Source organism: Anarhichas minor, unplaced genomic scaffold (assembly GCF_050575085.1).
Source record: "Anarhichas minor isolate MPS153535 unplaced genomic scaffold, ASM5057508v1 ptg000051l, whole genome shotgun sequence".
Classification (NCBI taxonomy): Eukaryota; Metazoa; Chordata; class Actinopteri; order Perciformes; family Anarhichadidae; genus Anarhichas; species Anarhichas minor.
In genome coordinates, this window is record NW_027466497.1 from 6,470,445 (window position 1) to 6,542,034 (window position 71,590).

General features: G+C 40.0%; 4 protein-coding genes, 1 pseudogene and 3 gene segments (V, D, J or C); 2 read left to right on the plus strand and 6 right to left on the minus strand.

The window, feature by feature from the left end:
* Positions 1–1,026: 1,026 nt before the first annotated feature.
* Positions 1,027–3,914, minus strand: LOC142971986 (major histocompatibility complex class I-related protein 1-like). The gene is made up of 4 exons (XM_076112738.1): positions 3,590–3,914; positions 2,628–2,894; positions 2,106–2,384; positions 1,027–1,388 (listed from the first exon to the last, which is right to left on the minus strand). Exons 1-4 carry the CDS (start codon positions 3,657–3,659, stop codon positions 1,027–1,029), a joined length of 978 nt encoding a protein of 325 aa, XP_075968853.1. The 5' UTR covers positions 3,660–3,914.
* A 5,759-nt stretch (positions 3,915–9,673) lies between these two features.
* Positions 9,674–11,991, minus strand: LOC142931394 (major histocompatibility complex class I-related protein 1-like; annotated as a pseudogene).
* A 3,506-nt stretch (positions 11,992–15,497) lies between these two features.
* Positions 15,498–20,296, minus strand: LOC142971988 (major histocompatibility complex class I-related gene protein-like). The gene is made up of 4 exons (XM_076112739.1): positions 20,128–20,296; positions 19,156–19,422; positions 18,634–18,912; positions 15,498–15,859 (listed from the first exon to the last, which is right to left on the minus strand). Exons 1-4 carry the CDS (start codon positions 20,174–20,176, stop codon positions 15,498–15,500), a joined length of 957 nt encoding a protein of 318 aa, XP_075968854.1. The 5' UTR covers positions 20,177–20,296.
* Positions 20,297–20,347: 51 nt separating this feature from the next.
* slc39a7 (solute carrier family 39 member 7) lies at positions 20,348–29,386 on the plus strand. 3 transcript variants are annotated; one of them, XM_076112691.1, is made up of 9 exons: positions 23,518–23,676; positions 25,015–25,292; positions 25,323–25,505; positions 26,010–26,178; positions 26,595–26,669; positions 26,825–26,953; positions 27,192–27,308; positions 28,173–28,369; positions 28,496–29,386. In XM_076112691.1, the coding sequence occupies exons 2-9, from the start codon at positions 25,023–25,025 to the stop codon at positions 28,748–28,750; spliced, it is 1,395 nt and encodes a 464-aa protein (XP_075968806.1). In that variant the 5' UTR covers positions 23,518–23,676; positions 25,015–25,022; the 3' UTR covers positions 28,751–29,386. The 3 variants fall into 3 exon arrangements, with proteins under 3 accessions (XP_075968805.1, XP_075968806.1, XP_075968804.1); XM_076112690.1 differs by lacking the exon at positions 23,518–23,676 and adding an exon at positions 20,348–20,484 and having other exon boundaries at positions 25,015–25,505; XM_076112689.1 differs by having other exon boundaries at positions 25,015–25,505.
* A 7,617-nt stretch (positions 29,387–37,003) lies between these two features.
* On the plus strand, positions 37,004–48,260 carry LOC142971989 (chitin synthase chs-2-like). Its single transcript, XM_076112740.1, has 22 exons — positions 37,004–37,029; positions 37,627–37,762; positions 38,122–38,232; positions 38,289–39,165; positions 39,418–39,601; positions 39,800–39,895; positions 40,261–40,422; positions 40,534–40,708; positions 40,825–40,926; positions 41,048–41,183; positions 41,358–41,558; positions 41,651–41,766; positions 41,927–42,095; positions 42,222–42,401; positions 42,520–42,798; positions 44,047–44,224; positions 44,312–44,346; positions 44,467–44,531; positions 44,706–44,816; positions 44,916–45,130; positions 45,258–45,345; positions 48,135–48,260. The coding sequence occupies exons 1-22, from the start codon at positions 37,004–37,006 to the stop codon at positions 48,258–48,260; spliced, it is 3,768 nt and encodes a 1,255-aa protein (XP_075968855.1).
* Positions 48,261–56,599: 8,339 nt separating this feature from the next.
* LOC142972054 (Ig kappa-b4 chain C region-like) lies at positions 56,600–57,370 on the minus strand. The segment is given in 1 exon segment: positions 56,600–57,370. A coding segment is annotated over 1 exon segment (264 nt).
* A 5,413-nt stretch (positions 57,371–62,783) lies between these two features.
* Positions 62,784–64,540, minus strand: LOC142931461 (Ig kappa-b4 chain C region-like). The segment is given in 2 exon segments: positions 62,784–63,297; positions 64,489–64,540. A coding segment is annotated over 1 exon segment (264 nt).
* Positions 64,541–69,895: 5,355 nt separating this feature from the next.
* Positions 69,896–70,562, minus strand: LOC142971990 (Ig kappa-b4 chain C region-like). The segment is given in 2 exon segments: positions 69,896–70,425; positions 70,559–70,562. Coding segments are annotated over 2 exon segments (357 nt in total).
* Between the last annotated feature and the right edge of the window lie 1,028 nt (positions 70,563–71,590).

Below are 71,590 nucleotides of genomic sequence, written 5' to 3' on the forward strand. Positions count from 1 at the left end.
ACCCAGTTGTCCCCATTAAATTAGGAAAAGTCATTAAATATGAAGCAAACAAAATTATGTAAATCATTTATTTGGAGACGTTAAACATTGAACGGGGTCAAATTGACCCCAAAAGTAACAGGATGGCTTTTATTAATTTGTATTAATTTGTATTAATAGATGCTGGACCATCAGGGGTAACAGGATTGAGAGAAAATCAGAAAATACTTAATAAATGCTTTGTAAGGCATAAATAGTGTGTAAAGTATGCCTTGCGAAAGTAAGGGTGGTCTTCAAATATCCCCAAACCCTCCAAAATACTGTCTGCGTGTCGACCTCAAGGACCATGGACAGAAGAGGACCCATCCATCATCCGGTCTGTCACAGGTCAGAACAGATAAAAGGTGAGCCAACCATTGGTTCATCAGTGTGACTGAAGACCTGTTTGATGCTGCAGACTTTGCCACGACAACTCTGGACATTTCACTCTGTGTTTGCAGGAATGAATCCTGAAATAAAGAGACGTTACAATATTAAATATTAAAGAAAATACAGAGTTTATGAAAAGAAACCAACAAAACACTTTTGCATGTTTAGCATGAATTTCACTGATTTCTGCTTTGACTGTAAATGTGGGAGAGCTCATACAGTATACGCAGTACGTCTTCTACTGTGTTGAATCCAACAGTGGAGTAAAAATGGCTTCACTCACCATTATTGTTCCTCCTCCAGATGAAGAGTCCAGCGATGCAGAGTGCCAGAAGCAGCAGCAGTCCTACAACAACTCCAGTAACACCAGCAGCAGGAAACTCTGTCGGAGAAACTGGAACACAAAACATTCACACGTTGTCTCTACCACAGATGATGAGAACAATGTTATCATAGAAATAATTGCCAAAACTATGAAAATAAGAGTCAGAAGAAGAGGATAAGAGGTCGCAAACCTGATTCTTCTATCAGGATTAAGAGGAGGGTTAAAGATTTAAAAGTCACAACAACTCGTCTGTTGAATTGACAACAAAATGCTTTTGGGCATAACCTCTGAAGTTATGATCCAGGTCTAGCGTTAGTTTTTAAACTTCCATCACATCTGATCTCAGTCTTACCCCAGTTGGTCCTGATCTGTGCTTTGTCCAGTTTGGTGACGATGACGTCCTCCACACCAGAGAGATGAAACACACAGTCGTACCTCCTCCAGTCTTCAGGTGCGACTGATGAAAGGATCAGGTCCACACTGATCTGGAAGGATCCATCGTGGTTGGGGAGGATCTCTCCGTGGTCCACGTCCTCGTGATGCTCCTCTCCATCTTTCCTCCAGTACATCATGGCTCTGTCAGGGTAGAAACCTGTAGCGTGGCAGCTGACTGGGGAGGAGGGAGTCTTCTGGAGGAGAGACACTGAGGGAAGGTCTAGGGATTTAAAAACAAACAAGAAAACTGTGTATAGAACTTAGGCTGGCATGTTATGCATCAATAAAAATAAATCAGTTTAAAAGCATCAGTAAATATTGATGCACGTTACTTTCTTACCCTGGACAGTACACATGTCATGTGATTTAATTCAGATGCACATCATGCAGTCTACTTACACCACCAGGGGGAGCCTTATTCATGATAATACTACACTTACCGAATTACTACAAGTGAGGCACTGCAATAAATAGTATATTTAATATTAAAAATTGACAACATCTGGGGGTTGTGGAGGTTTAGACAGGAAGTGTCTCTTTGTGTTTGTCTCTCTCACCTAGACACAACTGTTTGTAATGAATCTTAACCAAAGCCTTTAATCCTTACAATGCATTGTATTTTATAAGCTTAACATGTTTTTTATTAAATGTAAACATATCTAAATCAGTGAAAATAATACTGTTTTTCATGTACTGAATTTTAATTTAAGGACCATTCATCATTAAATCAATAATCTATTCATTGATATTCCTGAGTATCAGTAATCATCAATAAATTATTATTTATCTTAATATTAACATCCCAACATGAAGTACTAGAATAAAAGAGATGAAGTGAGGTGAGAGAAACTATGTCCATATTTACTGTACATTAAAACAGAAGAGGCGTGTGAACACTTTAGTGTCCTTTAAAGAGCATCAGGTCACTTGAATCTACCTGTTCTCTGCAGAGAGCTCCTCCCATAGTGCAGATACTTCTTCAGCCAGTGAGGACATGTGTGGATGTAGAAATATTTATTGAATTCTGATGTGGCTTCGTCAGCATCCCATCTAAGTTTGGTGATGAACGCCTGCTGTCTTGGTGCAGTCCACGTCAGCGTCTGCAGGTCCAACACAAGGAAGTCTTCTCCATCATAACCATACTGATTAAAACCAGTAACCTCTCCAGTCTCATCATCCCACTCACAGCCATTCATCCTCTGTAAAATGTGGGCACCTGAGAGAGGTAGAGAGGGAGAAAGTGACATCGCAGCACAGACGATTATTAAGACATAACATCACATCTTCACCACAGAGACACGCTGATCCACCAATTACTGGCTCTGTGGAAGCCACTCAACATCTGCTGGAAAACAGAGTGAAAGTCCATATTCTCTTCATCAAAAAGCACTGGCATGTGTTCATACAGGAAGCTACATCTCACCAGCTAAACGTTAAACATGAACATAAACAGACCTACCTCCAGTTTGGTTTAAGCGCTGCTTGAAGTCGTAAATGTTGAATCTGAAGACGTGCTGCTCGCTAGAACACTTCTGAACATACCACTCCATGTGTTTTGGGTCATCGTTTAGCAAATCTCTCATCCAGTCCTGTTTGGGATCCACAGTCTTGCTGTTGCTGTCACAGTAACCCACCTGGACTTCATTGACCATCAGAAAAGCCACAAACTCTGGAAGATTTGTGACTCCAGAAGTTGCAGTCAGGACATATTTCATGGAGTATTTCACTGCAGAACAAAGAAGGTTTATTGGAACTGAATTTGTATACAAATTATGGATATTAATGGTTGTCAATTTTTAAATATGTTAAATCACAATGACATACCTAAAGAATATGTTATAGACCCACTAACGCTACTAATTTTATGTTGTGACTTTGTGCATTGAGCAACGAGTCATGTAGATGGCCCGTGTACAATAATAATATATGTTTTATTGTAGCCTTATTTTAAATCATGTAACTTTGGCCTTCTTACAGCAGATATTTGTTCATTTGTGATTGTGTACTTTAGGGAATTATTATTATTAGCTAGTCAACGTCTTGTAATAGTTGTCGTATATAATTTGATTTACAAACAATAATATATGGGGATAGCCTCTATCCTCCCTAAAGATACGGACATTACTTCACACAGAGGTTATGAACAACTTTTACTTTCCTCCACTAAAGCATGAATGCAGCATATGTGTCGTTCTGTAACGCACTGACGAGTAACCTACATGAGAACAATACATAGGCTGATCATGTGAAGTCAGTGTCAGATGGACACGTTTGAATAACGGAATTATTATAAACACGTGTGACGGAGTGAAAGTGAAACTGACTCCTGATGTCGCTCTTTATAAAGTGACTGCAACGAGTTTTACAGCGACAATAATAACAGGAAACAGCGTAACGGTGAGAGTCACAGTGTGATCTTACCTGTAGATGCAACATGACAGAAGAGGAGCAACATAAATAACGTTTTCATGTTGATATGATAAGTAAACATCAAGCTGAAGACTGCGGTCAACTCAGCAGACACTTAAATTGTAGTGCACCTATACGCTGAAACTTACGGTAAACGCAACCAAACGGCACAGGACGGGAGCGAGCGAAAGATTTTGCAAAGTTAGCGGAAAGATTAACGTGAAAACTTCCGGTTTTCTACAGACGAACATCCGGTTTTCAAAATAAGATGCCAACAAAGTATACATATTGCATAATGAAATTAGATTAAATGAATTATATTCACATTAAGTATAAAACATGCTACCTGCATCTCCTGAGTTAAAGGGAAAATACACCTAAATTGTGCGTAAAATGTCTATTCTTTGATTTGAGGGTTGCTGGAAGTTACTAATCCCTGACTGACGGTCAATTAAGACATTTTACGAAGCAAAAACTCTGAACTGAATTTGTATCTTCAAATGGCACATTTTTTAAATGTTTAAGGTGCTATAAAAATGTTTTTCTCAATAATTCCACACAACGACTAATGCATATATGTTCAGGACAAAAATGGGTAATATCACAATATTTAAGGTGCTACAAAACTATTTTCTCAATAAGTCCAGACAATGACTGACATGTATGTCTTGAGGACATCGTTGTCTCCACCCATACTGAATATTAGACATTTTTAGTGTCCCAATTAAGAGATATTTCAAATTAAAACTCATACATTTGTACCAAGAAACGGGTACATTTCTGAATATTTGAGGTGCTATAAAAACTATTTTCTCAATAATTCCACACAATGACTAATGCATATAAGTTGAGGAAATCTCTGACCACACATATACAGAAAATGAAAAATCTTTACTGTGGTAATGAAGAGATTTTTTTTAAGTTAATTAATTAATTTGTTTATTACACTTCAAATATCCATTTATTATACTTTTTCTCGATTCAAATGTATGAGTTTTAATTTGAAATATTTCCTAATTGGGACAGTAAAAATGTCTAATATTCAGTTTGGGTGTAGTCAACGACGTCCTCAACACATGTATATCAGTCATTGTCTGGACTTATTGAGAAAAAACTTTTTATTACACTTCAAATATCCATTTATTAGATATTTTCTCGATTCAAATGTATGAGTTTTAATTTGAAATATCTCTTAATTGGGACAGTAAAAATGTCTAATTTTCAGTATGGGTGGAGTCAACGATGTCCTCAACACATACATGTCAGTCATTGTCTGGACTTATTGAGAAAATAGTTTTTATAGCACCTCAAATATTCAGTTATTATACGTTTTCTCGGTTCAAATGTATGAGTTTTAATTTGAAATATCTCTTAATTGGGACAGTAAAAATATCTAATATGCAGTTTGGGTGGAGTCAACGATGTCCTCAACACATACATGTCAGTCATTGTCTGGACTTATTGAGAAAAATATTTTTGTAGCACCTTAAATATTGTGATATTACCCATTTTTGTCCTTAACATATATGCATTAGTCGTTGTGTGGAATTATTGAGAAAAACATTTTTATAGCACCTTAAACATTTAAAAAATGTGCCATTTGAAGATACAAATTCAATTCAGTTTTTGCTTCGTAAAATATCTTAATTGACCGTCAGTCAGGTATTATTAACTTCCAGCAACCCTCAAATCAAAGAATAAAGACACTTTATGCACAATTTAGGTGTATTTTCCCTTTAACTCAGGAGATGCAGGTAGCATGTTTTATACTGTGAATATAATTCATTTAATCTCATTTCATTATGCAATATGTATACTTTGTTGCCATCTTATTCTGAAAACCGGATGTTCGTCTGTAGAAAACCGGAAGTTGTCTCACGTTAATCTTTCCGCTAACTTTGCAAAGTTCTTCGCTCGCTCCCGAGCTGTGCCGTTTACCGTAAGTTTCAGCGTATATGTGCACTACAATTTAAGTGTCTGCTGAGTTGACCACGGAGATCTGAGTGTCTGCTGACTTGACCGCAGTAGCTGAAGAGCGAGTCAGGTGAATGAACGCGTTCACCTGTGATACCGGGCATGCGCAGTGTAGGTGCGGCGTGACCTTTGAGTCATAACGAAAAAAATAGTCGAAATCAAAACCAGCACATTTGGACATACAGCACAGGTAAGGAAAACGCCAGACGTTTCCAATCCCCACAGCAAAGCCAATACATGTCAGCAGGTACTGAACCTTGTTGTCCCATTTGGGTCTCTCCTCCACCCCAGAGTCTTCTGCTTTGCCCATCCTCAGCCGGCAAAAAGCACAATCCCAGCTCGTCTCTGTCTTCCTCCCTTTAGTGGGCTGTCTTTAATGTTCAATTCAATTTATTTTGTATCGCCCAAAATCACAAATTGACCTCAGAGGGCTTTACAATCTGTACACACACGACATCCTCTGTCCCAGGACCCTCACACCGGTACAGGAAGAACTCCAAACAAAACCTTTAACGGTGAGAAAAAAGTAAGAAACCTCAGGGAGAGCAACAGAGGAGGGAAGTGTACAGAATGAACAACATAATAGAGTTACAACACATTCAATGCATATGACATGAATGATTCATGGACTGTTGGTTAATCAGTAGCAGCTTTGAGTCACGGTTACAGAATTTATTGTTTTTTCAGAGGAAATCAGGCCACCGGGATTTCCTGTCAATACACCGGGCATGATGATTTAATGGTTAAACTTGCCAAGTCTGTTGAAAATGTTAGCGTGCAAAGACTCAGATTAATGGATAACCTGGTGATGCTGTTTTAAATGTAGCACTGATCTAAAGCGCACCTTTTGGATGCAGTCAATAGAAAAGACACCAACACAACAGTTGTACTGTAACAGAGATGTCTTTATTATTGTTAATACAACTAGAAAGGTTCACTCAGTGATTGAATTAATATAACCCATCATTTGCAAATCCCTCTTGAACATGCAGCGATAACTGGCCACCCAAAATATAATGCAGTTTGCATTACACATCCATCAAACATGTAGAACAAGTTCTGAAAACAGCACCAAATGTAAACTGTGATATTGCAAAACTGTTAAAGATATCAAAAATACTAAATTATCTTATTAATCATCCACAACTCCTTAATAATTGGTTTGTAAAATATATAATACTTCATTTACAAATGGGGAATCCATTATTTATAAAATATGAAAACACAATAATCAGCGGTGTATAAAGTACCCAAAAGCCATACTTGAGTAAAAGTAAAGATACCTTACTGGAAAATGACTCCAGTAAAAGTAAAAGTCACCTGTTAGAATACTACTTGAGTAAAAGTCTTAAAGTATCTGATATTTATTGTACTTAAGTATCAAAAGTAATTTTCTGATATTAAATGTACTTAAGTATCGAAAGTAAAAGTACAAGTAAATGCTGTTAATAACAAAGCAAAGGGTCAGAATTATGAAGTTTATTCTTTTAAGTGCTGTGGCACCATGACCAAGGACATGGAGCTGTGTTGACAATGATTGTGTTGGCTGTGATCCATCCAGGAGCAACAATGTTCAACATAATATATTGTACATAAGTATACTTTTGCATCTACTATGAACTTATCATCATAAATCTCCGAAAAGCAATATGACGCTATGAAGGAGTTGTAACAGTGCGTTTATGATTATGCTCATTCCGACTAGAGGATGTAGAGGGCAAATGCATCATATTGTGTTCAGCAGAAAATATCCACTTGATGCATCAGGTCAGTGTTGTGAGAAAGGACACCTGCCTTGTGAACTCCTATGGGCCTGATTTGAACACAATAGGCAAAGGTTTGTCTCAAGCTGAATCTGCAATTGGGCGACTGCTACCATCATAACTCCATCTGATCATCCACAAAATGACTCGAATATCAAAACATGATCGATACTAAAGTAACAACCCAGTCATTACTTGAAACTGAACAATGTCCTGTTCATCTTCAAAAGAAGTTGGTTTTCAAAAATTGCGAGAATTCCGTCTCGCTCTTCTTGGGCTGAAGACGAGTCCTGCGATGCTAACTAGCCTTTCACAGGCCGCTGAGGCAGGTAGAGGTGTGTTCAGCTGCACAGACAGCTTGCGCACAGCTGGGAAGGATTCCCCTAATGCTAACACTAATGCTAACACTAATGCTAACACTAATGCTAACCCTAATGCTAATCCTAATGCTAACACTAATGCTGCGCTCTCGCGGCTCCTGTCGATCCTATGGTGTGGTGGCTAGCTAACGTTAAGTTAGCTAACGTTAGCCAACTAGTGCTGCAATGATTATAACTAAGATGACTCAAATCAACACAATCTCACAACTGTCAACACTTCCTCAGCTCACTAACTCGCCAGCGATCTGTCTACTACACTAATTGTCTCATTTGATTTACGATAGCTAGCGAACGTTAGCCTAACATACACCATGTATAGCTAAATCAGAAGATCAGACACCTGTCTCCCCCCCTCCCCCGCCAAAGATATACTCCAATCCTGTGGGGATTCATCTTAATTTACCTCAATGTGTTTCCTGAGGTTGGATGGGGAGTTTTTGAATGCCAATATTTCAGTAGATTTGGGTAATAAGAGGCACTTCATCCGGTATGAAGAATCTTTCACTCCAACATAAGAAAACATTTCTTGCAAATATGGCCACGGGTGTTGGTCTTCGTCACCACCGTAGTTTGTTGCGGGAGTAGCAGGTGCTTCCATTTCTGCTTCCGTCATGAAATCAGTCATCGCAGAGTGGAATTCTGCTCATGTAGTCTCGCTAGCTATAGCATATAGCATCCTGGGCATCACTGGGAACCTAAACACCGCGGCTTTGAGAGCACTTGTTTGCAATTGCGCATTAACGTGATCAACCAATGATTTAACCTGCAAGCTAGGACCACTGATTCACCAAACCTGCTTGTTACAGTCTGTGTTCCACCACAGTCCCCGACGCTGGTCTCATGATTCATTTTGTTTCTAAAGATAGATTTGATTTTGTAGCGAGTAACGAAGGTTTCAGGGGAAATGTATCGGAGTAAAAGTATCAGTTTTCTTTGCAAAATGTAGTGAAGTAAAAGTAAAAGTCAACAGAAATATAAATAGTAAAGTAAAGTACAGATATCCAAAAAAAACGACTTAAGTACAGTAATGAAGTATTTCTACTTCGTTACTATACACCACTAACAATAATGAAACACATAATAGACGAGCTTATTAATCAAGAATAAAACATTTGTTACTGTTGTTATGAACTGCATACTAATGAATTATTAATGTAGGAACAATGCTTTATAAATGATGAATTAAGTGTTTACTCATACTTAACTAATGCTTCATAGTGTGTTACCAATAAATGCTTTGTACGGCATAAATAGTCCTCACTTTAGATGAGGTCTATTTAAAATACTTAATAAATGCTTTGTAAGGCATAGATAGTCGGTAAAGTATGCCTTGCGAAAGTAAGGGTGGTCTTCAAATATCCCCAAACCCTCCAAAATACTGTCTGCGTGTCGACCTCAAGGACCATGGACAGAAGAGGACCCATCCATCATCCGGTCTGTCACAGGTCAGAACAGATAAAAGGTGAGCCAACCATTGGTTCATCAGTGTGACTGAAGACCTGTTTGATGCTGCAGACTTTGCCACGACAACTCTGGACATTTCACTCTGTGTTTGCAGGAATGAATCCTGAAATAAAGAGACGTTACAATATTAAATGTTAAAGAAAATACAGAGTTTATGAAAAGAAACCAACAAAACACTTTTGCATGTTTTGTATTTATTTCACTGATCTCAGCTTTGACTGTAAATGTGGGAGAGCTCATACAGTATACGCAGTACGTCTTCTACTGTGTTGAATCCAACAGTGGAGTAAAAATGGCTTCACTCACCATTATTGTTCCTCCTCCAGATGAAGAGTCCAGCGATGCAGAGTGCCAGAAGCAGCAGCAGTCCTACAACAAGTCCAGTAACACCAGCAGGAAACTCTGACGGAGAAACTGGAACACAAAACATTCACACGTTGTCTCTACCACAGATGATGAGAACAATGTTATCATAGAAATAATTGCCAAAACTATGAAAATAAGAGTCAGAAGAAGAGGATAAGAGGTCGCAAACCTGATTCTTCTATCAGGATTAAGAGGAGGGTTAAAGATTTAAAAGTCACAACAACTCGTCTGTTGAATTGACAACAAAATGCTTTTGGGCATAACCTCTGAAGTTATGATCCTGGTCTAGCGTTAGTTTTTAAACTTCCATCACATCTGATCTCAGTCTTACCCCAGTTGGTCCTGATCTGTGCTTTGTCCAGTTTGGTGACGATGTCGTCCTCCACACCAGAGAGATGAAACACACAGTCGTACCTCCTCCAGTCTTCAGGTGCGACTGATGAAAGGATCAGGTCCACACTGATCTGGAAGGATCCATCGTGGTTGGGGAGGATCTCTCCGTGGTCCACGTCCTCGTGATGCTCCTCTCCATCTTTCCTCCAGTACATCATGGCTCTGTCAGGGTAGAAACCTGTAGCGTGGCAGCTGACTGGGGAGGAGGGAGTCTTCTGGAGGAGAGACACTGAGGGAAGGTCTAGGGATTTAAAAACAAACAAGAAAACTGTGTATAGGACTTAGGCTGGCATGTTATGCATCAATAAAAATAAATCAGTTTAAAAGCATCAGTAAATATTGATGCACGTTACTTTCTTACCCTGGACAGTACACATGTCATGTGATTTAATTCAAATGCACATCATGCAGTCTACTTACACCACCAGGGGGAGCCTTATTCATGATAATACTACACTTACCGAATTACTACTAGTGATGCACTGCAATAAATAGTGTATTTAATATTAAACAATGACAACATCTGGGGGTTGTGAGATGTAAATAGAGAGTAAAAATAAAGTCCTGCTACACAAATCTCTATTAATCATTGAGAATGTTTTTGTAATCTGTGTTTATTTGTGAAATAATGAATAATAGTTTGAACTCAAAAAGCCTTGAACATTTCATTTAAATTTGTTTCATTTTGAGGGTTTAAATTTAAATTATGTTATTTGAGAGGTTTAGACAGGAAGTGTCTCTTTGTGTTTGTCTCTCTCACCTAGACACAACTGTTTGTAATGAATCTAAACCAAAGCCTTTAATCCTTACAATGCATTGTATTTTATAAGCTTAACATGTGTTTTTTATTAAATGTAAAGATATGTAAATCAGTGAAAATAATACTGTTTAATAACCATGTTTTTCATGTACTGAATTTTAATTTAAGGACCATTCATCATTAAATCAATAATCTATTCATTGATATTCCTGAGTATCAGTAATCATCAATAAATATTGCTCCCAGCTCTAATTATTATTTATCTTAATATTAACATCCCAACATGAAGTACTGGGAGTTAAATGTGTTCATGTAGCAGATGTGAATGATCTCACTTAGTGTCACCGTGAGGAACTTTAATGAGCTTTAAGTGAATAAAGTTATGAAATAAAAGTGGAGAGGACGCCAAGAATAAAAGAGATGAAGTGAGGTGAGAGAAACTATGTCCATATTTACTGTACATTAAAACAGAAGAGGCGTGTGAACACTTTAGTGTCCTTTAAAGAGCATCAGGTCACATGAATCTACCTGTTCTCTGCAGAGAGCTGCTCCCATAGTGCACATATTTCTTCAGCCAGTCAGGACATTCGTGGATGTAGTAATATTTATTGTATTCTAATCTGGCTTTGTCAGCATCCCATCTAAGTTTGGTGCTGAACGCCTGCTGTCTTGGTGCAGTCCACGTCATCGTCTGCAGGTCCAACACAAGGAAGTCTTCTCCATCATAACCATACTGATTAAAACCAATCACCTCTCCAGTCTCATCATCCCACTCACAGCCGTTCATCCTCTATAAAATGTGGGCACCTGAGAGAGGTAGAGAGGGAGAAAGTGACATCGCAGCACAGACGATTATTAACACATAACATCACATCTTCACCACAGAGACACGCTGATCCACCAATTACTGGCTCTGTGGAAGCCACTCAACATCTGCTGGAAAACAGAGTGAAAGTCCATATTCTCTTCATCAAAAAGCACTGGCATGTGTTCATACAGGAAGCTACATCTCACCAGCTAAACGTTAAACATGAACATAAACACACCTACCTCCAGTTTGGTTTAAGCGCTGCTTCAAGCCGTCAAGGTTGGCTCTGAAGAACTGCTGATTGCTAGAACACTTCTGAGTGTTCCACTCAATGTGTTGTGGGTCATCCTTTGCTAAATCTCTCATCCAGTCCTGTTTAGGCTCCGCGGTCTTGATGTTGCTGTCACAGTAACCCATCTCGACTTCATCGACCATCGCAAGACCCACAAACTCTGGAATGTTTGTGACTCCAGAAGTTGCAGTCAGGACATATTTCAGGGAATGTTTCACTGCAAAACAAAGAAGGTTTATTGGAACTTCATTTTTATACAGATTCTGGATATTAATGGTCGTCAATTACAAAAAAAAGGGAGAATTTAAAAATATGTTAAATCACAATGAGCTACCTAAAGAATATGTTATAGACCCACTAACGTTACTAATTCTATGTTGTGACTTTGTGCATTGAGCAACGAGTCATGTAGATGGCCCGTGTACAATAATAATATATGTTTTATTGTAGCCTTATTTTAAATCATGTAACTTTGGCCTTCTTACAGCAGATATTTGTTCATTTGTGATTGTGTACTTTAGGGAATTATTATTATTAGCTAGTCAACGTCTTGTAATAGTTGTCGTATATAATTTGATTTACAAACAATAATATATGGGGATAGCCTCTGTCCTCCCTAAAGATACGGACATTACTTCACACAGAGGTTATGAACAACTTTTACTTTCCTCCACTAAAGCATGAATGCAGCATATGTGTCGTTCTGTAACGCACTGACGAGTAACCTACATGAGAACAATACATAGGCTGATCATGTGAAGTCAGTGTCAGATGGACACGTTTGAATAACGGAATTATTATAAACACAGTGTGACGGAGTGAAAGTGAAACTATGACTCCTGATGTCGCTCTTTACAAAGTGACTGCAACGAGTTTTACAGCGACAATAATAACAGGAAACAGCGTAACGGTGAGAGTCACAGTGTGATCTTACCTGTAGATGCAACATGACAGAAGAGCAGCAACATAAATAACGTTTTCATGTTGATATGATAAGTAAACATCAAGCTGAAGAGCGAGTCAGGTGAATGAAAGTTCGCTTTTGATACCGGGCATGCGCAGTGTAGGGTGTAGCGTGACCATTAGTCATAACATAAAAAACAGTCAAAATCACCACATTTGGATAAACAATGAACAGGAAGTATGAACAATTGTAATCTGAAAAGTAACTATAGCTCTCAGACAAATAAGAAGTATGATAATTCCCTCTTAAATTTAGTGAAGTAGAAGTTTATGCAACTTTATACTTCTAAATGGTAATACTACAAGTAGTACAAGTACCTCAACTTTGCATGTAACTATGTGTTTGAATAATATTGCTTAGTTAGCGTACAGTCCTCCACTGTATAGACAGGTACAAAGGTACAAGTAAAATAACTTTACATTCATGATGCAGCTATTGACTAAAACATATTTTTTACAATACTTTTATTTTGATGTTTCTACATATTTCTACAAATATACAGAGATGGAAGAAGTACATATATTGTACTTAAATCAATGTAGTGATACCACAGTGTGTAAATACTGTTACAAGTAAAAAGTCCTGCATTCAATTTGTTTCTTTAGTAAAAGTGCAAAAGTATTAGCATCACAATCTGTAGTATGAAGTACCAAAAGTAAAGGTACTCTATGCAGAATGGTCCATTTTAGAATCATATATTATATTACTGTATTATAATTATTGATGCATTGATTTATCTCTTTAATGTTGCAGCTGGTAAAGATGGAGTCAAACTACTTTATACTGCTGGGAAGCTTAATAGATAACACATCATTATAAGTTGATTTATACTTTGTAATCACCTGAATCTGCAAAGTATCTACAACCGTCAAACACATAGTGAAGTAAACAGTAGTTCAGTATTTCCCTCTGAAATCTAGTGGAGTAGAAGAGTAAAGTAGCATAACATGGAAATACTCAAGTAGGCAACTTCAAATACTACTTAAGTAGGACCTACAGTTAAGCAAATGTAGCTACTACAACTACTGAGTTACATTCCAGCACTGCAAACATATTTATACAAAATATAATGTATTGTAATGCTGTTGTTAAAGTCGCAGACAAACGGACCTACATCCTGTTCTCCTGCAGGATGCCGCTGCTGCTGCCTCCAGCAGCCTGAGGTGAGTGTGTTGAGTCAAATCTCGCGATATTTCCAGTGAGACCTCTTTTGTCATCACAAAGCCGTTTTGCACCCAGGCAAGAAGAGTATTGTAGAAAATGCACCCCAGTAATGACACCAACATGGAGGCAATTCCTACACATAGGAAGTATATGATAAACAACATTTCCAATACCACAAAGACGTTTTCAGCTCGTTAAATAATGAAGAAAATGCACCGGGCATGATGATTTAATGGTTAAACTTGCCAAGTCTGTTGAAAATGTTAGCGTGCAAAGACTCAGATTAATGGATAACCTGGTGATGCTGTTTTAAATGTAGCACTGATCTAAAGCGCACCTTTTGGATGCAGTCAATAGAAAAGACACCAACACAACAGTTGTACCGTAACAGAGATGTCTTTATTGAATTAATCAAACTTAATTCATACAGCAAAGTTTACACATTGAAATTAAACAGGGAGTGTTTAACAAGAGTGAAAGCATGCGGGTGACAAACTAAAGAAAAAATGTACATTTATTGCACAAACAGAGAGAAAAAAAGGGGAAGAAGGTATTTACAATTTAACCAAATAGTATTTGTTAAAAATATTGTGACTAAAGTGAACATTGTTTTGTTAATACAACTAGAAAGGTGCACTCGGTGATTGAATAAATATAACCCACAATTTGCAAATCCCACTTGAACATGCAGCCATATCTTAATTTGCATTAATTTGTATTAATAGATGCTGGACCATCAGGGGTAATTGGATTGAGAGAAAATCAGAAAATACTTAATAAATGCTTTGTAAGGCATAAATAGTCGGTAAAGTATGCCTTGCGAAAGTAAGGGTGGTCTTCAAATATCCCCAAACCCTCCAAAATACTGTCTGCGTGTCGACCTCAAGGACCATGGACAGAAGAGGACCCATCCATCATCCGGTCTGTCACAGGTCAGAACAGATAAAAGGTGAGCCAACCATTGGTTCATCAGTGTGACTGAAGACCTGTTTGATGCTGCAGACTTTGCCACGACAACTCTGGACATTTCACTCTGTGTTTGCAGGAATGAATCCTGAAATAAAGAGACGTTACAATATTAAATGTTGAAGAAAATACAGAGTTTATGAAAAGAAACCAAAAGAACACTTTTGCATGTTTTGTATTAATTTCACTGATTTGTGCTTTGACTGTAAATGTGGGAGAGCTCATACAGTATACGCAGTACGTCTTCTACTGTGTTGAATCCAACAGTGGAGTAAAAATGGCTTCACTCACCATTATTGTTCCTCCTCCAGATGAAGAGTCCAGCGATGCAGAGTGCCAGAAGCAGCAGCAGTCCTACAACAACTGCAGTAACACCAGCAGCAGGAAACTCTGACGGAGAAACTGGAACACAAAACATTCACACGTTGTCTCTACCACAGATGATGAGAACAATGTTATCATAGAAATAATTGCCCAAACTATGACAATAAGAGTCAGAAGAAGAGGATAAGAGGTTGCAAACCTGATTCTTCTATCAAGATTAAGAGGAGGGTTAAAGATTTAAAAGTCACAACAACTCGTCTGTTGAATTGACAACAAAATGCTTTTGGGCATAACCTCTGAAGTTATGATCCAGGTCTAGCGTTAGTTTTTAAACTTCCATCACATCTGATCTCAGTCTTACCCCAGTTGGTCCTGATCTGTGCTTTGTCCAGTTTGGTGACGATGTCGTCCTCCACACCAGAGAGATGAAACACACAGTCGTACCTCCTCCAGTCTTCAGGTGCGACTGATGAAAGGATCAGGTCCACACTGATCTGGAAGGATCCATCGTGGTTGGGGAGGATCTCTCCGTGGTCCACGTCCTCGTGATGCTCCTCTCCATCTTTCCTCCAGTACATCATGGCTCTGTCAGGGTAGAAACCTGTAGCGTGGCAGCTGACTGGGGAGGAGGGAGTCTTCTGGAGGAGAGACACTGAGGGAAGGTCTAGGGATTTAAAAACAAACAAGAAAACTGTGTATAGGACTTAGGCTGGCATGTTATGCATCAATAAAAATAAATCAGTTTGTCGAACCTCAGATTCAAGAGGAGCAATGCGGATTCCGTCCCGGCCGTGGAACAGTGGACCAGCTCTTTACCCTCGCAAGACTACTGGAGAGGTTCTGGGAGCTTGCCCAACCAGTCTACATGTGCTTTGTGGACTTGGAGAAGGCTTTCGACCGGGTCCCTCGGGGGTTCTTGTGGGGGGTGCTGCGGGAGTATGGGGTGCCGGACCCATTACAACGGGCGATCTGTTCTCTGTACGACTGCAGTAGGAGCTGTGTCCGCATTCTCGGCAAAAAGTCAGACACGTTCCCGGTGGGTGTTGGCCTACGCCAGGGCTGCCCTTTGTCACCGGTCCTGTTCGTGACTTTCATGGACAGGATATCTAGGCGCAGTCGGGGGGCGGAGAACGTCAGGTTCGCGGGTCTCGGGATCGCCTCTCTGCTGTTTGCAGATGATGTGGTCCTGTTGGCCTCCTCGGATCGTGACCTCCAGCATTCACTGGGGCGGTTTGCAGCCAAGTGTGAAGCGGCGGGGATGAGAGTTAGCACCTCCAAATCTGAGGCCATGGTGCTCTGCCGGAAACCGGTGGATTGCTCCCTCCAGGTGGGGACGGAGTGCCTACCTCAAGCGAAGGAGTTCAAGTATCTCGGGGTCTTGTTCACGAGTGAGGGTAAGATGGAGCGGGAGATCGACAGGCGGATCGGTGCGGCTGCAGCAGTAAAGCAGGCGCTGCACCGGACCGTCTTGGTGAAGAGGGAGCTGAGCCGGAAGGCAAAGCTCTCAATTTACCAGGCGGTCTACGTTCCTACCCTCACCTATGGTCACGAACTCTGGGTCGTGACCGAAAGGACAAGGTCGCGGCTACAAGCGGCCGAAATGAGCTTCCTCCGTAGGGTGGCTGGGCTCAGCCTAAGAGATAGGGTAAGGAGCTCGGTCATCAGGAGGGATCTTGGAGTCGAGCCGCTACTCCTTCGTGTCGAAAGGAGTCAGCTGAGGTGGTTCGGGCATCTAATTAGGACGCCTCCTGGACGCCTCCCACTGGAGGTTTCCAGGCACGTCCAACTGGGAAGAGACCCCGTGGAAGACCCAGAACACGCTGGAGAGATTTGTTGTGGAATATTTCTTATGACTAGTCGGGAGAAGAAAGTTGAGGTTTTCTATCAATATAAAGTAAACAGAGTTTTGATGAACGATCAAGGTTGGTAAAGTCAATTTATTTGCTTGCAAGCAAAGAGAACAGTCTCACAGACACATCGCAGTCATCTGGAAGAGTGCTCTCCCTAACACTCAGAATGCATGGACATTTATACTCAGACAGCTTCCTGTTATCTGCTTAGCTAACAAGAATACACAAAGAACACAACAAAAGGCAGGTCATCCTTCGAGCCCTAGTATATCATTTAAGACAGTCAGGAAGATGCTTTTATCTCCTGTTTACAAATCCCTTTTGTTCACAGTTTGCCTTACACTAATCAGTTTAAACTCACAACAGATGCTTCCTTTGAAGTCACTGTGACATCGTAAAAATGACCATTTGCAGAGACAGAACAGACATTCTTTACCCTCACACATCCCATCTGCATGCAAAGGTTTACGCCTTTATAACTTCAGATAACGCGTCACAAAGGAAGTCAAAAGTATGTCAAACAGAGGATCTCTGTTAATCAAAGCCTCTCTGTGTCTCTGTCTTACGAAGAGTAAACAAAAACAGTGCACAATGATAACAGATAACAAGACACCTGGATACTAAACTAATTAAAGTCATCTACTGAAACTACAGTTTGGTGTCTGCTCTTTTAGGACTTACATTCCTTAAACCTTCACATTAGACTATGACATATTTTCCCATTACAGATTACATCTCCCAGCTGGCCTGGGAACGCCTCGGGATCCCCCAGAATGAGCTGGAACATGTTGCCGGTGAGAGGGAAGTCGAGGTCAGCCTGCTTGGCCTGCTGCCACCGCGACCCGACCCCGGATAAGCGGAGGAAAATGGATGGATGGACTTACCGAATTAGTAATAGTGAGGCACTGCAATAAATAGTATATTTAATATTAAACATTGACAACATCTGGGGGTTGTGAGATGTAAATAGAGAGTAAAAATAAAGTCCTGCTACACAAATCTCTATTAATCATTGAGAATGTTTTTGTAATCTGTGCTTATTTGTGAAATAATGAATAATAGTTTGAACTCCAAAAGCCTTGAACAGTTCATTTGTTTTATTTTGAGGGTTTATATTTAAATTAAATTATTTGAGAGGTTTAGACAGGAAGTGTCTCTTTGTGTTTGTCTCTCTCACCTAGACACAACTGGTTGTAATGAATCTAAACCAAAGCCTTTAATCCTTACAATGCATTGTATTTTATAAGCTTAACATGTTATTTATTTAATGTAAAGATATGTAAATCAGTGAAAATAATACTGTTTAATAACCATGTTTTTCATGTACTGAATTTTGATTTAAGGACCATTCATCATTAAATCAATAATCTATTCATTGATATTCCTGAGTATCAGCAATCATCAATAAATATTGGTCCAAGTCCCAATTATTATTTATCTTAATATTAACATCCCAACATGAAGTACTAGAATAAAAGAGATGAAGTGAGGTGAGAGAAACTATGTCCATATTTACTGTACATTAAAACAGAAGAGGCGTATGAACACTTTAGTGTCCTTTAAAGAGCACCAGGTCACGTGACTCTACCTGTTCTCTGCAGATAGCTCCTCCCATAGTGCACATACTTCTTCAGCCAGACAGGACATTCGTGGATGTAGTGATATTTATTGTATTCTAATCTGGCTTTGTCAGCATCCCATCTAAGTTTGGTGCTGAACGCCTGCTGTCTTGGTGCAGTCCACGTCATCGTCTGCAGGTCCAACGCAATGAAGTCTTCTCCATCATAACCATACTGATTAAAACCAATCACCTCTCCAGTCTCATCATCCCACTCACAGCCGTTCATCCTCTGTAAAATGTGGGCACCTGAGAGAGGTAGAGAGGGAGAAAGTGACATCGCAGCACAGACGATTATTAACACATAACATCACATCTTCACCACAGAGACACGCTGATCCACCAATTACTGGCTCTGTGGAAGCCACTCAACATCTGCTGGAAAACAGAGTGAAAGTCCATATTCTCTTCATCAAAAAGCACTGGCATGTGTTCATACAGGAAGCTACATCTCACCAGCTAAACGTTAAACATGAACATAAACAGACCTACCTCCAGTTTGGTTTAAGCGCTGCTTCAATCCGTCAAGGTTGGCTCTGAAGAACTGCTGATTGCTGGAACACTTCTGAACATACCACTCAATGTGTTGTGGGTTATCCTTTGCTAAATCTCTCACCCAGTCCTGTTTGGGCTCCGGGTTCTTGCTGTTGCTGTCAAAGTAACCAAGCTGGACTTCATCGACCATCGCAAAAGCCACAAACTCTGGAATGTTTTTCACTCCAGAAGTTGCAGTGAGGAAATATTTCAGGGAGTATTTCACTGCAGAACAAATAAGGTTTATTGGAACTGAATTTTTATACAAATGATGGATATTAATGGTCGTCAATAAAAAAATAATAATAGGAGTATTTAAAAATATGTTAAATCACAATGAGCTACCTAAAGAATATGTTATAGACCCACTAACGTCACTAATTTTATGTTGTGACTTTGTGCATTGAGCAACGAGTCATGTAGATGGCCCGTGTACAATAATAATATATGTTTTATTGTTGCCTTATTTTAAATCATGTAACTTTGGCCTTCTTACAGCAGATATTTGTTTATTTGCAATTGTGTACTTTAGGACATTATTATTATTATTATTAGCTAGTCAACGTCTTGTAATAGTTGTCGTATATAATTTGATTTACAAACAATAATATATGGGGATAGCCTCTATCCTCCCTAAAGATACGGACATTACTTCACACAGAGGTTATGAACAACTTTTACTTTCCTCCACTAAAGCATGAATGCAGCATATGTGTCGTTCTGTAACGCACTGACGAGTAACCTACATGAGAACAATACATAGGCTGATCATGTGAAGTCAGTGTCAAATGGTTTGAATAACGGTATTGACGGAGTGAACGTGAAACTATGGCTCCTGATGTCGCACTTTACAAAGTGACTGCAACGAGTTTTACAGCGACAATAATAACAGGAAACAGCGTAACGGTGAGAGTCACAGTGTGATCTTACCTGTAGATGCAACATGACAGAAGAGCAGCAACATAAATAACGTTTTCATGTTGATATGATAAGTAAACCTCAAGCTGAAGAGCGAGTCAGCTGATTGAACGTTCGCCTTTGATACCGGGCATGCGCAGTGTAGGCGTGGCGTGTCCGTTAAAGTGATAGCATCAAAAATAGTCGAAATCGACATCACCACACATGGACATACAGTAGGGGAGAGCGGGGTAATGTGAGACACCGGGTAATGTGAGACACCCCCTGTATCTAGGCAAATGAACACATTTGTGGTCATGTGACCATTATGTTTTCAAGCCCCTCCCATTCCCCCCTTGCCATGAAGGAGAAGTTGGTGCTGGTGCTGTGGTAAGTATGTTTTTTTATGTAAAAGTAAATTTTCTTGCTGTGAACTTAATCAACTGTTGTGTCAAAGCAAATTGATTCAGGTAGAAAAACTTATATCATACATGTTGATGAACTTCCAACATATAAAACCATGTGATTGATGCTAGCTGAAGATTAGCCTGAATTGCTAAGAGATGTTGTTTTTTCTAAAATAGTAGCTGTGGGGTAAAGTGAGACAAATGATGTGGGGTAAAGTGAGACTCTGTCTCACTTTACCCCACCATGAAGCACAAGTTAAGTTTAGTCTTAAACATATTTTAGTGTAATATTACATTACATATGTTTTATTTTTAATGTCATAAACATTGTAGAAAAGCCATCATGCCAAGAAACTACACCAGGAAGACAACCTGGGGCCAAACACCCCTCGCAGAGATGGAGAGTGCAGCCGCTGAGGTCATGCAAGGAAAGAAGTCCTTAAGAAAAGCTGGAAGGGATAGAAATATTGACAAGACAACCCTCAAAAGATTCATAAAGAAAAAAGAGAAAGGGGAAGTAAAATCAGTAGCCTGGGGTGCAGTAGCTGAGGCAAAGAGAATATTCACAGATGAGATGGAGGAGGAGCTTGCCAAACACTTGAAACAACTAGCTGACCAGTTCCATGGCCTTGCTCCAGTTAAGTGCCGTGAACTGGCATTTGAATACGCAGAGAAATACTATATCCCTGTCCCTGCCAATTGGACAGAGAAACAATGTGCAGGTAGGCTAGGGTGTGCAAGAGATCACATGATTCTGTAGGTTAACTTAGGCCAACTGATCTTGCCACAAAGCTAAATCTTATAATAATGAATTCTCTACTCTTTAGGAGAAGAGTGGTTTGGCAGCTTCCTAGCACGTCGCCATCTCTCTGTCCGAACTCCGGAGGCAACATCCCTGGGAAGGGCTACAGCCTTCAATAAAACTACAGTGGGGGAGTTATTTGAAAATCTGGCTGTAGTGATGGACAGGTGACAGAATTAATTCTTTAGTTGCAAATGTTTTATGGAGAACCTCAGAAGAATCCATGGAAACAAGAAAGAGTGGGAGAGACCCACGTTTGCTATAAAAGAAAATGATGTGGCACATGTTCCTAAAGGTGATGTGGTGAAGAAGCTGCCTCAACCTAATAGGCCTGGAGGAACCACACGGAGAGAGCAACTCTTCACCTTTCCCTGTAACCTTCAGGGCTGGAATGTAGAGTAGGTCTTGTTATAGAGTATGAGGCTGATGTTCTAATCCAGGTGGGTCTAGTCCTGTGTTCTGAGTCCCAGGCTGTTCTAGCTGGTTCTGATTATGGTCCCATGACTGTGTTCTAATCTAACTGGTTCTATCTGTCATTTGAATGTTAATTAAAACATTTTGAATTATATTATGTTGTATATGATTTTGTTCGGAGTTACTTTCAAGTGTTTAAAAAAAAATGTGCTTAATTGACCAATCCCCATGATTCTGTTACGAGTCCGATATTAGTTTTGGAATGTGTGGTTGTCAATCTAGCTGTCAGGATTCTAACTGTTACAACATGTGTTGTTATGGTAGTTTTAAAGTGGAAAAAGTAAGTGGATCAGTTTACCCCCAGCTGGTTCACTTTACCCCCTTGATTTCTCTGGTCTGTCTCACTTTACCCCTAAGCTGGGGTAAAGTGAGACACAAGACCACTTTTTTAAAAACAATCATATTTTCACTGCCCTTTGTCCTGAAGACATTCTGATCGTTTCCATTGCTAGGAAACATCCTGAATTAATGGGAAATGTGTAAATTTTACTGGTATATCATTTTAGCTCGCCTAGAGGGGAGCAAATGTAAAAAGTGTCTCACATTACCCCGCTCTCCCCTACATGGTTTTCAATGGACAGGAAAGATATGACATTTTAATCTGAAAAGTAACTATAGTTGTCAGACAAATAAGAAGTACGATAATTCCCTCTTAAATTTAGTGGAGTAGAAGTTTATGCAACTTTATACTTCTAAATGGTAATACTACAAGTAGTACAAGTACCTCAACTTTGTATGTAACTGTTTAAATAATATTGCTTAGTTAGCGTACAGTCCTCCACTGTATAGACAGGTACAAAGGTACAACAACAATAACTTTACATTCATGATGCAGCTATTGACTAAAACATATTTACAAAACTTGTATTCTGATGTTTCTACATATTTCTACAAATATACAGAGATGGAAGAAGTACATATATTGTACTTTAGTGAATGCAGCGATACCACAGTGTGTAAATACTGTTACAAGTAAAAAGTCCTGCATTCAATTTGTTTCTTTAGTAAAAGTGCAAAAGTATTAGCATCACAATCTGTAGTATGAAGTACCAAAAGTAAAGGTACTCTATGCAGAATGGTCCATTTTAGAATCATATATTATATTACTGTATTATAATTATTGATGCATTGATTTATCTCTTTAATGTTGCAGCTGGTAAAGATGGAGTCAAACTACTTTATACTGCTGGGAAGCTTAATAGATAACACATCATTATAAGTTGATTTATACTTTGTAATCACCTGAATCTGCAAAGTATCTACAACCGTCAAACACATAGTGAAGTGAACAGTAGTTCAGTATTTCCCTCTGAAATCTAGTGGAGTAGAAGAGTAAAGTAGCATAACATGGAAATACTCAAGTAGGCAACTTCAAATACTACTTAAGTAGGACCTACAGTTAAGCAAATGTAGCTACTACTACTACTGAGTTACATTCCAGCACTGCAAACATATTTATACAAAATATAATGTATTGTAATGCTGTTGTTAAAGTCGCAGACAAACGGACCTACATCCTGTTCTCCTGCAGGATGCCGCTGCTGCTGCGTCCAGCAGCCTGAGGGGAGTGTGTTGAGTCAAATCTCGCGATATTTCCAGTGAGACCTCTTTTGTCATCAGAAAGCCATTTTACCAGTATTTAAGTACATTATTATTCATAGAAATATTAGAAAACACCTTCAAATCATATGATAATCGTCTCAAATAAAACACACCTGGAGACAACAAGGGAGCACAGAATCGAGGCACACATGGGAGTGTTTATTGTGTTCTCGCGAGATTTCGATGAGTTTACTTGAGTAAATGCCACGTCTTACCAGTAGCATCACCGTAGACATAAGTATTAGCGGTTTATCAAACATACTGCACGCAGGACAGAGATTTATCCGACACAATCCGGTAAGAATGACTTGTTTGTGTATTTGCATTGTGTGTCGCAGTTATTATTGTCCGTGCTGCTGCAGCAACACGTTAGCAAGTTGGTTGTTAGCTAAGTTAGCTAGCTAGTGAAGCTAGCGGGCTTTCTTCTGCAACTTGTGCGATGATGCGTGTTTGTTGTTTGGCTTTCACTGTTTACTGTGAGATTTGAATTAACAGATTATCCCCACGTCCGATGCACGAAGCTGCCAGTAAAATAAACACTCGAGTTCAAAACAAAGCTGGAGAGGCTGGTTGATAAATAGATAAACGTGTCGCTACAGTTACAGGAAGAGTTCATCCCAAAATCAAAGATCCACGTGATTACCTTCACTTGTAGGGTTAGTTCATAATCTAGATGGTTTTGGGGATGGTTGCAGAGTTTTTTTAGATATTGTAGCGATTGAATGGCACTTGACTTGTGCTTAAATCACGACTAAAACAACTACATTTGAAAAGTTAAACGTCTGTTTGGTGTGAACTGTCCCTTTATGTCTGCACACATCATAATTATGAATTATTATCAATTGAAATGAGCCCCACCTTTACCACCTGCAACATTAAAGTGATGTGCACATAATGCATCAATAGTTATGATCCATTGATATAATAAAATGTATATAAGTATGCAAAGGGACAGTATTTTCAGTATATTTTAATGTCAATACTCGTACTTATTTTCACTGAGATATTTGCTACTTTTACTTCAGTAAATGATCCGAGTACTTCTTCTACCACCGACCATGATGCAGCAAAATGCATCCCCATCTGGAGTCACTGCAGTGGCCAAATTATTGGGCAATTTTAAATACCTGCCATGTTGGCACTATAATACAAACATGCTGATCTGATGAAGAAAGGCTAGCTCAACATAACACACCCCATTCTCACTGAGGAAGCACGGTATCTGGTCACTTCAACCAGAGTTGGTGGTAATCTGGAACTCATTGGACGACATACAGAGTGTGTTATGTAGCTACTGTAAATGCACAACATCTCAAAACAAGTAACGCATGCCATTAAACAGATGGTGTATTCCTCCTTAATCGTGTGATGTGTGCATACATGGACATGAGGCCAGTGAGGCAGAGTGATAGTTACTTTTTATTTTTATTTCTTTGCAATTTCATTATTAAATCTGCCATGACATTGATAGGAAAGTGAAGCTCTTGGTTTATTTTTATGAACAAAATAATGTTTACAATCGAGCAGACAGAACATACGTGAATAGTATATCATAGGTGTAAACAGCCACTGATCATAAGACACATGTGAGTTTATATATTGATGTCTTCTTCACTGTTTCTCTCTTTGTCAAAGGGGATAATATGGGCTGTGTACGTCTGCTGGCACTGACGCTGGCCACGTCTGCAGTACTCCTGTTAGCCGCCCATTCAACCAGCGCCCATGGGGACCACGGCCACGGCCACCATCACCACGGCCACGCCCACGGGGAAGACGATCACCAGGAAGACGCGAGGATGTTCCACGGAGCGAGCAAGTGGAGCGCCGAGGCCAACCTCCTTCCACACGAAGAAGAGCAGCACGTTCACGACCATGGGCACGTTCACGACCATGGGCACGCTCACGGGCACGCTCACGACCACGGGCACGCTCACGACCACGGGCACGCTCACGACCACGGGCACGCTCACGACCACGGGCACGCTCACGACCACGGGCACGCTCATCAGGAGGATGTTGTTCGGGTGCACAAGGAGGAGAGTGGACACGCACACTCCCACGGAGGGGAGAGGGTGAAGAGGGAGGCAGAAGGAGAGAAGAGGGACATGGTGGAGCTCTGGACACAGGTGTGGTCATGGGTTAGAATGGGAACAATGGGTCGTCTGTCTGAAATGTGGAATTGTTTGCTTATTTGCCTTCTAGCTGAGAGTTTGATGAGGAGATTGATAACACGGTCACATCTGTCCGTTAAGACTCGACAGGAAGTCGCTGCTTCTGGCCAAGAAATGGTCGGGCACATAACCGAGGCTCACCACTTCTGTGTTTTCAATTTCTATTCTAAACCAAGCTCACCACTTCCTGTTCACATTCAACAAGTAGATTTAAGAGTGGGATCGGACTTCTCATCTGACTCTCGGCAATACGCTTTTTTATTCCCCGTAACCGTCGTCATCAGTTTTATTCTCCTCGATAAGCCTCTCAGGAGCAAACTGTCCATGTATTCATTTCTTGAGTAATTTTTACTGATCAATAACAACATCGTAATCTTGATTCTGAGATCCTCATCCATGTTTTTTACCCTCGTGTTGTGTATAAAAGAAAAGTAACCCTCCCTCCATTCCTGTCCGCAGGCCATCGGAGCGACCCTGCTCATCAGCGCCGCTCCTTTCCTCATCCTGTTCCTGATCCCGGTTCAGTCCAACAGCGACCAGCACCAGAACCTGCTCAAGGTGCTGCTCAGCTTCGCCTCAGGTGGACTGCTGGGCGACGCCTTCCTCCACCTCATACCACACGCTTTGGGTGGGTTTATCGATCCATAGAAGTTTGTTTTTTATCATTTAATCCGTGTTGATGAGTTTTTATTTTCTTCTCCACCTTTTGCAGGTTTTCTTGAAACAAACTCTTTGTTAAGATGCATTTATGATGCAAAACACCTAAATATGAGATCAATCATCAGTGCACAAGAAAATAGTCCCCTCTTGAATCAAACGCTGTATATTCACACTCTTCATTTTTGTTATTCACTCCATGCACATGAAGGAAGGCAATCTAAGAGACGAAGCTCACTTTGTCTTTAGACGAACATGAATATCTTCAACGCTGATGATGATGATGATCGAATGCTCATCCAAAACACAGACTCTGTTTCAGGATCTTCAGTTTATCTGTGTGAGTGTAATGTCTGTTTCTGCCCGTGTCGTGTTTGTTGTGCACAGAGCCCCACTCTCACCACGGAGAAGAAGATCACTCGCACGCAAGTGAGGAGTCACATGACCACGGTCACTCCCACGGTACGCAGTAACACCCCTTTCTTTTTGCTTTCGTCACATGGTGCTCCTGTTATTGACGGGTGATGTCAGGTGCAAAAGTCCACCAGAGAAATTACCCCGTATCTTCAATCTTCAGCTGTATGCTGTAATAATGATGATATTCTCTGCCTGTATAGGAGCTGCCCACGGTCACATGATGTCAGTGGGTCTGTGGGTTCTCGGTGGGATCATCGCCTTCCTGGTTGTGGAGAAGTTTGTGCGAGCGCTGAAGGGAGGACACGGACATTCCCACGGACACTCGCATGGTACGCCTTGGAACTTCCTTGGAATACATAAAATATTCATCTGCAAAACAAAAAGCATTCTTGATTTGATGAAATGAAAGACTGTTATTGGGTACATTTGTATTATTTTGCTCGAGTGTATATTAGCCAAATGACCTTTTTAGAATCATCATTAAATCAGCCTCTGCAGCCGCTGCTCCGAATCTCATCAGTTGATCTCAGGACTGAGGCTTATTTGAACTTTATGTCACATTTCCAGATGCTCCCAAGGAAAAGGACAGTGATGGAGAAGAGGAAAAGGAAAAGAAGAAGAAGAAAGGAGCGAAAGAAAGCAAAGACAAGACGGTGTCAAAGAAAGAGGAGACGAAGAGCACAGGTGAGCAATATATTGATTACTTTTAAAGGCTGTGATTGAAAACAAAGTAGCTCCATCTGCTGGTCAGTTACTGACCTGCAGATATTTACAACTTTAGAACACAAGGATGTTTCACATTTATATTTCTAGTTATTAAAACACTAAATTCGGAAGGCTGTGCAGGTACGTGCTCACATCGTGCTTTATTATTTTATTTTGTATTTCATGAACTCAAAAGCTGTTGTAGAACTGTTTGTGTTGAGATCATAAACGGGTTAAAAGACGTAGATGTTTGTATTAAAACTGAATTTGAATGAAAATACTTTTTCGATATCTAGTTCACTTAGAACTATAGATTCTATCAAAACACACCCGTCTTCACACCCTGCCGTCATGTTTACTTTAACTCGTCGCTGCCTCTTGAACTTTTGTGACGCTATGACCGTGACAAATCTGTGACCAGACAGGCTGAAGTCCAAACAAACCTAAAACCACTTCTGTGGAACTTCTGCTACCAGGAACACATCTCTCCCCACAGTCACGCACACAGAGACGCACACCGTGAAAACAATACCGGCCTTTGTAAACTCAATATATTGTTTTTAACATTTTACTTTTATTGTGCAGATATCATGATCATCAATGTGATTTGTAAATGTAGTTTCATAGTGTAACTGTTGAAGACACGACGGCCGCAACTCATTTATTACAAATTTAAACTTTTCAATCATTTTAAGAGAAAATCGATACTCCAACTGTTCAATCTAACAGAAGCAACCGATCCTTTTCCTCAGAAGTGCTTCCTGGTCCTGTGTCTTCAATAGAGGCTCGCTGAAATCACTGAATGTCACCTCATTTCTTCTCCGTTCACTTCTCTTAACACAGACATCAAGGTGTCGGGTTACCTGAACCTGGCGGCTGACTTCACACACAACTTTACCGACGGCCTGGCCATCGGAGCGTCCTTCCTGGTTGGGCCAACGGTTGGCGCCGTCACCACCGTCACCATCCTGCTGCACGAGGTCCCACACGAGATCGGAGACTTCGCCATCCTCGTCCAGTCTGGCTGCACCAAAAAAAAGGTAGTGGCCTACTCAAGCTGCAGTTTGTATGAGAACAACGACTCCATCACAGACAATCAGCAGGTTTAGGGTTAAGAGACCACGTGACGTGAGCGCTGTAGCAACCCTCTTCCTCTTTCCCATCAGGCCATGTGTCTACAGCTGCTGACGGCTCTGGGAGCTCTGGCCGGCACAGCTTGCTCCCTGTTGGCCGAGGGCGTCGGCGCCGCCGCGACCGCCTGGATCCTGCCCTTCACGGCCGGCGGGTTCGTTTACATCGCCACCGTGACCGTGCTCCCAGAACTGCTGGCGGGCCGCTCCAGTTTCGGCCAGTCTCTGATGGAGATCCTGGCCCTGCTGTTCGGAGTCGGCATGATGGTGCTGATCGCCGAGTACGAGTGAGACGCTGCAGAGAAGACGGAGACGGGAGAAAATGGTCAAAAACGGTTGAAAATAAATGCTGGTTTTTAAGTAGCTTTCAAGTGGATTATTATTTGCCAGGGCTGTGTTTTCTTTTGTTTTTTTATTAATTCTGTTTTGGGACAAACGCCACCTACTGACGGCGAATGGATGATTTTTTTCTTTGTGGTTTTAGCAGGTCGTGGGCACATCCCTGATTTTATATCTTTTTCTGCTTCTTAAAAAAAAAAACGTCTCGGTGGGAGAAACTGAGCTGGAAAGAAAGGAACCTGATGGAAACGTTTCTGAGGACTGCTGTGTTGTTCACCGAGGGCGTCCATCTTTCTGTTCCCTCCGTCCCACAATTCACTCACCGCTTTCACCACACGGATCATTCAGCTACACTATTACTTGCAGCGTGAACTGACGGCCGGTTTCCTCCAAAAGTGACTTAAATATGTTCATCTTCCAGCCATCATTGTCTTTAGTTTTGCAGATTGTTGATCTTTAAATCTACATTTCAGAGTTGGGTCAGTGAACGAGCAGAGAAAGCAATGTTCTGACCTGCTCAGCTGTATGTGAAATTGAATGTTAATATTTTTACATTCCACGAAATAAAAGTCTGTGTTGTGGCTCCCACAGATTTACTCTCAAATCATTAAAGTCTTTATGGAAAAGAAAAGTTGTTTCAACCTTAAACATGCCTACGAAATAACACAACACGCAAAGAAAGGTATAAAATCCCGACCGCGTTGATGAACAAACCCCAATAAAGTTTCAGCATTTTCATTGATTACTTTTCAGCACGTTCTCGCGTTAGAGACACATGCTTAGAGATGTAATTCACTGTGATAGAAGGTCTGAAAATGGTTGCATGACCTGTTTTCAAACATGGTTGTAGCTGCTGTTACTAGACGTGACCACAAGAGGGAGCAAGATGTCGTCTCCGTTCCTCAGAAAGCTGTACAGGATCACTGTATCTATTACTTCTGAACTACTTGTCATACAGTGATACCGTAGAAGAATGAAATAAACATGCCTGCCGTGCAGATCATTTATCACACCCATGCCAACATGGGTTAGGGTTACCTCCTACAAAGTTTTAACAGAAGTGTCTTGAAAAGAAGAATGTGTTCTGTAGACATTTGCCATTTGGGGCTGTGTATATATATATATATATAAAACCATTTACTTGCTTTGATAATGTAATGTATTATATATATTTCCAGAGGCATCAATGGGCGTCGATGTTCTAGTTGGAAAGAAAAGTATCTTTGTACATTCCAAATTAATACGAGTTGGGCGTAAAGCCAACCTGGTTTTGTTTGTCACCACTTCAAAAGGCAAAGTGACACCTAGTTGAATCACAAAGAATGATTTCTCCTCTTAAAACTGTCAAAAGAAAAGTCCCCATTCACACAGAGAGAGTCCTCGTGTGACTACTTGGGCTAATAACGTGACCACATGTATTTATTATGAGCAGGTCAATTAAACATGGTCTGAGAATCATTGGGACATTTGAGATGGTAAAAGTATCCGGTATTAATTCAAAAGTCAAACTATATTGTGTGCTTTTGATTTTTCTTAAATCTTGCCCCAATAATAATCCTGTGAGCCCTGAGATCAGCGGTACTTTTACAGTTGCTAGTGGAAAAATAGTGAAGTAACTTATTTGCAACGACAGAAATTATGTTGTGATCTAAAAAAACAAAACACATCCTGTATCGGAGCTAAAAATGATGCATAAATGGTTGAAATAGGGAGCTAAACGTGAGGAATAAACACTTCAAGATCATCTTGGCTAAAACTAGCAACGTTTATTCAAACGGCACCTTTCACAGACGATACAAAACATGAAATACAACATGCTACCTAAAGGGGCTTTTAGCTGCTCTCTGAAAGAGTGTTAATATTGTGACGACCCTTGTGGCTGCTTCCCTGCAGGTTTGGAGGTGGGCGTGGCAGAGGGTCATCAGCAGAGCGGAAACACCTGAGCTCATCAGCAACACTGGCAACACATGGGCCCCGTGTGCCCGTGCACTCTGTTAAAAACCTTCTTTAGTCTCAGTTGGTCCCCCTCTCTCCTTCCTGAGCCACACATTTTGGTTTTCGGTTGACATTATTGTTTGTTTCTAAACTACACGACATTGCAGTCACACTTTCCACTCATGCACTCACGTACAATGCTGAAGTTACTGTTCCACACACCACTGTTAGACTCGGTGTCATTCAACAGACAATAATTCCCTTATAAGAAAGCAGGAAGCACACATTTTGAATGTGTCATTTACCTTTTTCGTGTACTGACACACATGCAAACAAACACACGTTATTCTGCCGACTGACCCCTGACCTCATAATATGTTCCTGTGTCCCTTTCTGTAACTATCAGTAAAGTAACGACGATGAGTATGGTCATAATTATCATCTCCACACTAAAGCAGGATATTGCCTAAACATAGGTGGTCTAACTGCACAACGTTGCCCTGAGGCAACGGAATTATGTTACAATACGTGAATTAGATTTAGGCAACAAAACAAACTATGTTTCGTAAAAACATGTTTGGGCTTAAAACAACTTTGTAGAGTTGTGTTTAGGTAACAAAACCACAAGAACACTTTGGGACACGCGGGGTTGAACACCAGTCAATCACAAGTCCTGAGTTTGTTTGAATCATCGATATTTGATACCACGTCTCCAACTCTGACCATTGGTGACGTGAATGCGTTTAGTCCGTGTGTCCACCACACAAAAGGATCCTAATTGACTTGCAATTGGCATTGTTATCGTACATTAATGACCGGCCACAGTACTGGGCTGAACAGACACATACCGGACACAACAAAGCCTCATTTGGGCACAGATGAACGATTAGTCTTTGACGATGCACAGTGACAACTCGTAGTTTTGATAGTCTAACTAAACGCCAACGGAGGAGGAGGAGGGACTTAAATTCCTGTGCAGCAGAGAGGATGCAGAGTTCAGCGTTATACGCAGACTGAATGAGCACCAAATGTTTATGTGGACCCCCCCTCAGGGAAGATGTGACAAAGACTCCTGTGCCTGCCTGAGATACTGCAGGCTCCATAAACACACAACATATACAGAACATAAAAGCACAAGTGCTGTCTTATATTTCCTGCTTTGTAACTATTGAGGACCGACGTCAAAGAAATAAAAACGATGTCATGTTATTAGTACAATATGTACTGCAGAGAGTATCACACGCAGAAGCAAATCTGCTGAGTCACAGCAGGTGTGCACATCAGATTGTTACTTATACGTAGTTACAAGACATGTTTTAAAGGTTGTGTGATTTAGATGATCCTATTGGGATCAGACATCATTGTTGTATTTTAAATCCCTTCTTAAAACGTTCTTTTATATATAAATATGTTAATATTTAAGCGGAGACATGCCATGTTTTTATTAATAACATGTTGTATAAATGAGGCTCTGAATGCTGTGTGAACAAACCCCTCTGTGTTAACATTCAGCACACAGAGAGGAATGAAAGTGTAAAGTTTGGTGAATGTAAGAGCTGCTGAAGTGGAGATTTATCATCAGAGTCTGAGAACAAACTCATTTAGAGGAAACGTCCTTTAAAGAGACGTTTAGTTACATTACAGACATTTAGAGACTCTGCTGTGTTGTTTTTTAATGATCTGTTTCTAGTCTTGAGGGTTCCCATACTGTATAGCTGCCCAGTAGCTACTAAATAGCTGGAGTACCAATTTATAATATATATCATAGAGAAGTTGCCTTTCAATAAACTGCAACCTTTTTAAAAAAGTAATCAGCAACACACAGCCAACATATTGTTCAAGGCTGGACTGTCTTGCTGAATTTATTTTTATCTTTTTACTTCCTGTATAAAGGTTGCTAGATATGAATCTGCAGGGGGAGACGAAAAACGTGGAAATAAAGTACATTGCACCAGTAGTACCTCAGTCAATAAAAGAAAAGTAAAAGTAGTATCTTCAAAATATTTTTTATTTTACAAAACATATCTTTAAAGGCCGTTTCCTAAAAACAAAAATCTCCACTTCAGTAGCTCTTACACCAAACTTTCTATTTTCACTCCTGTTTATATTCTGAAGGTTTTGAGGTGTTTGTCCATTCATCATTCAGTGCTTGATTTATACATTTTATTTCTAAAACATGGAGAAAATTGATTTTTATGGCAGAATTTTCTGATTTATGGATAAATACAAAGAGATATCCAAATGTCCCTCCTTAAAAACAGTCGACTCTCATATGTCAACAAAATTAAACTATAATTTTGAACCTGCATGGCTTCATCCAATGTTCAGATTTATGTTTTGGCAAATTAGCACATATTTGATAAGATAATGCCTCTTTTGCATATTTAAATTTTCATAAAACTTTTATTCCCAAAAACGAATCGTCTAAATGATCAACCAGGATATTTATTAGTTACATTTTTTAAACGTCAGCCAAATTGTTTTATTAGCCCTTGGTGCCTCAACTCAACCAAATCACAACACAATAGGCGACGGATTACAAAACTAAACAGATGAACCATTTTTGTGATGAAATGTGTTTTGGTTGACACTGATAAATAGTGTGCTAATATTATGGAGCTAAAATCAGTCTTTGTTAATAAAACATGGTCATTCAACTCACAAGAACCACGCCATTAAAAAGATGTACTAAAGACCCCATGTTTGATATGTAAGGCTTGAGCTGCGTGTAGCTCATCCGCTTTGTCAATGCGTTGTTTACACCGTAGGGTGTATTTAGTTTCTCACACTGGCAATGAAAGATTTCTGTAAAACAACCATAAAAATGGAGGAAAATGCCATATAGAGAAGGAAAACAATACCTGAAACCCATACTCAACAGCAGTGTGTGTGGGATTCCCAAACCAAACCTCAAGGGGACGTTCAACAACGACTCAATTGTCAACAAAGGCCCGGCAGAGGAGGAGCTCCCTGCACCTGCATGCTCAGGAATTTCAACCTGTTGATCCAGTTCTACACAGCTGTCATGCGATCTGCTTTTTTTCACATCCACCACCGTCTGCTTTGGATTGCCCACCAAACAGGACAAACACAGACCACAACAGACAGGACTGCAGAAAAAACCTCATTGGTGCCAACCTGCCCTCCATTCAGGACTTATACACCTCCAGTTCGCCTGATATCAGACAGAGTATTCAACTTGTTACACACATCTTCAGTCTGACATTGACACCACTCTAATCCATTTCCATGGGGGTCCACTCTAACTATGTGGGATGGTCAGGACCCAGGCAACTCCAGAGTCAGGAAATGGGCAGGAAACATCCCTGCGGACCCTTCACACAACCTAACGTCTCCCCTCTGGCCGGCGCTACAGAACTCTGTGCGCCAAAACAACCAGACACAAGAACAGTTTCTCTCGCTCTTATCAGCCATAGTGTCAAAAACGATTACTGTGCAGATGCCCTGTAATGCTAAAAGTCCGCCGTACCTACAAATCATTACAAGCCACAACTGATGTTGTTTTCACCTTGTGAGTCTGTGTGTGTGGTCTAGGAGACACCTTCTGTACCGGAAACTACCACAAAGTGGTTTTGAGTTCTTTGCCAGGTGTTTATATTTCTTGTGTCACCACAGTAATGTCACGACTGTGCAAGATGTGCAGTCACGAAACTTTACAGGTGTGTAGAGGAAATCAAAATGAAGACAGAGTTCACAGATGGGTGTGGTTCGAGCAAGGGTGCCGCAAGTAAGCCACCTATCTAATCGTTCACCTACTTGTACACAATAGTTTGACGTTTCTTTTTATCTAGCTTTGCTCGGCTTTGTTGTCCTAGTGTCACTTTCTCTAAGGAAAATAAATAGATATAACTAAAGATTAAAGCACAACACCTTTGACTTAACTGAACACCACTGTTTGCATCCTGTTGCATACCAACTGCAACTTGTTTAACCTTGACCATCTGACCGAGTGCTTTTAGCTGCAGAAACTCAACCAAACCATAAGATACGTAAGTACGTAATTACACATCCTTGTGCTATAGATGTTTTCTTGCAGTGCTGGGGTTTCCTTCATACACTTCATGGACATATTACACACACTGCTCCAATCCAACTGCTGTGCATGTCACAATCAGGCTTGGGTGTTTTGTGTGTGGTTTTCTGTAGCTCCTCACTTCCTTCACCTGTCCCTAATCAGTTCATTCAGTGCACCTGCCAGTCACACTCTCCCTCATCAGCACAACTCTCCTCACCTGTTCTAGTCACTATTTAAACCCCTGTCTTTCACTCACTCACTCACTGCCAGATCATTGCTTTTGTTTCCTACTTACCCGCCCGTTTTGCTCTTCCCGTTCCCGGTTTCCCAGTCTGTCTGCCCTGTTCTTGCCCTGTTCTTGCCCTGTTCTTGCCCTGCCGGATTTCCCCCCTTGTCTCGTCCTTGAATTACCTGTTTTTGTTTCGTGAGTTATTAAAACCCTTTTTGTTCACTACTCTGACTGTCTGCATTTGAGTCCTCATTATCTCTTTTGGTTCTTTCTAACCCTCCACTTTCATATTATGTAATATTTTATATCTTTTTCTTTTATCTTTTACAGAAAGTCCTCGTGTGACATCTGTGTTAGTACGATACATTTCTTATTTAGTTCTGTTGTTACACCCATTGCTGGAATTCCCCTTTGAAATGTTTTCTTTTGAAAGTAATGGTGCCGAGTAGGTCAAGTGGATGGTCTGCCGTGTTAGTATGAAAAAAAAAAGTTATTAACTTACACAAAAACCACAAATGTATTTTTATTTAACATCAGGTAGTAGAGAGCTTTGTGCAACTGATACAATAGATGTCTTTCTGAAGGTTGTTAGACAGAATCTTTGTGAAAGCACCCTGCAGAGTAACATTTACTACAGACATGTATCTTTGTGATTGCAGTTGTCAAAAGGACATTTTGTACGGCAGCAGCAGCTGCAGAGTCCCACGCTGCTTTATTCCTGTGCCCTTTATGATCGTAAATATATATGAACGCGGCGTGTCACACTTCTGCTGAAGGGAAGTAGATGAGAAACAAATCATTTACACATACGGATGACTAAGTTCTACATCATTTGTTCAAGAGTTTGATGGTATCAGACCATGTTACACCCAGATACAAGCTTTGAGGTCGACCTGATGATCCCTTAGTATCACTTTGTCCTTGACAAACACTAATCAGCTCGAGAGATTTTTAAATACATTTATGCGATGTTCGAAGCTACATTTTTCTGTTTTAAAAGGTTTATTCTCTGAACCGAGTCTTTATTCTGCAGAGCCATGTGACCTCCTGGTTTTTGAATTCATCGTTTCATCCATCTCATTGAAAACATTTGCAAAAAGCCGCCCAAAGCTGCTAAAAGGTGATTTTTCTGATCAGAACCTTATTGATATCTACAGATTTTCTTTTTTTAAGAAATTGACATTCATTCTCCCCCTTTTTAAAAATCAAAATACAAACTCCAAACATGAAATTAGCAATGGATATTCATGCTCTCTAGCGCTTTGGTAGAGCTGCTTTATCTTTCCTCCTGTGACACTAAGATATTGTCTTTAGGCTGTCGTGCTCCCCAGAGGATGAACTCTTTCTCTTTTCGACACTTCATGAACCTTTTACCTACATCAGAACAGAGCTTGTATTTTAAGTCTCAAAATTGGTAAGACGACAACAAATCACAAGTGTGGCTTTTCCCACCCATGACTTGAGACTTCAGTCATGAACATTGCAGCCCAGCAGAGGTTGGACTTTTTCTATTGTGTTCCTTTACGAATGATCACTCTGTACTGCAAATGGCAATTCAAGCCACTCATCAGATAAAGTATATGAACCTTTACCAGCATAAAACATTGACCTGATGTGCACCAAAATGCATCAACAAGTATACTGTTACTTGAGCAAAACCTAACTACTAATTTGAACACTGGTATTTCTACTTTTACTTAAATACAATATCTGAGTACTTCTTCCACCTCTGCTCCGAACACACCTCCTGTGTACAGAAACAACATGACTGCTGTAAGAGGGTCACCCATTTACTTTGCTATTCTTGTATTAATTGCTGTTCATTAGCTTTGTACCTTGGCATGTTAATTGAATCACAGCTTGTACGTAGCTCTGCTGAGGTCACCTGTGGAGAATTTGGCGCCGCCCTCTAAAGCCAGTTATGAAACAAGTGCTGCACTTAAATACTGGCACTCAACCAGACAGTCTTCATTTACAACACCAATACAGAAGCAAGGAAGGAAGGATGGCGGATTACAAAGATATGCCCTCGTAAGTACAAATATTTGTATTTATTTATATTTCATTTAATATGTAACTTATTTATATTTCAATAATACAATCAAAAATCTATTTCCAGTTGTTATCAATCAATGTCTATTCGATTAGAAATAATGTGAAAGTAAGCCTTTTCATGTAAGCAAGGTGAGTCAGTTCTGCTCTTATATTTCGCCACTAAATTATTAATATAACCTGCGGACTACAGACACAAATGAGCTTTCTAGCTAACTCTGGCACATTGACATTGAGGTGGAAACTGAAATGTTGATTAATGTGCACGGTCCCTGTTAAACAAATAAAAATAATTATTTTAACAGAAAAGGTGAAAATATTTGAGTCATCAGTTTTTCCCTGTTTATCAATCAGTATATACACATATAATCAATTAAATATAAAGACATATAATGCAGTTTTAAGCAGATTTTCAACAATTACCAATTATCATTTACATTTCTTCAGAGAAATATTTTAAATAATTACAGCTGTTTATATCCTATGTTATAAATGATTTGTTTCTTACATCTGCTTACAACTATAGTGTGTTATACACATTTGTCACATCGATCTATCCTCGGTGTCTTTCTTTAGGAAGCCGTGGGATACCTGCCAAGAGGTTCCCGCCGTTGAAGATGAACACACGCCATGGAAGATGATCAAACTACTAAAGATCATCTCCATGTGTGTCGTAGCTGTGTTTGTGTTTGGATTGGCCCTATGCAGCAAGGTTTGCTATTATTCATACATTTTGTTACGTATACATGAATTTGCATATGTGATGTATATTGAAGAGCAAGTTGACAGAAAGAGCTGTGGGAATATAAATTTCATTTAGGTGTAATAAGTGAAATCATAAGGATTACATTAAGTGAGACATATGTTAATGGAGCAGCTCATATCACAGTATTAACTAACCAATTAAAGGATTATCACTTTTTTTTAAACTCTGTTCCAGGTTTCATTCCTCCTTCTCATCACCTTGTCCAACGAAGGCACAAAAACCCTCCCAGATGAGATGAGACCCGTCGCTCTGCTTTGTATCGGCTGCGCCCTCATAATTTCCAGCGTCTTTCTATTTCTCAAAAGCGTCTGGAAGGCATGCTACAAAACATCAAAGCTGCCAAGGAAGTCGACGATAGCCTTGGTAAGACTAGAGTCAACAGGACATTGGGTGGTGCCAAAAGCAGAGCCCAGCAGGTAACCTGGCTCTTCTTTACCGTGTTGTTTAATTTCATGATCTTCTTTTTCTTCAGGTTCTGTTCTTTGAGTTCCTGGTGGCTATGGGTGCAGCGATTCTCACCATCGTTGCAATGCCCCACTTGGACATCGTGACCAACGTGACGATACTGAACAGTGTAGCCGTCCTCTCTGCGCTCCTACAGGTGATCACCCAGTGCACCGCCAAAGAAACTAACCGCTTCCTGCTGCCTTCTATCACCGCCTTCCTCCTCATTTTGCTCGGTTACGTCCTGTTCCTCGTCTTATACATCATGAAGGATCCCACTGATACCGAGACGATCATTTGGGTGGGTCTGGCTGTCGGTGGGTCCTTCTTGATGTCTTTCAACTGGTGGGAGAACTACTTCAGACTGATCAGTAACAAAAGCAGCTCCATCTTCCTCAAAGCGCTGTGCAGAGACGTGAAAATGTGCCAGAACATGCTGCACATCCTCTCCAGCCTGCTCAGGATCGCGGTGACCGCCGGTGTGCTCGGAGCCTACGTCCCTCTGGACAAAATGGACTGGGACATCGTGACCTCCATCCCGAGACGTGAGACAAAAATTATAGCCATCATCATCGGGGTCCAGCTGATCTCCTCCGCACTCTGCCACTGGTTTTCTCTGGTGGCCTGCAAGATGCACGCCCTGCGACGATGCTTCATCCTGCCTTTGTACCTGGCCTCTCTGGCCGTCATGGTTCTCTTCATTGTCCCTGTTATCGTTTACTATCAAGACTACAGAACAAGTCTGAACGGGACTGCAATCAGCTTCACAGGCTACTGCAATGAAGTTGTTGATGGAAGAAACCAAAGCCTGAACGGCAGCGTGTTCCCACATCTGGTTTTGGATGTTACACACACTCTGTGCTTCCTGGACATGGCCAAGCTAACTGACATTGGCTTGCTGACAGGTAAGAATGTAAATCCTGGTACAATGCATGTTGGCACATATAATACTCAAAAATAGGGTTATTGTAGGTCCTTGGGGCCATGACGTAGTCGACAAGAAGTATTACCAGTTAAACTTGCATGGCTATTTTGTTATTTAGTGCTGCATTTTTCTGGATACACAAAAAAAGCGTCATGATATGGTAGCGATCGAGGTACTTTTCAGTGTCCAAAGGTGGAATTTTCATCAAATGTGTTTGTTAATCTTTCTCCAGGTTCAGCAGTGTCTTGGTGGCTCGGTCTTGTGTTGGCCACCTTCCATCTGTGGTACCTCAACGTGTCTCGTATCCAGAGGACCCAAGACCTGTTCGTCAGGAGGCTGTTCGAGGGTGCCTTTATTGAGCAGTCCCTTCTCCTCAACACCCGATTCGACATCCAGACGAAAAACAGGAAGAAGAAGTAAGTGTGTGTAGGAGTAGTCCTCCACTTTTGGTCCGAACAAGAATCATCTAACGCATGGTTGTTGATTCTTCGAGGAGTGTTTGGAATTGGGCTGCAAATTTAGGTTGGTTAGTTTATGCTTTCAAGTTAGAGTTACATTGTCTCTTCTCCAAACAAAACTGTGTTTCTCACATTTGCAAATCTTGTAATGTTTAGTAACAGGTCATCTGATACCACGATGCTGTATCTGTGCGCGACCATGTGGCACGAAACCTACGATGAGATGATAAACATCATCATCTCCATATTCAGGTGAGGTTTTTTTTGTAATCATTGATCATCTTTCCATTCCTCTAACTCTATCTCTTTTGATTCCCTGATGTGAATTAGTTGTTTGGATCTAAGGGAGTTGTGAACATAGGGTCTGCTAGAGAAAGCAAGAATCCAGTCTCTTGCTTTGCACTTCAATATTTTAACTACAAAGAGAATTTTAGCCTCGCATTTCAGTTGAGCAAATGCTACATGACGTGGGAAGACCAAAGAAACCTAGTTGCTCAATGTGTTGCTGGATTTTATTTCCCTAAGAGTTTGTGTCCTCAGCGCAGACAGTTGTACTCTTAACAACTTTATCACAGTGGATTTGTTCACACCTATTTGTGTTTCTCTGAACACCGCAGACTGGACAAGTACAGACCAAAGATAGACCCAAAGTTCAACGATGTCACCTTTGAATCACATATCTACTTTGACGACGCATTCAAACATGTTGAAGGCAGTCAGGGGAATCACCTCAACAAATATGCAGAGAACCTCGTGACAATCCTCACAGAAGTTCATGGGTAAGAACCATGTTTAGAGATGGCCTACAGTTACTGTGCAATTTAGTGTTATGCATCAAAAATTTGTCCAGTACAATTTACTATCAAAGTTCTCTCATTCTCCGTCATCAGCATCTTCACAAACATCAATGACAAGTTCTTCAAACAGAATCAGCAGATCCCTGTGCAGAAGATCATAAGGACGCCGTACGGAGGTCGTCTGGTGGTCACCATGCCTCATGGGAATGTCATCATAGTTCACTTCAAGGACAAAGACCGCATCCGCCACAAGAAAAGATGGTCTCAGGTAGGAAAATAATGTCTATACATTTACATGTACCATTACAGCTCGCATTGGGTCATGTTCACGCTCAACAACGGTTCAACACTTGAAAATGAGTTTTGTTTGTTCTTATTTTCCAGGTCATGTATCTTTACTATCTTCTGGGCTGGAAACTCATGACCAAATATTATGCACGCTTGAAGAAGGGAGAGGACAAGGCTGAGCTGACAGCGGAGCTTCAGGTAAGATGAGGGTAAAGCTTTTGCAGATTTGTTTTCATGCTCTCCACCACGCATCCACAGTATTTCTAAATGAATCCTAAATGTAAATCAAAACAAACTGTGCCTGTTCCTCCAGAGAGAGAAGCAAAACACCTACATCCTGGCTTTAGATGGCGACACAGACTTCCAACCGGCTGCTGTGATGCTGCTCATCGACCGTTTAAAAATGTACCCACGTGTCGGGGCAGTGTGTGGCAGGATTCACCCCACCGGATCAGGTGTGGACATTGTACAATAATCTAATTAAACTAGGAGAAGGCAGGAAAAAACTAACCAAACACAACATTAAACAACTGTCCAATCATATCAACAAAGAGCTCTAAGATCCACCACTGAAGCTGAAAGGGTTGTGAACTGTTGAGATTTACAATACCTCTGTATTTCAATTACAGGTCCCACAGTGTGGTTCCAGAAGTTTGAATATGCTGTCACTCATTGGCTGCAGAAGACAGCGGAGCACGTGATCGGCTGTGTGCTTTGCAGCCCCGGTTGCTTCAGTCTGTTCAGAGCAGAGGCGCTGATGGACGACAACGTGATGAAGAAGTACGCCACCAAGTCCACGGAGGCGAGCCACTACATCCAGTATGACCAAGGTGAGGATGTTGTTTGATAGGACTTCCTGTCTCTCTCTCAGTCAGTCGGTCTCCTCCTCTCACATATGAATGCATTTTTTTGTTCGCTGCAGGTGAGGACCGCTGGCTGTGTACTCTGCTGCTGAAGCAGGGATGGAGGGTGGAGTACAACGCAGCAGCTGATGCTTACACCAATGCACCTGAGGACTTCAAAGAACTCTACAACCAGGTGAGTGCTGTAGCTGATCGGAACTGTTCCAAAATTTGACAAACTCAGATACTCAGTAACTGTATATCCGAAGCATCTATCATATCGATCTTGTTGGTTAAAAGTTGTCATTAAACCAAAAATCACACAAGTCAGGCTGATGATTATTTGCCAACTTCAGCGTCGGCGATGGGGGCCGTCCACATTGGCCAACGTGGTGGATCTGCTCGGCTCCACCAGCATCATTTCCAAGAGAAACCCGTCCATGTCCAAACCGTTCATGTTCTACCAGCTCTTCACCATCACCTCAGCCATTCTGGCCCCTGCCACGATCTGCCTGTTGATTGCAGGTTGGTGTTTTGTGTTTGTAGACACAATTTATTTTCAGATCAACCGATTTTTTTAAGAATGATTACATTTTGTTCAAATAAATGCAAAAATAAAAATCGGTATGTGCTTCCTTTTGTGGTCTCCAGGTAGTTTGATATTCGTCTTAAAAATAGATTCCAACGCTGCGCTGGTCCTGGCTGTGATACCTCCCGTCATCTACCTGGCTCTTTGCTTTAAACTCAAATCAGACACTCAGATAACTATTGCTGGGGTCTTGAGTATCATATATGCATTCCTCATGTTGGTGGTGTCGATGTCCATTATCGGTAAGTAATATTGAAACAGGTATAACTTCATAGAAACACGTGCAGCGACTTTATTTGGACTTTGATAAAAAAAATGTTAGAAGAGCTGCTAACTCAACATGCCCTTATCTTTCTCCAGGCTCTATGGTGAAGGACAAAACCATCCTGACACCCAGCAGCATTTTCGTCATCTCCATGGCCATGATTTACATCATCACTGCGATAATGCATCCTCAGGAAGTCCAACTGGTGTTCCACGGCTTTCTCTACATCCTCTGCATCCCCAGCGCCTACCTCCTGCTCACTATCTATTCCATGGTCAACATGAACAACGTGTCCTGGGGTACACGGGAGTCAAAACCTACCTCTGGAGCTGCAACACCAGATCCCGTCGCCATGCAAACAAAAACCCAGAGAGGTAGATACCATGTTGAAACCAAAAAAATAAAAAAGAGTTTACTGTTGTGACGACCCCTCCCTTCCACCAGGGGTCTGTGTCTGTTTCCTCTCAGGTTGTCTTGCAGGATGTTGATCGGCAGCTAACGAGCCCCACCTGTGCTCTCAGTGTCATCTGCAAACGTTTCAGACTTTCGATCATGTTGACTGATATTTCTAGACTGTTTTAGACCATAGAGACATGTATGAATTTTGAAAAATGGCCTTAGTCTCCCTTTACATTTAAACAAGTATTTCTTCACTCACAGTAAAACAAAAATAATAATTTCCAAACCAGTGTATCTACATGTAAAGAAAACTATCTTCCATATATCAAATATGAAACAAAATTAATTACAGTTAGTATTGCACAAACAGTATTTAATCTTTGTGTAGCACGTGGAACAATAACAGCCAAAAGTCACACAATTCAGCATCTCATGCTCTAAAAGAATATCAGACAGTTTTGTCAAATGATCTCTTTGGCGTCTCAGTTAAGGATTCCCTGATTTAGGACTCAAGTGATAATTTGCCGAACCTCTGACCAGATTTCTCTCACTTTTTTCACCATTTAGAAAAACGTCTTCGTTGTTTTGTCTAAACTTCATTCTTTCCACTTCACATTAGTGTTTTAAACATTAAGATATACAGTACATCAAAACTATTCAGTTCATAAATGGCCATAATAATGTGACATTTCATGACCGGGTGCTTTCATTTGCACACAACACACCTACTCACAAACTATCTCATCACGAACATTCATCATTTGTTTTCTTTCTGACAAACTGGTTCAATAAAACTTAATTTTAGAAATAAATTATATATACATTAAGACAGTTTTGGTGAAATCTCACATACAGTGTACAATGTAAAGTGCTCAAAAGTGCCACAGAATCTGTGTTTACACCATAGTCCCAGCCTGCTGGGTTGGTCCCAGCTATAAAGGCTGCCCCTCTTCTTTGGCTGTGGTCCCGCTCTGCGCCTCTCCTGTCTGACTCCTGTGTGGAGGACCTGGCTGGTTGCTGCCTTGTTTTGATTGTTTGTTTAGTTTAGTTTAGTTACTGGTTCATTAAATAAATGTCTATTTATTACTTTTAACTCGTCTTGTCTCCCTCATGTTACGACTTTTTGAGCCGGGTCGTGACACTGTCAAGTCACTCACAGTGCAACACGAGACCAGTATTATTGTTTGTGCTGACTGAACTTAAGCTGATTTTCACCCTTGCAGCCAAAAGCACCTTCCAACGGTTCTTCTCGTGGTGCAAATGTTGCAAAAAATCCAACCGGAGAGCTGGAGGAGTGCAGCTCCCTGTCAACCAGGAGATCCTGATCACAGAGTCCCAACAGCCAGAACTCCAGCCCCAAAACACGATTGTGGGGGACGAAAGGATCCCAGAGGAACAGACGTAAGTCCTAAAGGTGGAACATCGATTGAAATGTAATGTGCCACAAAGTGTGAGATGATACTAATACATTTTATGATTGTGTTACAGGCAAGCAGAGCCTTTTTTCGACTCACCTATCCAATGTAAGTTAAAATAATTGTGCAATAATCAATCAATCGTGATATTTTCTTTTGCAAAAAGATTCCAGCTCTGTTGAAAATGTAATGCTCTCTAATACCCTCCTGTCTTGCTCTTCCGTCCAGGTTTTGTCACACTACTACAGAATATGTCCACTGACATGCAGCTGCAGGAGGACTTGCTCGACAAGGTATGTCTCATTTTATCAGGTCATCGTGATCAACTGCCACTGAATCACATCGTCACAATGATGCTCACCATATTCTGTTTCATAATGCAGGTGAAAACTCTTAAGTTCTTGTTAAGTGCTGCATCTAAATATGCACAAATAACAGAATAACTGATTGAAAGGGTTTCTCTGCAGGAGGAGGAGGAGTTCTTCATAGAGCTTCAGAGGAAGTACCTGGAACCTCTGCAGGACGACAAGGAGAGACAGAAAACGATGAGCAATGACCTGCGAGAGCTGAGGAACAAGGTAGGTGCGGGGTGCTGAATTACGGTACACATCTACAGTAACGGGAAACCACAGTGCAATTTATGTTAAATTAATCTTATCCTTCTCTTCTACACACAGATAAACTTTGCCTTCTTCATCATGAATGCCCTGTGGCTAGTGGCGACATTTACCCTGCAGCTCTTTGGGGCCTCCTTCTCCATCAAGCTCCCAAAGGTCAACCTCGAGCTGGAGTACACCGGGGAAGACGTAATAATTGATCCCATTGCCTTCATGTTCATCTTTGGATTCGCGACATCGGTTGTGATCCAGTTCCTGACGATGTTCTACCACAGGTGACCACTTGCACGAAATTACTTTGTTTTTCACCAACAGGGTTTTATTTGTAATGATGTTTGCATGTTGGCCAGTCAATCTTTTTTTCTCTCAATCAAAATCATTCTTTCTTGTTCGGTCATCCAGAATCTACACTCTGATCCATTATGTGGCCTTTTTGGACACAGAGCCCAAAGAGAAAAAGCCTGAACCAATATACCTGGAAGGCAAAAAGGTATTTACAACTATACTGTTTTACTTTAGCTACTGCTTAGTGTTGCCTCTTTTACTCTGTACCGTAATAATATTCATCTTTATGTATTCTTTCTTTATTGCAAATGTACAAAGTATTAAACTAGAAAATGCATTTCCTGCTGAAAATGCGTTGGAATGCTGAAAACTGAAATTAATTGCAAAAACATTGCTGAAAATAGATATCCAATTCAAAAACAATTGCAAAAAGCTTAATAATTCAAAAAGTTTAAAGATTACAAAGATGAAAAGTCATATCACACCTCTCCTGAAAGAGCTGAACATTTTGATATTCGAACGGTTTCTGTAGCTGAAAAACTTTCAGTGGTAGTGATATTTGTTGTAGTAGTACTAGAAGTTGTAGTTGTAGTAGAAGTATTATTAGCAGTAGAAGTCTTAGTAGCATTAGAATAAGTACTAGTTGTAGCAGTAGTGGTATTTGTAGTAGCAGTACTAGAAGTTGTAGTAGAAGTATTAGTAATTAGAAGAAGTAGTCATAGTAATAGCTGTAGTAGTGGCCGTAATAGTTAAAATAACAGTAGTAGAAGTAGTAGTAGTAGTATTAATAGTAATAGCAGTATTTGAAGTAGCAGTAATTGCAGAAGTAGTAGTACTAATAGTCGTACTAATAGCTGTAGTAGTGTTAGTACTGGTAGTAGCATGAATAGCAGTAGTAGTAATAGTAGTTGTAGTATAAGTAATAGTAGTATTGGTAGTAATAGCAGTAGTGGTAGTAATAATATTGGTGGTAGCAGGAATAGCAGTAGCATTAGTAGTAATGGTAGCAACAGCAGAAGTTGTAGTATAAGTAGTTGTAGCAGTAGTACTAGGAGTAGTAGTAGTAATACTAGAAATATTAGCAGCAGTAGTACTACTAAGTTGTCGCAGTATTAGTAAGAGCATTAATTATTTCAACAAAAAAGCCAAATTTTGAGCTTAATGTTTAAATACAGTTAATCCATTGGGCTTTTATTTTGAAAGGGTGGGGCTGGGTGGGGGAGAGAGGAGGAGAGGAGACAGAATCAGAATGTAGTAAACACACAAACAGAGGTTATTAAATGACAGGCTTCATCACAAGCATTCCAGTTAGATTTTACTCTGTGGGGCTTTTATTTTGAAGTGGTGGGGTGGGGGTGGGGGGGGAGAGAGGAGACAGGATCATAATGTTAGATAAACACAAACAGGTTATTAAATGACAGGCTTCATCACAAGCATTTTAGTTGGAATTAATTCTGTGATGCTTTTATTTTAAAATGGGGGGTGTGTGTGTGTGTGGGGGGGGGGGGGGGGGATCCTCTAAAAGTCTCCAAGACCTGAATCACTGTATGAGAGAGACACACGCAGAGAGAGAGAGAGACAGACAGAGAGTGCCTGCGTGTGTGTAACTGGTTGCCATGGTGAGGACGCACCTGTTGGAGAGTCTGTGAGTCTGTGTGTTTATCAACATCACTAATGAGCTCAATCATAAACACCTGTGTCCTTGCAGCCTTTTCATGGAGATAAAACAGGGAAACACCTCTCAAACAAATCCTCAAAACTCCCATAACCGTAGCTCCTATTGCTCCGATATTAATAAATGAGAGGAAGGATGAGTTGAAGAATAGATCCTGTAAAAATTGTGTCTGTAGTATAAAAAATGTGGCTGAACTGGCGATCTAGAAATGAGGTACCGTGTTCTGTGGAAGATGTTTTTGAAGCAAAATTTAACATTGGTCTCTAAGGAGCAGAAAGTTGGTTTTCCTCTCAATTACAGGCTTCTGTGCCAAATGTGTAAATCTGTGGGATTCCACAGTCATTTGTCTACAACAAGGACAAGATTAGCTACTTCTACATCCAGAAATTATGCATGAAGAGTGAAGATTGTGGACACAGTGGCAAAAGACAAATCTTTTTTTCACAAGAATCTCAAGCTGTTCTTCACTCTAGCGGTGACATCACGCACTCTAAGCTGCACAATACACACCCATTATAAAGTCATAAAAGGGCTGAAAAAGTCATAAAAGTTAAAATGGGACAGTTCAAAAAGTATAAAAGATATCAAAAGCTGAATAATGCGGCAATAGATCAGGATTTTCTAAACATTTTAAAGTGTAAATGGTGTCTGTAGCTGAAAGTATGAGGAAGTAGAAGGATTTGAAAGTTGAAAAAGTTTGAGGATTTAAAAATATTCTCCATAGACATCCCATTCAAAAAAAGTTGCAAAAAGCTTAATAATTCAAAAAGTTTAAAGATTATGAATATGAAAAGTATAGCACACATGAGCTGAAAGAGCTGAACATTTTGATATTTGAACGGTTTCTGTAGCTTAAAAAATTTGGAAGGAGATAGGTAGCAAAATACGTACGGAAGAAATAGTTGAAGAATAAAGAGAAACAGGATAACAATAGTTGGAATGCTTAACAGCATTCCAACAATAACAATAGTTGGAATGCTTAACAGCATTCCAACAATGATTCATACTATGATACACCTCATTTGTATTCGTAGCATTCTTGTGTATTCTTAAAATAGATATTAATCATGACAAAGGACAACATGAGGAGGATCGCTACATATACAGCTAACAGAAAAGAACATTTCATTGTCCTACTAGTAATTATATTTAATTAAGGATGCAAGCAGAAACTGAATGTACTGACATAAGTCCAACCACACCCTCCTGCTAAATCCTGCAACTGTCCTGAACTAGAAGACAAAGCTTAGTCACCTGCCAGAAGTGTCACAGGTGTGGTGCAATTTCATTGAGCTGATGTTCCTTTTATCTCCACCCAGGCCAAATCTGTAACCCGCTCCGACTCCATCTCCGACTCCATCTCCGACACCATCACCGAGGTGGACTCTGAATTCGAAGAAAGTGACGATGAGTTCTTTGACAGTGGCCATGGGACTATGGTGTAAACACAGATTCTGTGGCACTTTTGAGCACTTTACATTGTACACTGTATGTGAGATTTCACCAAAAATGTCTTTATGTATATATAATTTATTTCTAAAATTAAGTTTTATTGAACCAGTTTGTCAGAAAGAAAACAAATGATGAATGTTCGTGATGAGATAGTTTGTGAGTAGGTGTGTTGTGTGCAAATGAAAGCACCCGGTCATGAAATGTCACATTATTATGGCCATTTATGAACTGAATAGTTTTGATGTACTGTATATCTTAATGTTTAAAACACTAATGTGAAGTGGAAAGAATGAAGTTTAGACAAAACAACGAAGACGTTTTTCTAAATGGTGAAAAAAGTGAGAGAAATCTGGTCAGAGGTTCGGCAAATTATCACTTGAGTCCTAAATCAGGGAATCCTTAACTGAGACGCCAAAGAGATCATTTGACAAAACTGTCTGATATTCTTTTAGAGCATGAGATGCTGAATTGTGTGACTTTTGGCTGTTATTGTTCCACGTGCTACACAGAGATTAAATACTGTTTGTGCAATACTAACTGTAATTCATTTTGTTTCATATTTGATATATGGAAGATAGTTTTCTTTAGATACACTGGTTTGGAAATTATTATTTTTGTTTTACTGTGAGTGAAGAAATACTTGTTTAAATGTAAAGGGAGACTAAGGCCATTTTTCAAAATTCATACATGTCTCTATGGTCTAAAACAGTCTAGAAATATCAGTCAACATGATCGAAAGTCTGAAACGTTTGCAGATGACACTGAGAGCACCCAGAGAATGATTCTGAGTATAATGGTTACGTTTTCTGTTTCACAACTGAGAACACTAGAATAAAGCTAATCTGAGTATAAAGAAAGAAAACAAACACACTCAGTCTCCTATTCGTTGTCTACGGAGCAGCTTCACACTCGACTGGAATGACTGTAGTTGATAACATAAAATGTGTTAAGTTTCCACATCCCCTTGTCCAGCTGCCTCAGGCTGAATATTATCTTTTATTGTTCTTTATCGAAAGGGGAAAAACCCCAGCGAAAGTTAAACACCTGCAAGTACAGGTGCAGCTCCTGAACTGCATTACTGTGTATGACTACGCCTGGAAAAAGACGTGTAGTCATAATTCAGAAGAACACAACACATATAATTACAATCCCTCACACACCCGACTGTACTTGTTTGAGCACGAATGGCCCTAATGGGAAGTCAGAAATAGTTTAATTAAACTATTAGTTTGTTTTGTCTGTTGCGGTTTGCAAGTACGACATTCAAAGACACGCTCACATTCAAACCCCATACACTCGTGTGTTGCTGACAACTTTTCCACTCACACACAGCAGGTCCTTAATATTTAACAAAGGCGAGAGATGGCAAAATATTCCATCTTAGCTGAGAAAAGGATGGACCACAGTGCAACAGTGCTAGCCATGGAACAACTCCGGTATTCAATGGCAACGTAGGAAGAAACCCCACAACAATATTTCTCTGTATTCATATTTGTAAATAAATGAGAAAATTACCCTACTTCTCATTTGTAACAAGTTTCAAGTCTTCTTTAATACAGCATGATGTTCATTTTGTATATTATGGTCCCATTTAGAGTCGAATAGACCATAAAGCAGGGTATGCTTTAGGGCGGGTACCTTGTGATTGACAGGTCGCTACCGCTACAAGAGCCGTATACAGCGTCTCTACGTCCCTCGCTTGCGGTCGTAATGTGGTCACTTATTGCAAAAAATCAAGATGGCGACGGGCGTAATTCAAGATGTGGACGACTTCATCCACTTCTTACAGTCTATGGTCATAAGTGATGATTCAAAGAAATTAATTTTGTCTATACATTTCATATTTATAGGAAAATCCTTCTTATTGTGCCTTAATTAAAATATACAGTATATATATATATATATATATATATATATATATATGTGTGTGTTGGTGGAGTGTTGATCTCTTCATAGTGGCACTTTGTCAAGGCATACTTCATAAAGGGTTAAAAAGTACTAACTAAGGGCTTTATGAATAGATTCAGCTTTATTTGGCCAAGTATGCGTGCACACACAAGGAATGTGACTTTGACCTTTTTTTTCATCTCTCACAGTGAACTTATACATAAATATAAATACGCATGGTACTGGTGTTGGTTAACGGTTAATAGACCGGTGTTGGGAATGATTAATAAAATCATGTATTGTGCTTTTTAGATGACTTGGGTTCTCAGGTTATGATCATTTATTTGGCTGGTTTGTATCCTCCCCAGCTTGATTTGCTTTGCCATTTGTACTTACCATTTAAAGCCCTTGCAGCCTCTTACAGTCAGCCTTAGGGGGGGACATTGAGATTGGGCCAAAATATCTGCAATAGAACCCTCAAGCACTGGACAATTTGACAGTGGGAAAGCCCTAAGCCCTCATGGACTTTGTGGAGGACTTGCCTTAAGGTGATTAGTGGGTTGATGTTGTGTGTGATTTCGTAACCTACTCCAGATGCACCAGTTGAACTCTGTCATTATTGCAACAATGCTGCACAACCGGTAATTTATTTTACTGATGCACCTACAAAGGAAAGTAATGGCTTTAAATACACGGTTTAAAATGGCTTTTGAATAACAGCATCGTAAAAGTAGTGACAGGAACAATCAGCAAACCCTGTAAAGGTGATGGATATATGGACATAGGTGAGTCTCTGTAGATTATAGTCTATAGATGACCTAAAAAAAAATGTAGATCAGCCCTGCCTCTAATTCTAAGAACAGAAAACAAATGCTTCAATTTAATTATCATCTTCCCACCAAACAAGCAGTTGAGAGTGTCAGTTAACTGGTGCATAGGGGTAGTACTCTGCATTTAAAGCGTTATATTTAAAACAGGAGTGTAATGAGCATCATGGGACACACCTGGGCCTCGTGTGCACCTTGAACGTGGTCTCATTCCCAATTCCCATTCTTACTTTTAAGCATGTTGATCTATTGTCCAAACTTAAGCAAACTGGGGCACCAAAAAGGAATGACATTGGGTGTATCACATAGAGAAATAATTCTCAACAAAGTGACATTAAATATTATTGAATAGAAATAATGTGACACATATTATTTCTGTGATGTGCTGTTGCTGCTCTCTAGTGGCATGCAGATATGTGAGCTTATGTGTGTCCATGTGCTATTTAAGCTCCATATATCTTCAACATACAGTACATATGTATGTGTGTGTGTGAGTATGTTTGTGAGTATGTGTGTTCAGACTTTCACATAAACGTAATTGTTGAAGGAAATAAAAGGAAAAGAAACACACCAATGACCTTAATTGAACGATCCCACAACAGCCAACAAGTGTCAGGGAAAAAGTAGAAAAGCAAAAGAGTCAAAAGACCTAACAAATCATCATGGAATAGCGAAAGCAGCTGCAAAAATTAAGGCCCAAAGTCAAGAAGGTCATCAAAGCAAAAAAGAACTAAAGCTTTAACCAAACACAACTGAACCAAACAAATCAAACATCTACAAAGAAAGAATAAGCTTCCAACCGATGATCACCAATCCAAAGAAAAAAATATTGTCTTTGAAGATTCTGAACTCAAGTCCCCCTACTTCCACTTCCTGTTGGCTCCTTCCACTTCCTGTGGGCTGTCCTTAAAAAGCCATCTCTCCAAATCTTCAGGCTTTTTTTTTGCTAGAGGAGCTCAGTACAAGCAAGACATAAGTTAGTGTTACTTGCAAATTAGAGAACAATGTGACTGAATGCTAAGTTGAGCAAAAACTTGAGCAATGACCAAAACAGTCCTCCGTCAAGTACCAGACCACACAGACATACAGTTCTTACTGCATTTAATTGAATACATATATGGTGTGCTAACATGATAGAGGTGCTGTAAGTTCACCCTGAGACAAACTCCGTCTCAATGGATTTAATGGATCTTCTGTGATTACTTCAGACAGCAGCAGGAGACAGCAGGCATTCTTGTAATAACATGGTTGGACACAACTTCTTTGATCATAACATCTTTATTGTTTAAGTGTACTGAGGAATTAAACATTACTGGATGGAAAAATGAAATTTCACTTTAAAAATGAAATTGTTCAGCTGACATAAAGTAGGGAAGAGTTACAGAGTGCAGACTGAGAGCAGTAGAGTGAAACCAGTAGCAGAGTCCCAGCGAGTCAGGTCAGGACTGGGAACACTGAGAGTTGATTTTCTCCTTTAAGGAGTTTCTGTCAGATGTTCTTTCTGCTCCACCAGTCACTCACTCACACATTGTTTCACTTCCCTTTAAGAAGCCTCTCATGCATATCAGCACAGAGAGAGTCATCATACAGAATGATGACCAAGTCCCTGTTGGAGTCAGTCAGAGCATTTCCATAGAGAGCCACTTTGCATCAGCAGCACCATGCTCCAGTGCTCTGGGAGAGTTTATAGTCCTGAGAGTTGAACACTGGATGACTGACAGCTGTCCTTCATCACAGCAGAAGACACAGAAATCCTCCTCATCACAAACATGACTTTGATCTGCGTCCTCATCTGGACTCTCCTCTGCTGCTGCTTCACAGGTAAAGTCCAGAGAATCAAACTCCTCTCCTCTATCAACATCCGTCCCTCTGAAATGAAGCCGACTAAACCGTGACGCTGCTTTATGTGTTTGTCTCTGTGTCCTCAGAGTCCAGAGGCCAGGTCACAGTGACTCAGCCTGGAGCAGTGAGCTCTGCTGTGGGAGGCTCCGTCTCCATCACATGTAGGACCAGTCAGAATGTTTATTACGATGGTTCAGGTCACCGTTTAGCCTGGTACCAACAGAGAGATGGAGACGCTCCTAAACTACTCATCTATTTGGCAACTACTCGACAATCAGGGATTCCAGGTCGTTTTACAGGCAGTGGATCAAACTCTGACTTCACTCTGACCATCAGTGGAGTCCAGACTGAAGATGCAGCAGTTTACTACTGTAAGAGTGCACATCTCATCAGCAGTCAGTGGGTGTTCACACAGTGAAAAAGCGTCGTACAAAAACCTCCCTCAGTCAGAATGAACAGAAACTGAACTGACTGCTGCAGCTGGAAGCTACTGCAGAGACTGATACACTTCACTGAACACACACACACACACACACACAAACATTCATGATTTCATGACTTCTCACAACAATACATGGACTTACATTCATTTTCTGGGAATTACCGAGTGGCGGGCCGTGTATTTTATACCTGGGCCTTCAGTGTTGTCCTACTACAGTTGATACAGTCCTCATAACCTCATTATGACGCCAGCATGACAGAATGCTTCGTCATTAACGCACAATGATGCATATCGTCAAAATCAATGTAATTAACACAATGACAAGAATAAACTCACAAGAACCAGTCACATATTTATATGACAACAATAGTTGACAACACGATAGAAAAATTAACACAGTTGTAACGCTATTGCAGATGTACAAAAACAAAAGCACCTCACGTACCAGAGCTGCTGTTCACTATTTAAAGAAAAAGTGCAGGCGCCTTTCTTTGTTAACAAAGAGTTTAATCTCACGGTTGTTCAGTAGATCTGTGCGGTTTAGTTCCAGCCAGAAGTCCTTCTCGATTCATGGACGCCAGTGAAGACAGTCGAGCCTCCCCAGTTGTATTTCTTGAATAAGTTTTAATGCGTTTGAGGGCTGAAAATGTCCGCTCGATACAGGCAGCAGATATTGAGATTGTCACCGCCAAACATGACAAAACACTAAAAATGTAATGTCACGTAAAAACTTATTGCATATCTTTAAACTTTAACTTGTTTTACTACAAAGTTCTGCCAGCTAGTTTCACAACAGTCACGCTAGCCCACTGACCAATCAAGCCGAACGTTAATGCTGACGTACTTGTAGGCCAGCTAGAAGACTCTGGCACGTCAAAGAATACGCCCAACATGTCAAACTAAAGATCTGATTGGTTGAAGACTATGACAATCAACAATATCGTCCCCATTTACTTAAACTGCAAAGGGATTCACTTGTAATTCTGAAGGCCTCCGCGCAGATTTTTTTACTTAGAGACAGCATAGAGGTGAAATCTGATTGGATAAAAGCTCTACTTAAAACAAGCTGAGCTGAAAGCAGAGCAACTGAGGAAGACAGTAGCTATGCATTGAGATAATAAGCTAAGGGGAAAAATATGTATAATTTATGTAGTGTATTCATGAAAAATAATGAAATTATAAAATAGCTATAACTTTGGGATTCTGTAAGTGTCTAGGCCAGCAGAGAAGGCCTTGCTGGCCCTGACGGCCCACCCTTGGTGTCATGATTTAAATAGCCAGTGAGGAGGAAAAATCATGATGTGTTGAGGACAGCTAAAGTTCACTGACTGTGTTTTTAAAGTAATTGAAAATACCAAACAATAGCATACGGGTTGAATAGGACGTCTATCGCTGAGGATGGATCATTTAAAAACTTAAAGAGATAGGAGGCTTCGGTCCACCGTCTGGAACTGAAGATGACTTCCATGTTTTCTGGTTCTGTCCACACGTCCAAAACTTCTGGTTGAGTTTCTCTAACAAACTATCTGAGCTCCTCAACCTCAGCCTTCCTTAAAGCCTCATCACAGCTTTACTTGGTGAAATCTCCACATTACAAACACATAAACATGTCAAACCCACATTAATATTGATATCAGTCATCACTGTCCAAAGAGATCATATTACCAAACTGGAAAGACGGAACAAAACTGTCCTCAAGTCACTGGATCAGTTTACTACCAGACCATTCAATGTCCTCCACATGTAGATATGTAAATGTGTAGATCAAAGCTCTCAGCAGAGAGGAGGAAACATGATGGAGTGTTGAGGACAGCTACACTTCACTGACTCTGTGTGTTTGCATATGTGTCCTGCCTCTCTGCTCCCAGCCGTTAAGAGGCCAGTGTTGATCAGTGGCTGTCCAGGCCTTTCAGAGACACTGACACGCCGGCAGCACGATGATGATGTCACTGACTCTACTGCTGACCACCCTGGGGCTCCTTGTTCAGGGTGAGACTCTCTTCTGAACACTTTGGTTCACCACCATGATGTTCTGCTGTGATGGAGAAACAGTGAAACAAGCAGCATTGACCTTCTTCCATCTGTTCTCCATGTTAAAGAAATGAGACTCTTCTGTTTGGATGTTGATCATCTTTCTCCAAACTGGATTTGTCTCAATAACCCTTCTGCTCTTTTTCATGTTTTCCAGATTCATCAGGAGAAATCATCCTGACTCAGTCTGCTGGACCTCAGTCTGTTGTTCCAGGACAGACTGTCTCCATCACATGTAAAGCCAGTTCACTTATAGGTGATGACATTGACTGGTACCTTCAGAAAAACAGAGAAGCTCCTAAACTTCTGATTATAGATACCACAATTCGTCAGTCTGGAGTTCCAGATCGTTTTAGTGCAACAGCCCATCAGACTGACTTCACTTTGACCATCAGTGGAGTTCAGACTGAAGATGCAGGAGATTATTATTGTCAGCAGCATAACAGCTTCCCGTTCACACAGTGATACACCGTCTTACAAAAACCTCCTCAGCTGGAGAGGAACTGATCTCACTCAACAGCTGCACATAAAGTAAAAGACAACAACATATGACTAAAATATATTTTATAGTTACATGTAAGTCCAACAGTTCATACAGAAAGTTGTAGATTAATTTGAATATCTTTTTATTCATTAACCATTTTCTTTCTGCAAAATTCAAATCTATAACACACTCTGAGTTTGAGGAAACCACAGTCATAGTTTGATGTACTCTCTTTCAACAGGCAGGTTATTACTGATGATACATTTTTTATTACTTTTTCAGGGTTTCCTGAGATTATTCTTTTGATATAATTCACAAACAAACCTTGTTGAAGTGGATCAATAAATGTTTACTCAATTGTGAATAATTTATTTATAGTTAATACATCGAATCCAGATATTTTCCTTCAGAATGCTGAGTGTCTTTTTAATTTAAGTAAATTCAAACTCATTTCATGTCTTCATCAGAGACTTTTGTGTGTTTGGTTTCCCAAAAAACAATTGTGAATGTAATTAATTTTGAGTAAAAACCTCACCTTAAAGGTATATCCCTTTATGCTTGTGATATATTATTAATTTCTAATATTTGAAAACTGCAATAAAACTGTTATGACTTTATTTAAAGGCCATGTTAATATGGCCCTCATTCATCTTTTCTGCCCACATTATTCCATCCTTAGTTAATGATATGAGAATGTTTTAGTAAAAATGCATCTAACAAATAGAAAATGTCCCTCATTATATTCTAGAGTCACTGAAATACTCGTAGATGTGAAATAAACAAAGACCTCTTTTTAAATAATAATGTCGTCTGAAACAATTTGAAGAAAAACATCTTTATTGTCTGGACAGGTTGTCAGCATCATAATGAGCAAGAAAATATCACTTCTAACATATTTTAGTATGAAAAGAGAGGAAGAGTTACAGAATGAAACCAGCAGCAGAGTCCCAGTGAGTCAGGTCAGGACTGGGAACACTGGTCTCTCCTCAGTGTCTCTGAGAGCGGAGTCTGGGAGCCCTGGGTGGCCTCACAGGTCACAGAGCCCACCTTCCTCCACTGGTCTGCAGGGAGCCTCAGGGTGCTGCTCCAGCTGTAGTGGCCGTCCTTCTCCAGCACCCCGGGGCTCCTGCTCTCCTCCCAGCTGCTGCTGCTGCTGCTGCTGCTGCCGTCCACCTTCCAGGCCAGACTCCAGTCTGAGGGGAAGCCCTTGTTGGCCAGGCACATGAGCGTGGCCTTCCCCTGCTGCAGCTCCTCACTGGAGGGGGGCAGCACCGTCAGGGTGGGAGGGACATCACCTAGGAGACACCAATCAGCTTAGAGGACAGGGACCACACAGCTGTCAATCAAACACCAGACACGTGGACACCTTCACTGTGAGAGAGTTGATTTCCTCCTTTAAGGAGTTTCTGTCAGATGTTCTTTCTGCTCCACCAGTCACTCACTCACACATTGTTTCACTTCCCTTTAAGAAGCCTCTCATGCATATCAGCACAGAGAGAGTCATCATACAGAATGAGCTGAAATATATCAAACTACACTGGAGATAAAACATCAATATGTGGACAAATATTAAAGCTTAATCATCAGAAACCTTAACTAAACATTACTTATAAATATTCAGTGGAAACATTTACAAGTACAGAAAATGAAGTGACTACAATCAAACGTTCTTCATGTGGATGTCAGTCATCATTAAAAACTGTTCAAAGATTTAAAAATTTGGAAACAATATTTGACAAAATGAAGAAGTTTTGCACATTTTCAAATATCTTCTTCTTCAATTAGATAAATTCGGTTTGAATCATTAATATTCTGAATTTGTGACTACAATCGAACGACTACAATCAAACGTTCTTCATGTGGATGTCATTCATCATTAAAAACTGCACAAAATTTCGAAAAAATATTTGACACAATGAAGAGGTTTTGCACATTTTCAAACATCTATATCTTCACTCAGTTCAATTCAGTTTGAATCATTCTGGATCTGAATTTCGAAATTAGGTCGAAATTAATGAAAAACTTTAAAAACATTTGTAGAAGTTTTATCTGTTTTACATTTCCAGCTGTTTAAGTTTCAGTAGGAGAGGAATGAGTAAATACATGTTTAGTAAAGCTGCTCTGAGTTAGTCTCCATGATAAAGGAGCAGAAATAAACACATGAATCCTAAAAGTGTACGATTAAAACAAGATGTATTCATCTGCCTCAAACATCCAAAAACTACATTTAAAACATTACTTTAGAATAATTAGTTTAGTATTTTTGTGCAGAAACTTACTTCCAACATCCAGTCTGGTTCCTCCACCAAAAGTCCACCACAGTGATACAAAGTCATTGAGCCGCCGTACAAAAACCTCTCACTGTAGAGAGACACGCTCTCTGACTCTGACACTGAACTAAAACTACAAACACTCAAGATGCAACTTCACCATTGAAGTTGTTAGTTATGATTTAATCCACAGTTTATAGTTTTAGTTTCCTAACAATTAGTTTTTTTAATTTCTGTTGCTGTGAACTTTGTTTCTTCGTGCAACATAACTGTCGAAAAAGTCGTCCATCAAAATTAAAAGACAACTATTTCTTTCTACATTGTTGAATATAAAAGAATACAAAGACCAATGACTTCTGATATGAATATATATTCAAACATTTGACTTACTTCCAACATCCAGTCTGGTTCCTCCACCGAACGTGTACCACAGTGATACAAAGTCATTGAGCCGCCGTACAAAAACCTCTCACTGTAGAGAGACACGCTCTCTGACTCTGACACAAACAAACTCAACAAACACGTTCACAGTTTACACATTGCATTTAATAAATGGTTAAAGTACTAAAAACGGATTCAGAAATGATACATATGTATTTAACAATTTATTTTAGAAATGTTAGACATCTATGAGCAATATAAACTTGACTTTCACCAAAATCAATTGATGACGATCAAGATATTCCTGAAGAAAAACTCTCCAACAAATCCTGACAAATGTAAATAATTATCATAAACTCATGTTTATTTTACACTATAATAAATTAAAAACACTATTTGTGTTTAAATCCGTCCCACAGTGATGTTGATGTGTGTTGTAGTGAATTAGGGAGATTTTACAAAACATTCCAGAAGAAAATGTTTCCATCAAACTCAAAGCAAAGACTCTTATAAATGAGCACTGACACATTCCTGATCAATACTCTGATGAAGTGATTGATCCATTGATAAACAGCATCATCACAGTAATCCAAGTCCCTGTTGGAGTCAGTCAGAGCATTTCCATAGAGAGCCACTTTGCATCAGCAGCACCATGCTCCAGTGCTCTGGGAGAGTTTATAGTCCTGAGAGTTGAACACTGGATGACTGACAGCTGTCCTTCATCACAGCAGAAGACACAGAAATCCTCCTCATCACAAACATGACTTTGATCTGCGTCCTCATCTGGACTCTCCTCTGCTGCTGCTTCACAGGTAAAGTCCAGAGAATCAAACTCCTCTCCTCTATGAACATCCGTCCCTCTGAAATGAAGCCGACTAAACCGTGACGCTGCTTTATGTGTTTGTCTCTGTGTCCTCAGAGTCCAGAGGCCAGGTCACAGTGACTCAGCCTGGAGCAGTGAGCTCTGCTGTGGGAGGCTCCGTCTCCATCGCATGTAGGACCAGTCCGAAGGTTGACAGCACTAGCTACTTCCACTGGTACCAACAGAGAGATGGAGAAGCTCCTAAACTACTCATTTATTATACTAACACTCGAGCATCAGGGATTGCAGATCGTTTTACAGGCAGTGGATCAAACTCTGACTTCACTCTGACCATCAGTGGAGTCCAGACTGAAGATGCAGCAGTTTACTACTGTCAGAGTGTTCACATCATCAACAGTCAGTATGTGTTCACACAGTGAAAAAGCGTCGTACAAAAACCTCCCTCAGTCAGAATGAACAGAAACTGAACTGACTGCTGCAGCTGGAAGCTACTGCAGAGACTGATACACTTCACTGAAGACACACACACACACACACACACACACACACACACACACACACACACACACTGAAGATTTTATGACTTCTCGGAACAATACATTGACTTACATTCATTTTCTGGGAATTAACTTCATAATCACAACCAGCCTAATCGTATCCCTTATTCTAACCTCAATCCAAGTCTTCAGCCTAAAATGTGATGTTTTACGTGATGCAGAAGGGCCTTTTGTCCTCATAAGGAAGGCAAGTACCCACAATGTGACTGTGTAATCAGGTTTATGTCCCCACAAGACCTGCAAAAGCACAGAGACACAAACACACTCTATATCGATGGTTATCTGGTCTATACAGATTACTCAATGTCGATACATATATAATAGAAATATAGTAATGAAGATGAACTAGTTATGGACGACTTGTCTCTCCACCACTCTCAGTATTTAGCATTAAAACACGTGTTTCTTCCTCAGTGAAGTCCTTTAACATCTCAGGTATCTGTTCACTCACACCATCAGAAGATCAGCCTGTATGCTGATGACATCCTATTACCTGCCACTAACTCTTCATTTTACTTTCTATCCTTTTTTCATCTGATCACATGATACAGCAGCTTTTTTTGGCGACTCTCCGCTTATTAACTGTGCAGGAAATATTTTGCATTGTTTGGAAACCACATTTCATCAAACTGAGATAAAGTAGTTAAAAGTCAAGCATTGTATTTATGTCAAAGAAATTACAGATCATTTAGAAAGCAGGAAGCACCTTTCTGTTCACCTGACTTGATAAACATCTACAAAACTGTCTTTCCTAGAATCAATTTACTTTTTGTTATTATAGCTGATATTATACCCTCAGACTGACTCTCTTAACATTAGGTTAAAATAAGACAAAAACCTGAAGTTGATATGAGACCCGTGGTGGATCTGGGTCCTTCTACATCACTCGTACATTCTGTACTCGATAGAAAAAATAAATATATCAATCTTGGTAGGAATTTAAAATGATCATATGTAGTGAGACTCAAATTTCTTCCATAATATAATTTACATCAGCCTTTCAAACTGCTTGAATGAAACTGGATCTCATGATATTTTCCCTCCATTATGTCATGATTTAAATAGGCAGAGAGGAGGAAACATGATGGAGTGTTGAGGACAGCTACACTTCACTGACTCTGTGTGTTTGCATATGTGTCCTGCCTCTCTGCTCCCAGCCGTTAAGAGGCCAGTGTTGATCAGTGGCTGTCCAGGCCTTTCAGAGACACTGACACGCCGGCAGCACGATGATGATGTCACTGACTCTACTGCTGACCACCCTGGGGCTCCTTGTTCAGGGTGAGACTCTCTTCTGAACACTTTGGTTCACCACCATGATGTTCTGCTGTGATGGAGAAACAGTGAAACAAGCAGCATTGACCTTCTTCCATCTGTTCTCCATGTTAAAGAAATGAGACTCTTCTGTTTGGATGTTGATCATCTTTCTCCAAACTGGATTTGTCTCAATAACCCTTCTGCTCTTTTTCATGTTTTCCAGATTCATCAGGAGAAATCATCCTGACTCAGTCTGCTGGACCTCAGTCTGTTGTTCCAGGACAGACTGTCTCCATCACATGTAAAGCCAGTTCAACTGCTGGTGGCTGCCTTAACTGGTACCTTCAGAAACCTGGAGAATCTCCCAAACTTTTGATATATGTAGCTACAAATCTTCAGTCTGGGATTTCAAATCGTTTCAGTGGAAGTGGATCTGGAACTGACTACACTTTGACCATCAGTGGAATTCAGACTGAAGATGCAGGAGATTATTACTGTCAGCACTGTAACGGCTTCCCGTTCACACAGTGATACACCGTCGTACAAAAACCTCCTCAGCTGAAGAGGAACTGATCTCACTCAACAGCTGCACATAAAGTTAAACACTAGACGTTTGATGAACATATACTGTACACATACATACATTTTTATGTCAGACCAAAAAACACTTTCAGCATTAATACATTTAAATAAATGTTCTATTTGTGAGTAAATATAAATTTGCTCAAAGTAAGAACAAAGAACTGTATAACTTCAGCTCCTACAACATTATAATCCAAGTGATATTATAAAAAATAATCAATATATTTAGTTACAAATATTTTATTAATGCTTTGTTTGCTTTGGAAAATGTCAGAAACTTCAAACTCAAAATGGAAAATCAATGATGATGTTCTTAAATTTTTTATTTATTTTAGCACTGTAATAGATTTTATAGAACTATTAATACATTTTACTATTCTCAAAAATTTTAGTGTCTTGTAGTTTTTTGATGATATTGAGATGCAATACACTAAAACCCTGTACAGTACAGAGTAGTTCACTGAGCAGTATTTCTTTATAAGTTCATCACCTTGAATCTTGATATCCTAGAAATATGAAGCTAGAACAAACTCAGTCTCTTTGGATAAAATAGATCCACTGTTGTAATGATGGACATATTATAGCAGTAATGCTTTTATAATAAACATGTACAAAGCTGATTTGATCAAAAGGCCTTTTGTATTTCATAATAATATCAGTTTTACTACAGGAAGTGAAAAGTTACCATATGTTAATTCAACAGACAGTGTTAAGTCTTTTGGTGGCGTTATAATGTCTCATTTAAATAATATTATGTGTAAAATCTCAAATTACATTCATGATATATAACCTTATGCAGATGATACTCTGCTTTTTATATCTAATTCTGAAAATGATCTCTACATTTTGACAAAACTTGAACATATCTTATCTATCTTCTTCAAGGGTAAACATAAGTAATAACAGAGAGCTTTGTGATTCACCATTTAATGTTCCAACCATGTGTATTGTTAAGAAAGTTAAGAAATATAGATAAAACTGTAACATTGAAGGAATATCTACAAACTTAAAACCATTAAAAAAAATAACCTGGAATGAATTGAGTTATTACTTTTTACGACTTTTGTGCATTAAATCTGACTAATGCTTGTATTGTTTAATAAATGTCAGAGAAAGAAAGACAACAGACACGTCACTTTTACAATAAACATGATGACATCTTTATTGTTTTAAAATGTGGAAACCATCAACACAGGAAAGAAGAAGTTAATGTTTAAACATGTGATGAGAGAAAAAGAACCAGAGAGAGAGTTACAGAGTGCAAACTGAGATCAGTATCAGAGTGAAACCAGCAGCAGAGTCCCAGTGAGTCAGGTCAGGACTGGGAACACTGGTCTCTCCTCAGTGTCTCTGAGAGCGGAGTCTGGGAGCCCTGGGTGGCCTCACAGGTCACAGAGCCCACCTTCCTCCACTGGTCTGCAGGGAGCCTCAGGGTGCTGCTCCAGCTGTAGTGGCCGTCCTTCTCCAGCACCCCGGGGCTCCTGCTCTCCTCCCAGCTGCTGCTGCTGCTGCTGCTGCTGCCGTCCACCTTCCAGGCCAGACTCCAGTCTGAGGGGAAGCCCTTGTTGGCCAGGCACATGAGCGTGGCCTTCCCCTGCTGCAGCTCCTCACTGGAGGGGGGCAGCACCGTCAGGGTGGGACGGACATCACCTAGGAGACACCAATCAGCTTAGAGGACAGGGACCACACAGCTGTCAATCAAACACCAGACACGTGGACACCTTCAGAGAGTTGATTTCCTCCTTTAAGGAGTTTCTGTCAGATGTTCTTTCTGCTCCACCAGTCACTCACTCACACATTGTTTCACTTCCCTTTAAGAAGCCTCTCATGCATATCAGCACAGAGAGAGTCATCATACAGAATGAGCTGAAATATATCAAACTACACTGGAGATAAAACATCAATATGTGGACAAATATTAAATCTTTATCATCAGAAACCTTAACTAAACATTACTTATAAATATTTAGTGGAAACATTTACAAGTACAGAAAATGAAGTGACTACAATCAAACGTTCTTCATGTGGATGTCATTCATCAATAAAAACTGTTCAAAGTTTTTTGAAATTTGGAAACAATATTTGACACAATGAAGAAGTTTTGCACATTTTCAAATACCTATCATCATCTTCAATTAGTTCAATTATATTTGAATCATTCTGATTCTGAATTTCCTTTAAAACAGTTTTAATTGAGGTTGAAACAAAAAATGTTTTTTAAACATTTGTTGAAGTTTTATCTGTTTAACATTTCCAGCTGTTTAAGTTCCAGTAGGAGAGGAATGAGTAAATACATGTTTAGTAAAGCTGCTCTGAGTTAGTCTCCATGATAAAGGAGCAGAAATAAACACATGAATCCTAAAAGTGTACGATTAAAACAAGATGTATTCATCTGCCTCAAACATCCAAAAACTACATTTAAAACATTACTTTAGAATAATTAGTTTAGTATTATTGTGCAGAAACTTACTTCCAACATCCAGTCTGGTTCCTCCACCAAAAGTCAACCACAGTGATACAAAGTCATTGAGCCGCCGTACAAAAACCTCTCACTGTAGAGAGACACGCTCTCTGACTCTGACACACTGAACTAAACCTACAAACACTCAAGATGCAACTTTACCATTTCAACTGGAAGTAATGATTATCCTTTAACTTAATGTTTTACTTTCTTAACAATGAGTTTTTCAATTTCTGCTGCTGAAGTGAACTTTGTGAAATTTGCCGAAAAGGTCGTCCATGAAAGTGGAAAGAAAGCTACTTTTCTGAGTCTGTTGAATATAAAAGATTACAAAGACAAATTGCTCCTTAAATAATTAAAAATGTAAATATTTGACTTACTTCCAAATTCCAGTCTGGTTCCTCCACCGAACGTGTACCACAGTGATACAAAGTCATTGAGCCGCCGTACAAAAACCTCTCACTGTAGAGAGACACGCTCTCTGACTCTGACACAAACAAACTCAACAAACACGTTCACAGTTTACACATTGCATTTAATAAATGGTTGAATTACTAAAAACGGATTCAGAAATGATACATATGTATTTAACAATTTATTTTAGAAATGTTAGACATCTATGAGCAATATTAACTTGACTTTCACCAAAATCAATTGATGATTGATCAAGATATTCCTGAAGAAAAACTCTCCAACAAATCCTGACAAATGTAAATAATTATCAAAAACTCATGTTTATTTTATACTATAATAAATTAAAACCAATATTTGTGTTTAAATCCGTCCCACAGTGATGTTGATGTGTGTTGTAGTGAATTAGGGAGATTTTACAAAACATTCCAGAAGAAAATGTTTCCATCAAACTCAAAGCAAAGACTCTTATAAATGAGCACTGACACATTCCTGATCAATACTCTGATGAAGTGATTGATCCATTGATAAACAGCATCATCACAGTAATCCAAGTCCCTGTTGGAGTCAGTCAGAGCATTTCCATAGAGAGCCACTTTGCATCAGCAGCACCATGCTCCAGTGCTCTGGGAGAGTTTATAGTCCTGAGAGTTGAACACTGGATGACTGACAGCTGTCCTTCATCAAAGCAGAAGACACAGAAATCCTCCTCATCACAAACATGACTTTGATCTGCGTCCTCATCTGGACTCTCCTCTGCTGCTGCTTCACAGGTAAAGTCCAGAGAATCAAACTCCTCTCCTCTATGAACATCCGTCCCTCTGAAATGAAGCCGACTAAACCGTGACGCTGCTTTATGTGTTTGTCTCTGTGTCCTCAGAGTCCAGAGGCCAGGTCACAGTGACTCAGCCTGGAGCAGTGAGCTCTGCTGTGGGAGGCTCCGTCTCCATCACATGTAGGACCAGTCCGAAGGTTGACAGCACTAGCTACTTACAGTGGTACCAACAGAGAGATGGAGAAACTCCTAAACTACTCATTTATTATACTAGCACTCGAGCATCAGGGATTGCAGATCGTTTTACAGGCAGTGGATCAAACTCTGACTTCACTCTGACCATCAGTGGAGTCCAGACTGAAGATGCAGCAGTTTACTACTGTCAGAGTTTACACATCATCAGCAGTCAGTATGTGTTCACACAGTGAAAAAGCGTCGTACAAAAACCTCCCTCAGTCAGAATGAACAGAAACTGAACTGACTGCTGCAGCTGGAAGCTACTGCAGAGACTGATACACTTCACTGAAGACACACACACACACACACACACACACACACACACACACACACACACACACACACACACACACACACACACACGCACACACGTACATTTTCATCAAGAGGATTCAGTATTTCACTATTGTTCCTGTAACCATTAATGAACATTTATCACAAGAAGTTAAATGACATAAAATTATCTTGGTGTTCATCAAATTACTCTTTCCACCACAGCTTTTCATCATCCATTCATATCCTGTTATAGTCACATGTTCTCATCTGATTTACCAAAGAATCAAGAAAAGCCAACCTGAAAACATTAATATTTTCTTCCTATATCTGTATATAAAACGTATGCAAAGACACAATTACTCTTACATGACACTCAAAAACCCAATTTTGAGATTAATATTCATTCTTCACCTTGAAAACATCAAATCAATCTCTTCTCAACGTCCATCCGCTAACTGTTGTTGAGCCTTCAGTCACATCCTCAGCAGACGGAGTCGTCCAGTTGTCATTGAAATGTAGATTTTTAAATTCCCAACAGGAAAACTACTGAATGGACCTTGTGCTGAAATAGTTTTAATTGTAAAGCTTCAACTTTCAACCTCAACTCTTCAGTCAACGTGGACGAGAAGTTGTTAAAGTGCAGCATGAAGATCTTCAGAGAACTCACATCTACATGAACGTGAGTGAAACAAATCTGTCCAACTGGAATAGACGGTGGGCTGAAGGTGTTTTAGTGTTGGAGATCGATCTCCATCGATAGAGTAAACTATATTCATGTTTGATATTAAATTATATCATGAAGTCCAATGAAATGTGTTGGCAGATCTGATTCATCATATAATTTAACAAGTTTATATTTGAAGTTTGATCAGGAAGTTCACGGGACAGCTCCACTTTCTGAACCAATCAGATTGTTGAATATAAAATCATTGAAAATACGAACCAATCACATACGGTTTTAATAGAACGTCTATCGCTGAGGATGAATCATTTAAAAACTTAAAGCAGAGAGGAGCCTTCGGTCCACCGTCTAGACCTGAAGATGACTTCCATGTTTTCTGGTTCTGTCCACACGTCCAAAACCTCTAGTTGAGTTTCTCTAACAAACTATCTGAGCTCCTCAACCTCAGCCTTCCTTAAAGCCTCATCACAGCTTTACTTGGTGAAATCTCCACATTACAAACACATCAACATGTCAAACCCACATTAATATTGATATCAGTCATCACTGACCAAAGAGATCATATTACCAAACTGGAAAGACAGAACAAAACTGTCCTCAAGTCACTGGATCAGTTTACTACCAGACCATTCAATGTCCTCCACATGTAGATATGTGAATGTGTAGATCAAAGCTCTCAGCAGAGAGGAGGAAACATGATGGTGTGTTGAGGACAGCTACACTTCACTGACTCTGTGTGTTTGCATATGTGTCCTGCCTCTCTGCTCCCAGCCGTTAAGAGGCCAGTGTTGATCAGTGGCTGTCCAGGCCTTTCAGAGACACTGACACGCCGGCAGCACGATGATGATGTCACTGACTCTACTGCTGACCACCCTGGGGCTCCTTGTTCAGGGTGAGACTCTCTTCTGAACACTTTGGTTCACCACCATGATGTTCCGCTGTGATGGAGAAACAGTGAAACAAGCAGCATTGACCTTCTTCCATCTGTTCTCCATGTTAAAGAAATGAGACTCTTCTGTTTGGATGTTGATCATCTTTCTCCAAACTGGATTTGTCTCAATAACCCTTCTGCTCTTTTTCATGTTTTCCAGATTCATCAGGAGAAATCATCCTGACTCAGTCTGCTGGACCTCAGTCTGTTGTTCCAGGACAGACTGTCTCCATCACATGTAAAGCCAGTTCAAGTGCTGGTAGCTACCTTCACTGGTACCTTCAGAAATCTGGAGAGTCTCCCAAACTTTTGATTTATTATGCTACAAATCTTCAGTCTGGGATTTCAAATCGTTTCAGTGGAAGTGGATCTGGAACTGACTTCACTTTGACCATCAGAGGAGTTCAGACTGAAGATGCAGGAGATTATTATTGTCAGCAGTGCAGCAGCTTCCCGTTCACACAGTGATACACTGTCGTACAAAAACCTCCTCAGCTGGAGAGGAACTGATCTCACTCAACAGCTGCACAGAAGTTTATACACTAGATGTTTGATGAACATACATTTTTATGTGAGACCAAAAAAAACACTTTCAGCATAAAAACATTTAACATATTTTCTGTTAATTGAAGTTGAAGGAATATTTTTAACACACTTTGTGAGTAAATATAAATTTGCTCAAATTAAGAACCAAAACTGTATCACTTCAGCTCCTACAACATTAAAATCCAAGTGACATTATAAAAAAATAATCAATATATTTAGTTACAAATATTTAATTAATGCTTTGTTTCACTTTATATGTTTGCTTTGGAAATGTCAGAAACTTCAAACAGAATGGAAAAACAATGATGATGTTCTTAAAAAAACAATAATTATATTTTGGCACTGTAATAGATTTGATAGAACTATTTATACATTTTACTATACTCAGACATTTTAGTGTCTTGTAGTTTTTTGATGATATCGACATACAATAGACTAAAACACTCTACAGTACAGAGTAGTTCACTGAGCAGTATTTCTTTATAAGTTCATCACCTTGAATCTTGATATCCTAGAAATATGAAGCAAGAACAAACTCAGTCTCTTAGATCCACTGTTGTAATGATGGACAACCACATGTTATAGCAGTAATGCTTTTATAATAAACATGTACACAGCTGATTTGATCAAAAGACCTTTTGTATTTCATAATAATGTCAGTTTTACTGCAGGAAGTGAAAAGTTACCATATGTTAATTTAACAGACAGAGAGGAAGAGACAGAGACATTATTATAACCTCTTTTGTGTTAAGTCTTTTGGTGGAGTTATACTGTCTCATTTAAATAATATATTGTGGAAAATATCAAATTACCATCCATCCATTTTCCACCGCTTATCCGGGGTCGGGTCGCGGTGGCAGCAGGTCAAGCAGGCCGACCCAGACCTCCCTCTCACCGGCAACATGTTCCAGCTCATTCTGGGGGATCCCGAGGCGTTCCCAGGCCAGCTAGGAGATGTAATCTCTCCAGCGTGTTCTGGGTCTTCCCCGGGGTCTCTTCCCAGTTGGACGTGCCTGGAAAAACTCCAGTGGGAGGCGTCCAGCAGGCATCCTAATTAGATGCCCGAACCACCTCAGCTGACTCCTTTCGACGCGAAGGAGTAGCGGCTCGACTCCAAGCTCCCTCCTGATGACCGAGCTCCTTACCCTATCTCTAAGGCTGAGCCCGGCCACCCTACGGAGGAAACTCATTTCGGCCGCTTGTAGCCGCGACCTTGTCCTTTCGGTCACGACCCAGAGTTCGTGACCATAGGTGAGGGTAGGAACGTAGACCGAGTGGTAAATGTCACCATGATGATCGTATCCGTGGAGAATTATAAAAAGACATAAGCTGAACATGTATTAATGAATGAATGTGCTGTCGTATGTCGCTGACCGTTTTTAGAGACATCTGTGAACGTTGATCTGCAGCTTTCTGTTGGTTTCATTAGTTTGTAGTTCAGATCAGTTTCCTGAGAGCCAGGTTTAGATTTAGTCTTGTTTTGCTGTCGGCTCTTCTCTTCCTGCTGTTTGTGTGTGTTTGATGTTTTCTTTCTCTATACAGGATGTTCCATCACAATATCAAATTACATTCATGATATATAACCTTATGCCGATGATACTCTGCTTTTTATATCTAATTCTGAAAATTATCTCAACAATTTGACAAAACTTGAACATATCTTATTTATCTTCTTCAAGGGTAAACATAAGTGATAACAGAGAGCTTTGTGAATCACAATTTAAATGTTCCAACCATGTTTATTGTTAAGAAAGTTAAGTAATATAGATAAAACTGTAACATTGAAGGAATATCTACAAACTTAAAACCATTACAGAAAGTAACCTGGAATGAATTGACTGATTATTTTTTGTGACTTTGTGCATTAAATCTGACTAATGCTGTAATATATAATAAATATCGAAGAAAGAAAGTCAAAATAAACGTCACTTTTATAATACACATAATGAATCTTTATTTTTTTTTTAATGTGGAAACCATCAACACAGGAAAGAAGAAGTTAATGTTTAAACATGTGATGAGAGAAAGAGAACCAGAGAGAGTTACAGAGTGCAGACTGAGATCAGTATCAGAGTGAAACCAGCAGCAGAGTCCCAGTGAGTCAGGTCAGGACTGGGAACACTGGTCTCTCCTCAGTGTCTCTGAGAGCGGAGTCTGGGAGCCCTGGGTGGCCTCACAGGTCACAGAGCCCACCTTCCTCCACTGGTCTGCAGGGAGCCTCAGGGTGCTGCTCCAGCTGTAGTGGCCGTCCTTCTCCAGCACCCCGGGGCTCCTGCTCTCCTCCCAGCTGCTGCTGCTGCTGCTGCTGCTGCCGTCCACCTTCCAGGCCAGACTCCAGTCTGAGGGGAAGCCCTTGTTGGCCAGGCAGATGAGCGTGGCCTTCCCCTGCTGCAGCTCCTCACTGGAGGGGGGCAGCACCGTCAGGGTGGGAGGGACATCACCTAGGAGACACCAATCAGCTTAGAGGACAGGGACCACACAGCTGTCAATCAAACACCAGACACGTGGACACCTTCACTGTGAGAGAGTTGATTTCCTCCTTTAAGGAGTTTCTGTCAGATGTTCTTTCTGCTCCACCAGTCACTCACTCACACATTGTTTCACTTCCCTTTAAGAGGCCTCTCATGCATATCAGCACAGAGAGAGTCATCATACAGAATGAGCTGAAATATATCAAACTACACTGGAGATAAAACATCAATATGTGGACAAATATTAAATCTTTATCATCAGAGACATTAACTAAACATTACTTATAAATATTTAGTGCAAACATTTACAAGTACAGAAAATGAAGTGACTACAATCAAACGTTCTTCATGTGGATGTCAGTCGTCATTAAAAACTGTTCAAAGATTTAAAAATTTTGAAACAATATTTGACACAATGAAGAAGTTTTGCACATTTTCAAATATCTATCTTCAATTAGATCAATTCAGTTTGAATCATTCTGATTCTATATTTGTTTAACAACTGTTTTAATTGAGGTTGAAATTAAAGAAAACTTTTTAAACATTTGTAGAAGTTTTATCTGTTTAACATTTCCAGCTGTTTAAGTTCCAGTAGGAGAGGAATGAGTAAATACATGTTTAGTAAAGCTGCTCTGAGTTAGTCTCCATGATAAAGGAGCAGAAATAAACACATGAATCCTAAAAGTGTACGATTAAAACAAGATGTATTCATCTGCCTCAAACATCCAAAAACTACATTTAAAACATTACTTTAGAATAATTAGTTTAGTATTATTGTTCAGAAACTTACTTCCAACATCCAGTCTGGTTCCTCCACCAAAAGTCCACCACAGTGATACAAAGTCATTGAGCCGCCGTACAAAAACCTCTCACTGTAGAGAGACACGCTCTCTGACTCTGACACAAACAAACTCAACAAACACATTCACAGTTTACACATTGCATTTAATAAATGGTTGAATTACTAAAAACGGATTCAGAAATGATACATATGTATTTAACAATTTATTTTAGAAATGTTAGACATCTATGAGCAATATTAACTTGACTTTCACCAAAATCAATTGATGATTGATCAAGATATTCCTGAAGAAAAACTCTCCAACAAATCCTGACAAATGTAAATAATTATCATAAACTCATGTTTATTTTA

What these genes read in the sequence shown, in the direction of transcription:
- LOC142971986 (XM_076112738.1), bottom strand. Translation starts at nt 3,659, where the DNA reads ATGTTTACTTATCATATCAACATGAAAACGTTATTTATGTTGCTCCTC. An exon ending in GCGCTTAAACCAAACTGGAG is followed by an intron (nt 2,385 to 2,627) that starts GTAGGTCTGTTT and finishes TACCTCTCTCAG; the next exon opens with GTGCCCACATTTTACAGAGG. An exon ending in GAGCTCTCTGCAGAGAACAG is followed by an intron (nt 1,389 to 2,105) that starts GTAGATTCAAGT and finishes TTAAATCCCTAG; the next exon opens with ACCTTCCCTCAGTGTCTCTC.
- LOC142971988 (XM_076112739.1), bottom strand. Translation starts at nt 20,176, where the DNA reads ATGAAAACGTTATTTATGTTGCTGCTCTTCTGTCATGTTGCATCTACA. An exon ending in GCGCTTAAACCAAACTGGAG is followed by an intron (nt 18,913 to 19,155) that starts GTAGGTCTGTTT and finishes TACCTCTCTCAG; the next exon opens with GTGCCCACATTTTACAGAGG. An exon ending in GAGCTATCTGCAGAGAACAG is followed by an intron (nt 15,860 to 18,633) that starts GTAGAGTCACGT and finishes TTAAATCCCTAG; the next exon opens with ACCTTCCCTCAGTGTCTCTC.
- slc39a7 (XM_076112690.1), top strand. Translation starts at nt 25,023, where the DNA reads ATGGGCTGTGTACGTCTGCTGGCACTGACGCTGGCCACGTCTGCAGTA. An exon ending in TGGTGGAGCTCTGGACACAG is followed by an intron (nt 25,506 to 26,009) that starts GTGTGGTCATGG and finishes TCCTGTCCGCAG; the next exon opens with GCCATCGGAGCGACCCTGCT. An exon ending in CCTCATACCACACGCTTTGG is followed by an intron (nt 26,179 to 26,594) that starts GTGGGTTTATCG and finishes TGTTGTGCACAG; the next exon opens with AGCCCCACTCTCACCACGGA.
- LOC142971989 (XM_076112740.1), top strand. Translation starts at nt 37,004, where the DNA reads ATGGCGGATTACAAAGATATGCCCTC. An exon ending in CCAAAAGCAGAGCCCAGCAG is followed by an intron (nt 38,233 to 38,288) that starts GTAACCTGGCTC and finishes CTTTTTCTTCAG; the next exon opens with GTTCTGTTCTTTGAGTTCCT. An exon ending in AGGAGGACTTGCTCGACAAG is followed by an intron (nt 44,532 to 44,705) that starts GTATGTCTCATT and finishes GTTTCTCTGCAG; the next exon opens with GAGGAGGAGGAGTTCTTCAT.